The sequence below is a fragment of the Clytia hemisphaerica genome, unplaced genomic scaffold, assembly GCF_902728285.1.
Source record: "Clytia hemisphaerica strain Z4C2 unplaced genomic scaffold, Clytia hemisphaerica genome assembly, whole genome shotgun sequence".
Lineage (NCBI taxonomy): Eukaryota > Metazoa > Cnidaria > Hydrozoa > Leptothecata > Clytiidae > Clytia > Clytia hemisphaerica.
Genome location: NW_027103598.1, coordinates 1016242 through 1087799, shown reverse-complemented (window position 1 = coordinate 1087799; position 71558 = coordinate 1016242). Strand labels below are relative to the sequence as shown.

At 35.1% G+C, this 71558-nt stretch overlaps 5 protein-coding genes and 2 long non-coding RNA genes across 8 annotated transcripts in view; 6 read left to right on the top strand and 1 right to left on the bottom strand.

Moving 5' to 3' along the window:
* The first annotated feature begins 2848 nt into the window (after positions 1 to 2848).
* Positions 2849 to 17400, top strand: LOC136801933 (uncharacterized). Its single transcript, XM_067058627.1, has 12 exons — positions 2849 to 2907; positions 3250 to 3291; positions 3448 to 3536; positions 4356 to 4422; positions 6073 to 6158; positions 9172 to 9213; positions 9399 to 9464; positions 9668 to 9757; positions 9962 to 10003; positions 12185 to 13839; positions 14611 to 14843; positions 16565 to 17400. Exons 4-12 carry the CDS (start codon positions 4360 to 4362, stop codon positions 16781 to 16783), a joined length of 2496 nt encoding a protein of 831 aa, XP_066914728.1. The 5' UTR covers positions 2849 to 2907; positions 3250 to 3291; positions 3448 to 3536; positions 4356 to 4359; the 3' UTR covers positions 16784 to 17400.
* A 10446-nt stretch (positions 17401 to 27846) lies between these two features.
* LOC136801939 (potassium voltage-gated channel subfamily A member 2-like) lies at positions 27847 to 30113 on the top strand. Its single transcript, XM_067058635.1, has one exon. The coding sequence runs from the start codon at positions 28109 to 28111 to the stop codon at positions 29474 to 29476; it is 1368 nt and encodes a 455-aa protein (XP_066914736.1). The 5' UTR covers positions 27847 to 28108; the 3' UTR covers positions 29477 to 30113.
* Positions 30114 to 32337: 2224 nt separating this feature from the next.
* Positions 32338 to 33979, top strand: LOC136801938 (calponin homology domain-containing protein DDB_G0272472-like). Its single transcript, XM_067058634.1, has one exon. It carries the CDS (start codon positions 32377 to 32379, stop codon positions 33823 to 33825), a length of 1449 nt encoding a protein of 482 aa, XP_066914735.1. The 5' UTR covers positions 32338 to 32376; the 3' UTR covers positions 33826 to 33979.
* A 4762-nt stretch (positions 33980 to 38741) lies between these two features.
* LOC136801944 (uncharacterized) lies at positions 38742 to 42090 on the top strand. Its single transcript, XR_010845931.1, has 2 exons — positions 38742 to 39069; positions 41492 to 42090. It is a non-coding gene; the product is annotated as an uncharacterized lncRNA (long non-coding RNA).
* Positions 42091 to 55194: 13104 nt separating this feature from the next.
* LOC136801973 (uncharacterized) lies at positions 55195 to 55930 on the top strand. The gene is made up of 2 exons (XR_010845933.1): positions 55195 to 55357; positions 55595 to 55930. It is a non-coding gene; the product is annotated as an uncharacterized lncRNA (long non-coding RNA).
* Positions 55931 to 59618: 3688 nt separating this feature from the next.
* LOC136801931 (uncharacterized) lies at positions 59619 to 65501 on the bottom strand. The gene is made up of 5 exons (XM_067058624.1): positions 65289 to 65501; positions 61600 to 62050; positions 60910 to 61225; positions 60263 to 60531; positions 59619 to 60033 (listed from the first exon to the last, which is right to left on the bottom strand). The coding sequence occupies exons 1-5, from the start codon at positions 65408 to 65410 to the stop codon at positions 59734 to 59736; spliced, it is 1458 nt and encodes a 485-aa protein (XP_066914725.1). The 5' UTR covers positions 65411 to 65501; the 3' UTR covers positions 59619 to 59733.
* Positions 65502 to 67885: 2384 nt separating this feature from the next.
* Positions 67886 to 71558, top strand: part of LOC136801911 (uncharacterized) — an 8684-nt gene continuing 5011 nt past the window's right edge. For both annotated transcript variants that reach the window (XM_067058590.1, XM_067058591.1), the window contains exons 1-4: positions 67886 to 67956; positions 68583 to 68649; positions 69799 to 70372; positions 71318 to 71410. In XM_067058590.1, the coding sequence (XP_066914691.1) occupies positions 67950 to 67956; positions 68583 to 68649; positions 69799 to 70372; positions 71318 to 71410 (741 nt within the window). In that variant the 5' untranslated portion in view covers positions 67886 to 67949. The remainder of the gene's footprint in view (positions 67957 to 68582; positions 68650 to 69798; positions 70373 to 71317; positions 71411 to 71558) is intronic.

Genomic DNA, 71558 nt, shown 5'->3' with positions numbered 1-71558 from the left:
AAAAAATCTGTGACAAAGGGTTCCTCGGTGCCCTTAAACTTCGGTTGTCGCATGGCAGTTTTGGTCTTTTGACCTGCAATAGTTTTCATTAGTTCTTGCAAGGTCTTGTCCTGACGAGAACTATTGTCTGCTAGCTGCAGCGTAATTCGACGAAGCATCTCGTCGGATGCAGGCTCTTCATCGAACGACATTAGTACTGAAGACGAATGTCTAGTTTTGGCGCCTCTATTAAAATTTTCCTGGGTCTCAAACGAATGAACAGGACAGCGCCCAGGGGCTGAACTGTTGCGCGTAGCGGTCCTACAACTACACTTAAGGCTGTTATTCGCTTGAATCTTGGCGGTTAATTAGTTTCTATATAAAAAATTTTGTTTCGTTTCAATCAATTATAGTAAATTAGTTTTCTCTACCGGAAATAGTTTTCTCAATGACGTATCTATCAGCGAAATAATTGCCTAACGAAAGAACAACTTAATTGCTTCTTACTTATATACAAGGATTATATGTTGAGCTATATATATACACGCGCGCTAAATGAATTCAAAAAAAAACAAAAATATACTCACGACGTAAGCGTCCTTACGTTTACTTTGACGGCTGTGTTCACAACAGTGTCGCTGAGTCTGGAGCGTCCAATGCACGTCTTTTGTCGACAATTCTTCTTTTGTAACTTCTTCTTCTTTTGTAACTTCTTCTTCTTAATTTCTTCTTCGTAATTTATAATAACCTCTTTAACATCAATACACTAATTTTCTTCTTTGTAATTTACCTCTTTAACATCGATACAACATCGATACACTAATATTAAATTTGATAGCCCTATTTCATTTTTCTTAAAACTAAACGCTGTCTGCGGGTATTTTCATCGGGACGTCATATGTAGACTGGGCTAACAAAGGGGGAGACGGCTCAGCGGAGAGATCAGTAATTTAAGACTGTATATGGTTTCGTACCATCGATTAACTTATATTCTCAATTTCAACTTATAATAATTTGACAGCGTTTAGTTTAAATGAAACATCTTATAAAATAGGTTATACACTATTCGTGTCTCTTTCAATCTCCGTCTTTCTTCGTTTAAGTTGCAGCTTTTATAGCTGTCAACGGAATGTCAATGGAATGTCGTTAGATTTAAATAAAGTAACAGATATTGGTCTTGGGCCGCATGGATCTCATTTGTATGTTTGTTGCGGTTCGAGCATGTTTCAGCATTTGCGTAGGTTTAATCATCGATCGTTATGTAAGGTATAATTTCAGCATGTTTCAGCATTTTCGTAAGTTTTAATCATCGATCGTTATGTGATATTGGTCTTGGTAGAGCCATTTTCCGATGGGGTGGCCAGCTGGTATTAAGCTCCAGCTGAAAATACTGACAAAAGATGTCATGAGAAATCAAATCGTCAGCTGTGAAGACATAGTCAAAGCTGCGATTAAACAACCAGACTACAAGTAAATATTTTATGTTGATATACACAATTTTTGATACCATAAACAAACTAATTTTGGCAGATTTTCCAAATTAAGTTCCCGCCAGATTTAATATTTTCCGCCATTTTATGGTTAAAATTTTCAGCAATTACCAAATTAAATTCATGCCGAAACTAGTTCCTTTAAGTGATATACCTTATTAAGGGAAGGGAATTTTGCAGGAAGAAATTTTTGCGGCATTTAATTTTGCGGTTTAGACCTTGCAAATTAAATATTTCGCGGAAATTAATTTTGCGGTTGAGGGCATTTTTAGTCCAAATTATAACCTAATTTGGACTAAAAGTGCCAATTTTAGGAGTAAAATTTCAAAATTCAAGATTCAACGTGTTTCGCAGAATTTAATTTCACGGTTGACACCGGGAAAATTAAATGCCGCAAAAATTTCTTCCCTTAAGGTACCCTAGCTTCTATAAGAGTATTCGGGTTAAAATTGCCCAAATTGTGAGAATTATTATATTCCCAGGAGAATTTTTATCAACCACAAAACTAATATATTTATTGATATGCAATAACTTTGAATTCGAAAATGAGAATGCGATGGCTGGAACACAATACTGTAGTATAAAATAAATATCAACTTGAATACTCCACATTCTTCTTTTAGGTTCAACATGTCCCCAATTACAATAGAAGATTATTTTCAAAATGCAAGTACATCCATGACAATGAAGAAATATTTTCGAAATCCAAGTACATTTCCAAAGCATCAGGTTTTTATTCATGATTTAATATTACAGTTTCTTAGTCTGAACCACTTTTTTTGAGGGGATTATTTCCATAACTTATGTAAAATATTGAGACACTTTTGTACACAATCAGTTATTTCCTGGTATTTTTGTCAATCATGATTCTTGTTTTTACATAAGCGTGATAAAACATAACTACATATTAAAGAACATTATGAAGTAGGAAAAATAATTTATTTTCTCAGTTATCTCATATCAAATGGACTTGCTCTCGTAAGAAAAAAAAGATTTACGAAGGTATTATATTTTTTCAGAAATTATTTGCAATTTTGATGAGATTTTGTAGCAACTTTATACGCTAATTTTGCTTAGACAGATCAAGTTTAAGGCGTAATTATTTTGTAAACTGATGTCACAGAAAGGCTTTGTTTTGTTTTGTTTTTTTCTTTTCTATTTATCAATTTTTGTTCATGCTTATTATTTTTCAGGAAGATTTGAAAACCGATGAAGAAAATTACGAAGAGGTATTTTTCTCTTTTCAACACACCTTTTTGTAAATTTTGTGATTACTTTTAAATTAATGTATTTTTATTGATTTTAGCTTTTTATTGAATTTAGCTTTTTATGAATTTTTTTGTAGATCAATTTTTATATGACTGATGATGACTGTCGGAGTGAAGAAGGAAAGTTTCCGATCGATATTGGTTCGTCAAAAAATGGACTTTTTGATCAGGTAGCAGGTTTAATTGTTAAGATATCATAGCTTCAAGTGTTTTTTTAAAATGAACTAATAGATATTGATAAATTAAAAGCTATATCCTCACACCTCATTCCCATATTTCCCATATTTTATTCACGTGTGTAAGTATAAGTGTAACTGACACATTCAGCTCACCTTAAAAACTCTTATAGAAGTTCCATTTATCCCTAAACCAAAAATGGGTACTATTTTTACATTAAATGCATCAATTTTAGATGTCGACTTCGAAAACTGGTCAGTGTAAAAACTGGTATGCTTAAGTTAGTAAAAATGTTGACATCAATAATTTGTTAATCGTTATTTTCTTTTTTTCAGAATGATTTTTGCATTGGAATAGACAAAGAACTTGACGAAGAGGTTTGTTTTCATGAAAGGTTTCACACTGTTTCACATTTAGAGATATTTAAGTACTTTCACTGTAACTTGTTCAAAAATAAGTTTAAAAACCGTATCGGTACTGATCAGTAGATGCATAGCTAATGAATTTAACAACGAGATATAATATTTTTCTAGGATGAGCTTGAATTGATCCATGCAGAGAGGAGTGAAGAATCTTCAAGTGAATCAGAACATGATGCAAGTCAACCTCAGTCACCATCGCAGTAAGTTAATTTTGCAATTATTGATGTAAACAGGGGGGGGCACGCAGTTACTACAAGACAGTATGACACTTACTATCGTGGTGGTACTGTATTCAGAAGTTATGAAAACAGTTACTACACAGTGTAGTAACTGCTGTTTGGGGGTGGTGCCAAACACTAAAACTAGCACTTTTGGTGTAGTAAGTGCTTATATTTTAATTCTTTTCAAAGACTTTTCAAAATTTTTCATAAAAAATGAATTTTTTCAATTTTTTGTGAAAAAATTCTTTGTTAAGAAAAATATTTTTGTTATAAATGGACGAAAAAAAATTTGAAATTTTTCTCAGACCCAACTTTGAAATTATGTTTTCCTTAATCATCATTAAAATGTTCTCAACAGCTGTTAACCAAGTAAACTAAAAGAAAATCTAGCACAAAAATGGCTTAAGGTTGAAAAATAATCGCAATTTTAGGGTAATTTTGAGCATGTTTTTGATGATATCACTCAAAAACAGGGGTGGTACCTGGAAATCTTTTCTGACAACAGTAACTACAAAGGGTGGTGGTCCTGAAAAAAAATGTTGAAAAACACTTATTACACATCATGTCTTGTAGTAACTGCGTGCCCCCCCCCCTGATGTAAAGAATAATTGTTGCGGAATCAACAACGTCCAAATCAAATTATTCGGTTTCAGATGTTTACCACAGACTTTTAAACTTTTTTGTGGTGCAACCTATTTTTTGTTATTTTTGTAACTTGTATCATGATCATATTGCTTCTGATTTCATCTCATAAAATAGAGTGAAAAAATAAATATTGAAATTTTTTTTTATTTGCAGTGACATGCAATTATCAACAGAAAGCCGTAGAAATCAAGTCATCTCAACTCACAAAATCATACAAGAGGTATGTTTTCATTAACGCCCATATTGTCTTGTTAAGTTTGTTGTTTGTTCAGTGCAGTTTTACAGTTACCAGCTTTTTTTCTGATTTGGTGCATTTATTCGAATGCGGAGCCCGATTTTGATTTTTTCTTATCGATTTTTTGTTTTCTCGAGTTTTATCATTAGTTTTTGCGTTTTTTGGATGTTAGTACTGCCGAAATGATTTGCCGAAGGTCTGTAAACCGGAAATGTGATCGTCGTTTTTTCAATTGTATTTTTTCATAATTGTTTCTTTACAGAAAATGTTCTTTAGATGATGCCCAAAACTTAGCATTTTGATTTCAAAATATCATCCTTTGATCCGGAACTCCTTAAAAAATTAAAACGGTTTTCCTTCATTCAACTTATACTCCACAGATTTTCATGATTTTTTGACAATGATTGTAAAAATGGCAATAAAATGAAGAGCCCAATTTTCAAAAAGAAATTTTCGGCGTAGAATTCCCGAAAAATTTTTTGAATTTTCTCGAGATTTTATCATTAGTTTTTTGCGATTTTTTGCACATAGATGCAATTAGTACTGTCGAAAAGGTGTCGAAACCGTTTGGAAAAAAAATTTTTTCCGTTAGACAAATTGCCGGAAATTCGTTTTTTCACATTTCCGTATTTTTTCATTATTTAATTGTTTCTTACAGAAAAATGTTCTTTATGATGATGCCCAAAACTTAGCATCGTTTGATTTCCAAAAAATCATCTTTGAATCCGGAACTCCTTAAAATCGCCGGAACAAAAACCAAAACGGTTTTCCTTCATTTTTTCAACTTATATCCACAGATTTTCATGATTTTTTGCACAATGATGTAAAATGGCAAGCCCAAAATGTGACAGAGCCAATTTTCGAAAAAGAAATTTTTCCGGCCGCTAGAACCGGAAATGTCCCCGAAAAAAGCGGTTTTTGAGATTTTCTCGAGATTTTCTCATTAGTTTTTTGCGATTTTTTGCACATAGATGCACATTAGTACTGCCGAAAAGGTGTGAAAACCGTTTGTCGAAAAAATTTTTTTTCCGGTCTGTAGAACCGGAAATGTGCCGGGAATCGTCGTTTTTTTCACATTTCCGTCACATTTTTTCAACTTATTTAATTGTTTCTTTACAGAAAAATGTTCTTTATGATGATGCCCAAAACTTAGCATTGTTTGATTTCCAAAAAAATCATCCTTTGAATCCGGAACTCCTTAGAAATCGCCGGAACAGGCGAAAACCGGCGTAAAACGGTTTCCTTCATTTTTTCAACTTATACTCGACAGATTTTCATGATTTTTCGCACAATGATGTAAAATGGCAATGCCCAAAATTATCCATTAAATTCTAATTATTCGTTTTATAAATAGGTAGGTCCATTAAAGTATTACTTGTTCAGTGCAGACCAGCTTTTTGCTAGCCTTATATCGATATCTCGTTTGGTTGGTAATGTTTACTGCCTATAAGCATGTGAATTATTTTATTGATTTTTTATATTCTTATGTCATTGATTTGATGGAACCAGAATGTTGTTGATTAAATACCATATATTTTGGCGTTAACAGACAGACCAACTTTGATTGCGGTTTCTTCATTACCATGTAGAAAACCATATTTAGAAATGTAACATATCAGTTCAAAACTTTTCTAGGGTGAGTGGGAAATGATTATTCCAAATGAGATGAGTGAATACACAGAATCTTCGAGTGAATCAGAATATGTTTCTTCACCATCACAGTAAGTTAATTTTCTCCCCTCCTTTAGTTTTAGTTTAGATCGCAAGGTCGCATAAATCCCCCCACCCCCAGATTTCCAAACTTTCAGTGATGTTTATTCAACTACACAAAGTCTATTCGTGCCAAATCCGTGAGTATTTAAATACCTCTAAAAATTTGAACGAATGTCGATTGACTAATGAGTTAGAAGCTGTGGTAATATTATTATGGTTGCTAAGTATGCAAATTAAGTTGTAAGCGTTCATTGAAGACTACTTCCACTTCTGAATTCATCAAGATGCTTTTTGAACGAAATGTCGTTTTTTCTATTTTCAGTGACGTTCATTTAACTAGACAAAATCTACTCGTGCCAAATCCGTGAGTCTTTAAATACCTCTAAAAATTTGAACGAAATGTCGATTGATTGATGAATTAGAAGATCGGGTAATATAATTATGGTTGCTAAGTATGCAAATTAAGCTGTAATCGTTCATTGAAGACTACTTCCACTTCTGAATTCACCAAACGCTTTTTTGGCACGAGTAGATTGTGTGTAGTTAAATCAGGTTAAATGAACGTCACTGAAAATAGAAAAAAACGACATTTCGTTCAAAAAGCATTTGATGAATTTAGAAGAGGAAGTAGTCTTCAATGGACGATTACAGCTTAATTTGCATTCTTCGCAACCATAATATTACCACAGCTTCCTAACTCGTTAATCAATCGATATTTCGTTCAAATTTTTAGAGGTATTGAAAGACTCACGGATTTAGCACGAGTAGATTTTGTGTAGTTAAACGAACGTCACCGAGAATGGAGAAAACGACATTTCGTTCAAAAAGCATTTGATGAATTCAGAAGTGGAAGTAGTTTTCAATGAAAGAGTCAGCTTAATTTGCATACTTAGCAACCATAACAATATTACCACAACTTCATTGCAGTTCATTGAAGACTACTTCCACTTCTGAATTCACCAAACGCTTTTTGAACGAAATGTCGTTTTTTCTATTATCAGTGACGTTCAGTTATCTACAGAAAATGAACTCGTGCCGAATCCGTGAATAAAAGTTTAAAAAAGTATTTTTAAAAATCCTCTTAAAATCTGAACGAAATGTCGATTGATTGATGAGTTAGAAGCTGTGGTAATATAATTCTGGTTGCTAAGTATGCAAATTAAGCTGTAATCGTTCATTGAAGACTACTTCCACTTCTGAATTCACCAAACGCTTTTTGAACGAAATGTCGTTTTTTCTATTATCAGTGACGTTCAGTTATCTACAGAAAATGAACTCGTGCCGAATCCGTGAATAAAAGTTTAAAAAAGTATTTTTAAAAATCCTCTTAAAATCTGAACGAAATGTCGATTGATTGATGAGTTAGGAAGCTGTGGTAATATAATTCTGGTTGCTAAGTATGCAAATAAAGCTGAAACCGTTCATTGAAGACTACTTCCACTTCTGAATTCACCAAACGCTTTTTGAACGAAATGTCGTTTTTTCTATTATCAGTGACGTTCAGTTATCTACAGAAAATGAACTCGTGCCCAATCCGTGAATAAAAGTTTAAAAAAGTATTTTTAAAAATCATCTTAAAATCTGAACGAAATGTCGATTGGTTGATGAGTTAGGAAGTTGTGGTAATATAATTATGGTTGCTAAGTATGCAAATTAAGCTGTAATCGTTCATTGAAGACTACTTCCACTTCTGAATTCACCAAACGCTTTTTTGGCACGAGTAGATTGTGTGTAGTTAAATCAGGTTAAATGAACGTCACTGAAAATAGAAAAAAACGACATTTCGTTCAAAAAGCATTTGATGAATTCAGAAGAGGAAGTAGTCTTCAATGAACGCTTACAACTTAATTTGCGTACTTAGCAACCATAACAATATTACCACAACTTCATTGCAGTTCATTGAAGACTACTTCCACTTCTGAATTCACCAAACGCTTTTTGAACGAAATGTCGTTTTTTCTATTATCAGTGACGTTCAGTTATCTACAGAAAATGAACTCGTGCCGAATCCGTGAATAAAAGTTTAAAAAAGTATTTTTAAAAATCCTCTTAAAATCTGAACGAAATGTCGATTGATTGATGAGTTAGAAGTTGTGGTAATATAATTCTGGTTGCTAAGTATTTAAATAAAGCTGAAACCGTTCATTGAAGACTACTTCCACTTCTGAATTCACCAAACGCTTTTTGAACGAAATGTCGTTTTTTCTATTTTCAATGACGTTCATTTAACTACACAAAATCTACTCGTGCCAAATCCGTGAGTCTTAAAAGTATTTTAAAATCCTCTTAAAAATTTGAACGAAATGTCGATTGATTGATGAATTAGAAGATCTGGTAATATAATTATGGTTGCTAAGTATGCAAATTAAGCTGTAATCGTTCATTGAAGACTACTTCCACTTCTGAATTCACCAAACGCTTTTTTGGCACGAGTAGATTGTGTGTAGTTAAATCAGGTTAAATGAACGTCACTGAAAATAGAAAAAACGACATTTCGTTCAAAAAGCATTTGATGAATTTAGAAGAGGAAGTAGTCTTCAATGGACGATTACAGCTTAATTTGCATTCTTCGCAACGATAATATTACCACAGCTTCCTAACTCGTTAATCAATCGATATTTTTAGAGGTATTGAAAGACTCACGGATTTAGCACGAGTAGATTTTGTGTAGTTAAACGAACGTCACCGAGAATGGAGAAAACGACATTTCGTTCAAAAAGCATTTGATGAATTCAGAAGTGGAAGTAGTTTTCAATGAAAGAGTCAGCTTAATTTGCGTACTTAGCAACCATAACAATATTACCACAACTTCATTGCAGTTCATTGAAGACTACTTCCACTTTAAATACCCCTTAAAGATTTGAACGAAATGTCGATTGATTAATTAGTTAGGAAGCTGTGGTAATATTATTATGGTTGCTAAGTATGCAAATTAGGCTGTAATCGTCCATTGAAGACTACTTCCTCTTCTGAATTAATCAAATGCTTTTTGAACGAAATGTCGTTTTTTTCTATTTTCAGTGACGTTCGTTTAACTACACAAAATCTACTCGTGTCAAATCCGTGAGTCTTTAAATAACTCTAAAAATTTGAACGAAATGTCGATTGATTGATGAATTAGAAGCTGTGGTAATATAATTATGGTTGCTAAGTATGCAAATTAAGCTGTAATCGTCCATTGAAGACTACTTCCACTTCTGAATTCACCAAACGCTTTTTGAACGAAATGTCTTTTTTTCTATTTTCAGTGACGTTCAGTTATCTACAGAAAATGACGTTCAGTTATCTACAGAAAATGAACTTGTGCCAAATCCGTGAGTAAAAGTTTGAAAAGTATTTTTTTAAATCCTCTTAAAATCTGAACGAAATGTCGATTGATTGATGAGTTAGAAGTTGTGGTAATATAATTCTGGTTGCTAAGTATGCAAATAAAGCTGAAACCGTTCATTGAAGACTACTTCCACTTCTGAATTCACCAAACGCTTTTTGAACGAAATGTCTTTTTTTCTATTTTCAGTGACGTTCAGTTATCTACAGAAAATGACGTTCAGTTATCTACAGAAAATGACGTTCAGTTATCTACAGAAAATGAACTCGTGCCAAATCCGTGAGTAAAAGTTTGAAAAGTATTTTTTTAAATCCTCTTAAAATCTGAACGAAATGTCGATTGATTGATGAGTTAGAAGTTGTGGTAATATAATTCTGGTTGCTAAGTATGCAAATAAAGCTGAAACCGTTCATTGAAGACTACTTCCACTTCTGAATTCACCAAACGCTTTTTGAACGAAATGTCGTTTTTTTCTATTTTCAGTGACGTTCAGTTACCTACAGAAAATGAACTCGTGCCAAATCCGTGAGTAAAAGTTTTACTATTTCATATTCCTAGGTTAAAATAGTGCCCGAAACGATCTGAATAGGATAACCTTGGCCATAAATTCTTGGCAAAATATCATAGCTAACAAAATCATTTTTGATCATGTAAAAACTTTATAAAGTCGTATTGGAATCATAAGCAACGTTTTCAAGCAGAGGCTTGATTTGTCTTCCTATAACCATTATCGTTGAAAATCAGCAGTTTCGAGCTTCTCCCAGTATCTATGCGTAAGATGTGGGTCATATAATTACGTTGTTGCAACTCACTAACATCTTTCACATAATATATTGCACAGAGTCCAATTGCATTAGATTCTAACGTTCGAGTACTTTCTTTTGTGAAGAAGTTACACTTGAGAGATTCGTTAACTTGAGTCATAAACAGTGGCGTTTGTACTTCGACCTATACTTCGGAGGAAAATTGGGAAAATTGCCGATTTTGTGCCCCCAAACTATCAAAAATAGTGAGTACAGTAGAAATTAGGCGAGGGAAGCGAGCGCGAAAATTTTTCGATATTTCCCCCTTTTAAGCCAAACACTGCTATCTTTGAGGCACAAGAAGGAATGGGGTGCCAATTAGTGTTTTAAAATGCTTTTGGAACCCATTTTCGGGTCCCAATAAAACCAAAATTTTTCGATATTTCTCCTTTTTAAGTCATCTTCGAGGTACAAGAAGGAATGGGGCGCCAATTAGTGTTTTAAAATGCTTTTGGAACCCCTTTTCTGGGCCCACTAAAACCACCGCTGGAGGGCACTGCCCCTATGCCACCATGCTTCTGATCATAAAGCTGATTGCATACTGAGAGAGGACTTAAAATGACCTTAGTTGTATAATGGAAGTGTTCGACATTCAGGGTCATCATACTCAATATGTTTGAGGCTTTTTTAAAACATGAGCAAATGCGAGCGAAGCGAGCACCAAATTTTTCTATCAAGATGGATAGTGGAGAGCCAATTATAATGATATTGAAATGCGAGCGAAGCGAACACGAAATTTTAACCAGACGAGTACAAAAATACAACCACCTATAAATCATTTTGCATTTTATAAAAACTTTTTAAAACCTAGAAATCAGAAACATATTATATCTTCTGAGAATAAGAATTTTCGGAAAGACGATCCTTAAGAACTTCGATTATTGGTCGTGCTTCTCTATTGGAAGTGCGAAAAAATAGATTTTTGTTTGGCTGCATATGTTTAAGATTAATTGACGCGAGCGAAGCGAGCTAAAAATTAATATAGAGCTTAAATTTGACCAAAAAGTAAAATGGCACCTTGAAGAGAAAGAGGGAGAATTACATGCTAAAGGGCAATTACTTCAAAAAACTTCAAAAACTTCCTTCTTTTGACATTCTACCCCATGCCGCCACGCTACTGTTATTCAGTTTCATTTTGATAAAGTATAAAATCAAATACTTGATAATATAGAAACTACTTAAAGGATAAGTGTTGAATCTACATGCGATGGTGGAGGAAACAATTCTTCTTCTTCGCTTCTCTCACTCTTATCTTCGAGGGCCAACCATGGTTTGGCCCGAGGGAAATTTTTTTTGAAAGTTAGAGCACTAGATTGCCTTGAACAGCACTTAGAAAAATTAAAAAAGGATTCCAATGGCTATTTTCCGTCACCGACAGGGAAAAAAATTCCGAAATATCGTCAATTATTTTGTGCTATTCCGCAGTAACGTTTAAATTTTACCCAAAATTCCGTCACCGGTACTGAAAGAAATTCCGTCATACCGTCTAATTTTTTGTAAAATTCCGTCACTCCGGAAGAAAAAGTGGTCGATTCCGCTCCTCCGCCAACCGTGAACCCCCCCTTTATGTACGTTGTATTGAGGAGATCTTGTTTGGCTTGCGATAGGTTCCAATTTTGGCAGGGATAAGTGAGCCTGCTGCGTACTTAGTGAATAAGGAATTTGATTCGTGTCTTGAACCTTTTTAAGTGGGGTATTGTCGATTGAGATAATGAATTTTAGGTATTCATTATCAAAGATCATTGTTTCTGTTTTACCATTGTTTATGTTCAACCTCAAACCGCGTATAACTAGATGACATCATCATGAATTTCAGAGTATATAATGGAAGTGCCACAAACTACGAAACTTATTATAGGTATACCGTCGTTCCCTTTAAAGTATATTTTTTTTCTTTTTGCAGTCGCCGAAGTAAGAAGAAATGTCCGGAATGCCAACACCCATTCGCTGACCTCCCAAAACATTTAAGGAATGAGCATGGTTGGTCACGGACGAGCTCCATCAGTGCTGTGGGCATGTTTGGAATGAGAAAAAGGAAAGAAAAGAAAACTGCTACGAAATACAAACACTATACAAAAATCTGTCCATTTCCCGATTGTAAGGGCACCACCAAAAACCCCGGTGAACACTTGCGAGGCAAAAAACATGGGTTCAAAAAAAGTGATGAGAACTACAAACGAATGATCAAGTTGTTCCAAAATTATGACCCGGCTATTCAGGAAAATAATTACAAATATGGTTCGCCGATGAAATCTGCCGGTATTGTTTTAAAGAAAAAAACAATCAAAGCCACTCGGGCTAATGATAACATTGTAGTATTGGAGGACGATGGTTCCGATGCCGATGGTTCCGATGACGAATCTTACCGAAATTGCCTAGAAGATATCCCTGAAGTGCAAGACGAAGACGAATACGAAGAAAAGAAAGACAAAGAACAAATACTAGACGAGGAATTGTATTCTGATGAGTCGTCTGATGAAAATCGCGATGATTCTCTACATCAGTTGATAACACTTTTCGAAAACCACATGGTTGGTCCTTATCGTGGCCGGAAAGAAAAATCTGTTAAAACGGTTTCAGGGGATGTAAAAAGGGCCTTGCGAGTCATGGATGTTAAGAGCGAAAAAGACTTATCGTCAATGATTGACAACGATGAACGCCTCTTAAAATATGTTGACTATTGCCGAAGAAAGAAGCATTTGCCTGGGACAATTAAGACTTATTTAGGTTCGCTAATGGACTTTATGCAGTTTCTTGCGCAATGTAAACATCACAAGCTTAATGTTATTAATATTGTCCGAACCGAAAAACTTTTAGCTCAGTGGAAGAAAAAATACAATAAAGGAGATAGACTCCAGGCCCATAAAAGAAAGGCGGACGATCGCCATATGATTATCACACGAGACCAAGTCGCCAAATACGATGAGGGTGTACATAAAGCTAAGGCAATGAGTGTATTCGCTTCATTCAAAGAGAATCCGGAAAAAATTCTCAAAAGATCAGAACTGACTGTTGTCCGGGAATATTTCATGGTGGAAATTGCATTAGCAAATGGCCACCGTAGTGGAGTGTCTGTCTACATGAAAATGTCAGAATACGAAGGGTGCTATTTTGATGAAGGCTTCTTAAAGATACCTGTGTGGGACCACAAGACGGTGGAAACTTACGGAGCTGCCCCTGTCCACATGAGAATGGAGACATATGAAAATCTAAAGATTTATGTTGACTACATGCGACCTAAATTAAATCCGACTTGTAGTGAGGTATTAGTAACATGGGGAAAAGGGCCTATACAAGACTCTGACCCATCGAAAGCCATTCACAAAGTGTGGTCGAAATCTGGTAATTTTGAAGGACGAAACCCTCCGAAAAGATTAACTATGAATCACGTGAGAAAATCAATTTCAACAAGATCAAGACAAGAGAAAAACCCTCATCTCAAAGAAATAGCTGCTTTAATGGCCCACAGCGTAAAAACGGCAGACATGCACTACGATGTTTTCGAACGTGAACACGCCTGCACTGTTGGAGCCATAGAAGTCGAAAAATTGTTTCGAGGTAACTACTCTTTTGTCCTTAATTTTAGGGGGGTCTAATAAACGGGAGGGGTGGGTACTCCAGGAGAAAATACATAAAATGGGGGTGTCTTAAAAAGTGATATTGGGATGATTTTCCTTAAAAGCCCTAGGAAAATGAAGGTTTTGCACTTCTTCAGAAAATTACCATGAAATGGGGGGGGGGTCATTACAAAATAATTTTGGGGGTGAAAAAATGGAAAATAACCCTCCCCTTACAATTAAGTACAAAAGAGTACACGCTTTTTTTATAAGAATAACTCTATAAGAATAACAGGGTGAGATTTCAGAGTTATAACAATAGGCCTTTTGTTTAGCACAATAGAAAAATAAGAATAATGCTCACCCTCAACCAAAGTACACTATTCTTATAAAAAAAAGCGTGTATGTGATTGAATTTGCTTATTAAGGGAACTAATTTTGGGGGGAATTTAATCCGTCTGAAAAATTTAACCTTAAAATGGCGTAAAAACAGCAAAAAAGTAGCGAAAACCACCTTTAAAGGGTTCATATTTTCAAAAAGTTTAATTTGGCGGATGACGGAAAAAAAAACCTTTAGCGAGAACTTAATTCGGCGGATTTTGGCCAAATCCGCCAAAATTAGTTCCCAAGGTATACGTTAAGTAATTCCATTAATTTTATTGCGCCTTTTATTTTCCCGCACTCCTTAAAACTCCACCCCCTTCCCCTGATTCAAGACATAATTTTAGAGGAGAGGCTTGTTTCTAGTTTTCGAAGTGTTTTTTCATTATAGGTAAAGGCGACTCGGAAAATACCGCGGTAACAACACCAACAAAAAGAAAAAAGTGGTCTCAAAACGAAGAGTCGACCTTGGTCGAGGCAATAGAGTCCGGTACACCTGTCAAGGAAATAGATGTTGAAGCAAGTCCGCGTCAAATAAGGGACAAAATTAGACGGATAAAGAAGTTTTCTACCAGTCCTGTTGGTAGTTCAGGAGTCCAATCTCCTTCAAGTCCCCTCTGTCATGTAAGTACAAGTTTTTTTTTATATAAGGAACCTTAACTTTGCTCTGAGCCTGGAGTTCCTTATTTTTACAGAAAATTTCAGCCTCAAAGTTCCTTTTGAGTTCCTTATTTACATAGCTAGTTCAAGTGAAAACTCTTACTTTTACTGTTCCTTAGAACTTGTTTTCTTATTCTTAGCCTGAGCAGTTCCTTAACAATTCCTTATTTTTTGGACTACTTTCAGCCTCGAGTTCCTTATAAACGTGTTCCTTATAAAAAAAACGTGTACCTTGTTATATATTAGTAATGGAAAGAGCAGATTCGTAATGAATCAGGGGCTATCAAACCCATTCGGCATTCAAATTCGGCTAACTTTATTGGATTAATTCTAGTGAAAACAAATGAAAAAAATAGGCATATTTTGGGATGAGCTGGAGTTTTTACAAGATGCTTAACTAATTGGTTATTTTTAAACAATAGAGATGACGCGTTCTTTAGAAAAAGTAATAAAATCGTTTGTCTCAACATTTAACGACCAACAGAGTCATCAAAGAACTTGTAAAAACTCCAGCTTGACCCCATATTTTATGCTCACATAGTATTGACAACCATTTTTTTGCAGAAAAAGTACAGTAGACTCTCCATAACTCGAAAACCCAAAGGGGAAAGCAAATTTTTTTTCTAATTCATGGAGCACGAGTTGGTAGGAATTTTATCATCGACAATTTATTGATTGAGGAAAGAATGGTAAGGCCCAAAACCCAGGTATAATCAAACCAAAGACTCCATTTATGTAGTTAAATGCATTGCAAATTCTAGTCACTATGTCAGAAAATTCGAGTTTTAGAGAGTAAATACTCCAAGTTTTTTACAAGAGTTTGTTAGGAAATTTTCACCGTGCCAACCCATTTGGTCGAGTTATGGAGAGTCTGCTCTACCTTAATATGTACAGGCTTTCCCCGTGCTTTACTATAGAGAGGTAATATGTTTTGTTTGCTGTTTTGAATTGTTTGAATTTCGTGTCGGCTAATGGTGATTAAAAGATGAAAGAAATTTTACAGGACACGGTAGTACTATTCAAGGTCCAAGATCTGATATCAACACGTAACGCTACAAATGTAGGTAGGAATCTGGCCGAAGGGAGGCAAATTTTTTGCCGACCTAGGTCTGTTTTTAGGTCGGTAATGCCGATCTGAGCCTTACTCTAGGTCAGCAAACTGCTTATAGCTATGGCAATGTTTTGTTTTATATTTATAAGTCAAGATCAAGGTATGGTCGGCTGCCGAGAGAATCAATAGTGAACTGCCGACCATACACAACCTTTGGTCGTCTTTTAGGTCGGCACTGCCGATTCCCGACATGAAATTCGAAGGCTGTGTAAATGTGCTGACTTTAAGGGGCAAGAACCCCCAAAACCACTCCAAAATCCTTGTTTTCAAGTTTGGTCTAAAAGGACTTCTGGTTTATTGGCTTCATCTTGGGGCATTTTTGTCAGTAGAGAACTTTCCCGCTGCACACTGTCACAATGTGCACAATGATTAAGAAGGTGTTTCAGTTAAATATGTGACCTTGTAATTGTCCTCAGGAAACAAAACTCCGCAGATTTGTTCATCGATGTTTATGAAAAAGCCCGATGGTTTGGTGACTTTTTCCTGGTAACTACGGGACCAATTTCGGACGCTTTTTTTTGAAGAATTTGCCATCAGTAATTTATTTCATTAATGTATTCTGTTTTTTTTTTAGGAGGAAGGAACACGGTGCAGTTTATGGTCGTTGAGGGACATAGCTGATTTACGAAAATTTTGTCAGCCCTTCATCGAGAAAAAAAAGAGGATGAATGATGAATCTATTTCAATTCTCGGTGCCCGTATTTGCGAGAAATTCACTCTTGCGCAAATCCGCACAAGGGTAGCCTATGAGAGGACATTACCTCATTGGGCTTTTTTGAAGAAACGAAAGTAACATTTTTTAGTTGTGTTTACCTTTGCAGTTAGGGAGTTTACGAAATCAGGACGGCAACACGACGACGACAGTAAAGTGAAACAAAAGCCAGTATTCCCAGTTGGAAAAATTTTGCTTGCACAAGATGCCCCATTAGAGTAGCTTTTTTATTTTGTCGATATGAGAGAGAATTTTTTATAATTTTTCTAACCGGGAATACTGGCTTTTGTTTCACTTTATAGTCGTCGTCGCGTTGCCGTTTTGAATTTGTAAACCCCCTAGTCTTTTGGGAGGCGCTCTACCTCGTTTTTTTCGTTCTACCTTATTGGTACTAATTTTTGCGCGTACCAATTAGAGAATCATCGCGATTTTCATCAGACGACTCATCAGAATACAATTCCTCGTCTAGTATTCGTTCTTTGTCTTTCTTTTCTTCGTCTTCGTCTCGTCTTCGTCTTGCACTTCAGGCCTTTGTGCGCAAAAATTAATACCGATAATTGGAAGACGATTGGCTGGTGCGCGAAAATTACCTTAAGTGGATTAATTTTGGCGTGGATTTAATTTGGCGATGGATCAATTTCGTAAAATTTGGTTGGGACACTGAAATGGGTGAAAATTACTATAAAATATACTAAAAAGTTGTGATTTTTCACAAAATATTTTTTTTGTTAAATTTGGCGGGGATTTAATTTTGCGAATTTTGTTAAAATTCGCCAAATTCGCCAAATTTAATCCCCGCCAAAAATAATCCACTTAAGGTAATACGCGCGAAAATTAGTCCCAAATTTAGACACGATTTTCATAGCTTGATAAAAAAATATTCTGTGATTCTGTGTAGCATCTTTTATGAAAAGAGTTGTGTATGACTTTTATATCAAAACGTGCTTTTGTACTTGGATTTTCGACTCTGGATAATTTAAATTCTTGTTATTCATCGATTCAGTCTTATTTCCGAGGCAGCGTTTTTTGATCTTGTTTGATCCGAGCCGTGGTTAGCTTCGAGCCTGGTGTGATGCTCTTTTATACCGTATTGCGTGTGCTATATGCAGTTTCTGGTCTAGGATTTAGCCAATGTGTGTACAGCCCTTTGGCTGTTGCGTTTCCCTGTTTGGAATTTTAGTTATAATTAGGATATTTTTTAAGTCAACTTTGTAACTTTTATTCTTAGTCAAGAGAAGAATGTCAAAAATGTTAAAGACACGTAATACTGCTTCAGTATAGCCTTATGTCTCGACCTTTTAGTATGTGGGAATTAGCTCAAAAAAGGGCCTTAACCTTGAACAAAATAGTATGTGGTTGAAATTTGGCACAGTGGTCCCTTTGGGGTTATAGATGCACCAGAAAAAAAGCGCAATCAATTGGATAAGTTTTGGACCCTTTTTTGGGTCAATGTCCCATGACGTCATTTTTCAGTACAAAATCCCTAAAAATGATTTTCAAAAAGCCTTCAAAAATAAAATTAACCCTATTCATTGGAAAGGCATGAAAGATTAGATGACAAAAATGGGGTTATTTGTCAATTTTGGTTCACTTGGGCCCGAGAAATTGCCCGAAAACTCCTAAAATCTGCCATTTTTGTCGATGACGTCATCAATCATACATGAAGTTTAACTTTTTGGAACCAGGATTAAGAGGTGCGTCTCGATGAGAACTATCAGGAAATGGTATGGGTAGTAGTGTTTCGATGGCTTGATCACGAGATATTTAGATTTTTATTTTCGCAAATGGGGCAAAATTTGCTGAGTCAGCAAAAATCGATGATATTAAAACTCAAAATTTTATCTATATAGTTAGTAGCTAGAGGGTTTTTGGTGACGTCAATGGATTTAATTGCCCCAAAAAAGTACACAGTTTTTAACTTCACTTTTTTTAAATTGGTGTGACTGTAACCACCCACTTACAAGATCCCGGATTTTAAAAGGATCGACCAGCCCAAAATCTTTCAAGCGGTCACAAACCAAAATTTTCAAAATGCAGTAAAGGAGGGCCAATACAAGGTTTTATATACCACTACTAATTCTGCTGTTCTATAAGTAAGTGTTAGGAAGTTGACTTTTCCTAATTAAAGGTCAGTCAAATCAGCCAACCTGCATATTTGTATAAAACAAGGTTTATCCAAAATGATTGGTGTGATGGCGTAAAATCGCGTTATGGTGTGATCGTGAAGTTAAGCAAATCTAAGCGTAGATCGTGAAATCTAACGTCTTGGTGTGATACTTAACCTTGTTGTATAAAGATTTGCTGTGCTTTCTAATTCAAGGCCATTTTAGCTAATCTAGATGGGGGGGGTTTCAGGGGTCTTAAATACCGTCATACCGACAAAATTTTGGGTCAAATACCGTAATACCGTCGGTGAAGGAAGCCTAATACCGATATTATATTTGTTTTTTTTCGAAAATAATGATTTTTCAGTTATCAAATCTATTGTGTAGTAACAAATTAGAAACTGTACAAACAAGTCTTGTACTTTATGAGCCCCCCCCCCCCAGTCAACCCTCAATTCACGTATTCACGCGCGAAAAAACCATTTTCACGTTCACGCACCAATCTTGCTTTTACATCTTTGGTTAAACGATTGTGACCTTATTGGGCTAAATTTAACCTTTTTATGGTCTCTTTTAAACAGATTGACCTATTCTTATACCATAGATATATAAAAGCGCGTAGCAATAAGTTTGAGCTTCCTACTCCCCCAAAGAAGGACATAATGAAGGAATTTATGTTCCAGGTAATACCTTAACCGCCGACCGGGTGCCGTGGGCGCTAGTAACTAACCAGCGCTACGCGCTTTTATATATCTATGCTTATACCAAAGATTCTCGCCAATACATAAAGTTTTTTGCTTGTTTTGTGACCTTATTCTCGATATCGTCGAATTTTTAAGGCCTCTTTTACAGCTATTTGAGCTTTCATAAAGCAATATTTTAGGTCTGCCGTGCCAAAGTTACTTGCTTGTTACTGGAGGCAAATGCAAAATTAAGCCTTTCCCCCAATAATTTCTTCCTCGCAGACCTGTAAGATGTCTTTTATATTGAGAATTAATTTAAAATCGAGGTTTGTGGCCAATCATAGACTGTAGACCGTAGACTTCAACACAGGCTTCATAGAGGTGGTGCTGTGGTGCGACTAGAGGACGCGAATTCTAAAGTTTGACCCCTCCGTATGGGAGGAAAGAAAATAAATGGAAAATAAGAACGCGAGCGAAGCGACGCGAAAATTTTTCGACAATTTTCGCTCTCCTTTGTTATTGAAAAACGGCCTTAATACGCTAGTGTTAGCCAAGTATGCCTTCACAATGTTTGATTTTATTTAACACTGACCATTTGTTGGCAAAAATATGGTACGGCGAGCGACGTACCTGCCGTACCCGGTGCGGCGTTTCAAGAGTTTCGCCCAAGAAAAAATTTAAAATTTAGAATGTCTAGATTGTCTATGAAAACTCATCATGATGTGAATGACGTGCATCATGATGTGAATTATTTTTTAATCGTTCGATGCTGCACAAGATGTTTTTAGAACTACCTACTTTTACTAATTATTGAAGGAGTAAATACCGCCTTTACTGTCTCTAAGTTACTGCAGTATCAGTGTATTGTATTGTAGTAGCAATATAAGTGAATACGGAGAGACGACCATTATCATTTAGTGCTGACGGAGAAATTTTATCTAGACTCATTCGTTGGATGCAGTATTTGCATCACAAAAGTTGTCATTAAAAAAATGCGCCCGCAGAAAAAAAACTTATTTGTTTAGGTAGATATCGTAAAGTTTTGCTTATTTTGAATAACCTCACCATGACAATAAGTCAATAGGACATCCAAGATTGTGCGAGCGAAGCGAGCAAGAAAANCGTTGGAAAAAACTATTCAAGTTTAAATTTTATGTCTATAAATAATAAGTAATATGTAACAGCAGGCTCTGATACTTTTTGCTCTGAACTTTTTATGAAGTTGAACTATCGTTAGCGCTACAACGCTAAAAAATGAGAAACCTACATTCTCGGGGTTTACTGCATTCTCGGGGTCAGGTGCTGTAGCAATATAAGTGAATACGGAGAGACGACCATATCATTTAGTGCTGACGGAGAAAATTTTATCTAGACTCATTCGTTGGATGCAGTATTTGCATCACAAAAGTTGTCATTAAAAAAATGCGCCCGCAGAAAAATAACGAAAATATTTGTTTGGGTAGATACCGTAAAGTTTTGCTTATTTTGAATAACCTCACCATGACAATAAGTCAATAGGACATCCAAGATTGTGCGAGCGAAGCGAGCAAGAAAATTTTACTGGTTAAATGGTGGAATAGACTTATCTTTTTTGAACAATTTTCTGCATGAAACTCGTGAAGAAACTAAAAGGTAAATAGTTTTATACCGAAATACCGTTTTTTATTGATAAAAATATCGAAATACCGACAAAAAAACAGGCAATTTACCGATACCGGTAGAAAATGAAATACCGTAATCCCGTCGTTTTTTTTTCGTAATACCGATTTACCGATGGTAAAAAGGCCCAATACCGTCGTACCGTAAAAGTGAAACCCCCCTCTTTTCCCGAGTTATTTTTTCCGAGTTATTTTGCTTAAGATTTTGAGCCTCATTTTTCTTATAAAGCTGTTCTTATAAAAAAAGTGTATTTGAATTTAAGAACATAAGGCTTTTGAATACAAAATACAAGTTAAGAACATTTGATAGCTTTGTTGACTCAAGAACACCCCAAAAATACTGTAGTGAAAATAAGAACATGTTAAAAACATTGTTAGGCTTAAAACTAAAAAAAATAGGAACTCCCAAATGCTTCAAAAAATTTGGGATGTTCTTAAGAAAAAAATTCACTGTTCAAAAAAGATAACATAACCCCCGTTTTTAGTAATAAGTTGGAGATTTGATATTTCACAGAAAAGTGCTACCAAGGGGTATTTCGGGTCCCATATCTTCCGAAGGACTTTTCTGTTTGCCTTGAAATTTAAGTTTAACAAACTTCTTAACCTGAACTACCGACTTCCACTGGTGTTAAAATGAACGTTATAGCAAAAGTAGAAAAAAAGCTCAATTTTTTCAATCGCAAATTTAACCGCTAAAAATCGCGAATTTTTCAACCAAATATACATTTAAATATAGCGCTTTTGATTCTCTAAAACAAGCAAAAAAAATTTCCATAATTATATTTTACTATCAAAAGTTACAGGCATTCTTGTTTCCACTGCCAATTATATCTGTACAGACTTCAGTAGTATATGGGCCAGTGAAAACCGGTGGCGGCCGTTTACAAGAATTTTATACGAAAGTCTCTAATCTCAGTACTCTAACTTAGTTCAAAGAGCTGCAAAGTAGTAAACCAATAATGAAAGTTACATTTTATAGTAACTAAACAAAAAGCAATCTAATTCTGTCCAATTCTATGTAAACGCAAGAAAGAAGAAAAACAAAAATCAACATTACATACTTTTTAAAGGTTTTCTGCATTTTGAACTGTTGACACAAACATCATTCTAACGATTTCTGAAACAAAACATTCGAATATTGAATGAAATATTGGAAATCTCGTTCGATGAATTGCAACGGCTTCTTTTGTTCGAAATCGAACACGAGGAGAGCAGGTTGGGTATATTCCCCACATCCACTTGACGTCTTAGGCCAATGAAATTACAAGAATCTACTGATGCAGAATAAATACAAAGCGACATCGTTGGAAAGATATTTTTGAGGGGAATAATCTAATAAATGGTTTATATGGGATAGTCCTCAATCATGAAGTTCAGAAGGCCCAGTTTAAACAAAAAGTTATTTCCTTCCATCTAACGTTGAATGAACGTTGAATGAACGTGAAGGCCGGTCTCCACTTGCGCGCGCTGCTATCGAACTTTTTTGAGCAAAGGAAAAGAAAACTGAAACAATTCCATTGGCGCTCGCAATCTGGTGTAAAACATTCTTGAGCGTTAACACGGACAAAACCTCATTCTGCCTTTTATCACAAATATTATTAAGTCCAATGAAGAAGCCCCGAGGGCTAGAAGTGAATCTCCTCGGTAGGATTTAAAATTTACCGCAAAATTTTGAAAAAAAATATCCCACGAAAACAAAGGAATCGCTACCCTGAGTATCAGAGGTTGAGTTTTCAAAAAATATATCAACCTCTGAAGACCAATAATATAAATTTTATCGCACATGTGTCAATCCAATCACTGTAGAAAGAATCAAAGATGAAGAGCAAATATGGGAATAAAAATATAAACTTTGAACTTAATCCAAGATCTTGGATTGTCGTCATGGTTACTTTTCTCTGCGTTGATTGCGTGCTGAATAGAATGGATTGGTCGGCACAGGTCAATATATGATTTTTGGCCTGTGATTTTCACGGTAAGGAATCTCTAGATTTAATCCGTCACTAAAAATACGGTGCATATTTTAAGGCTTCCATTTTTCTTGCCTGAGAAATGTTAAAGATTCGCTTCTAGCCCTTCAGACTTATACTTCATTGATTCAACCTCGTTAAAACACCTTTTATTCCCCTCTAGTTCGAATAAGATCCAAAATAGCGTGCCGTACTGCTCCAAATGTTTATGCTTTAGAACAAATGAAATTAAGATGAATATACATGCAGCGCGCCAAATACGTTCATATCTTCAAAGGAACCCGCTTTTTAGGCCAGCTGCCGAGGTAGCGAATTGTGTTACTTCGTAGGGCACCCCTTCGATCAGGGCAAATATGCTCTCAATAGGGTGTAGAAATTCACCTCTCAAATCGTCTGCAGTTTTCGAGTACGGGGCCGTCCACATACCTTATCGGGGAAAACTTCGTCGGAGAAAATTTTCGTCGGGGAAAAATATTCGTCACTTGCTTGTAGTTGGTAAACGCATTAAGGCCGGGGAAAATTTTCTTTCTTTGAAAAAATATTCGTCACTTGGCCAAAATTTCGTCACTTTTCCCCGACGAAGTTTTCCCGATAAGGTAGTACGTAGTACGCACTAAAATGTCGAAAATCGAATACCCCCTTCCCCCCCATGTACGCAAACGTACGCAAATAGCTATACCTCCTCCTGGTAAGTACGTACTTTTTTATTCACCCCCCCCCCCCCTCGGTTGAAGAAAATTTCGAATTCAAATCGTTTGGTTCGGACCTTTATTTCATACATGAATCTCAATGTTTATTAAGAAACTTTTTCTTTTCCATGATGCGTATAAGAAGCGCAAAATTCGACAAAAAAAAAACAAGCAAGAAAGGGCTATTAAAAAAAATTGCTCTGCGTACGTACATTTTCCTTTGATAATTTAGTAGTATCCAGAAATGGTATGGTTTCGGCGTCTAGATCACAGAGATAATTCACTTTTAAGGTGGGTAAAAATACCGAAAAACTGCCGACTCATCTGCTCTTGCATAGAATTTTTTTCTCACCGGGAAATTGGCTGTTGTTACCGAGAGTTCATTGTCTAGCTGGAAATAAAGCATCTGTTCTGACAGTTGAAAACCTACCAGAAGACAAGAACAGATAATTCACAAAATTATATGAACTGTCCGAGCATTTGAAATGACTCCAGTTGGCAGATATTTGAGGAAATAACCCCGGGATATTTTAGTTTTGCCAAATGACAGGTATGTCCGAGCCAAAGTTTGAAAATCAACCCTTAGAGAACATTCTGATAAATAACGAGATTGCTCACGAGAATTTTTAACCCGCGCGAGCAAACCTGCACCTGTCAATCATTTTTTAGACTTGTCAATCATTTTTCGCTGCTTTTTTTTCACTTGTGGTTCTGAAAAAAAGTGAAAAAAAAGTGAAAATAATAAAAAAAGACGAAAGTCGATTTTTATGCATTTTTTTTAGTTGAAAGTTTTGGAATACTGGAATTTCAAGAGAATGAAGTACTCTAGGGGCTGAGTTAGGTCTCGTATGCACATCGGCGTATAGTCATTTTTTCTTTTGATCATGAAAGTATATTCCTTGAAGAGTCAGAAAACGTGTGTGGCGTTATTTGGATCAGGCACAAATTTCCATAATGGCGGATTTTAGATTTTCAACCCTTTTTAGCCCTCTTGCTTGAAATTTTTTTTGACTTTAAACATAGACAAATTATATACCAATCGATCACAAATTTTATGCTGATTAAGAAAAATGTAAGAATCATGGTCTGAAAATTTCGTTATCTGGAGATATGAAGCACTTTCGATTTCGATTTTTTGAAATGATTACTTTTGGTTCCAGATTTGCGTGGCTGTAACATTTGATTGGCTTACTTAATTTACTTGAAATTTTCGGAGGGTCTTGTCTACCGTTCAAATAATAAAATTCAGGAAAAGTTTTTTTTTCTACGTGAATTTCGGAATCCATAATGGCGGATTCAAAATTTTCTTTCGTCACATGGGCTCTTAGGCTCTGCTAGCCTAAGAAAAATATTTTTTCAGCTTAAAACCCTGCATATTATGTACCAATCGATCAGAAATTTTATGCTGATTAAGAAAAAGGTCAGAACCATGGTCTGAAAGTTTTGCTATCTCGAAAACTTAGAAAACGTAAGTATTATCCATTTTTTCACGTTCGTTTTCGCCACCCTTGGAGAGACTATTTCCCCAAAATTTGTAGTCCAAATGTCTATGACCCTATGAGGGAGCTGTTTTATTTTTGTAATTTTGGAACCCTTACAGAGACTAAATTGCTTGGTGATGGATTGATTTTGTACCCCTTTGAGGGACTTTCGAGAGTGTGAAAAGGGGACCCGTATGGCTCGCGCATACCCGGCACCAATTTTGCCTAAGTACTAGGTACAAACTTTTTGATTTGTTCTTGCATATTTTCGAAACATTTATGATCTGTTCTGTTACTACCGTGTTTGTCTAACTGGAAAGCAATGATCTGTTTTTATTATAGTTTGATCCGTTCTAGCTCTAAAAGTTGAACAATTCTACCAGATGGCTTACAAACTTTCACGAGCGGAAACTTTCTCGAGGTCGAAAAAACTCGAAATTTACGACATTTACTTTCGCGAATTCGACAAAAAAATCTTTTTAGGGAGCATAAACTTTTCCTTCTATGAAAGCTATACATTCAAAACTTCACAGAACATCCAAGGAGCCAACACTACCGAGTTTATGTATGTGCGTTTTTCTGCGACGGAGACGGTAAGGTTCTAATTTGACTAGATCCTGACCAGTTGAGGGCAACGATAAATCAGCATGTCGTTTACCGTCCTCAATTTTGCGGGTCAGAACTGCAGGTTAATCCAAATCGCTTCAGTCACTCTACTGTCCTCGAAAGTGCAAATACATAAACTTGCTACTATATAGGAAGGAAGAAAATAATACAAAAATGTTGCAATAATAGGAAAAATGTTGCAACCATTATAAAAGAAAAAAAGGGGTGGGGAAGAACTATAGCAACGCGTCAATTCAGTTTAATATCATTTTCGCGGTTGGAAGTGTCAGTAAATGTGCTTTTTTTTTAAAAACTCATATTTAATTGCATAACACAGAAAAGCGATATCAGGTTCCTTCTCCAAGGTGGTTTATCGAATAATTTGAGGAATAAGAAACAACACAAGTGATTGAAGATGAAATATGAAAATGCCAAACATTTGCTTAATTTGACAACAACAAAACAATAATGTAAATTTTATAGCAATAACTTGCGCATATATTTTGGCGGTGATCTGAAAGATCTATTACTATCCCAGGAAGGGTTTACTAGGTTTGCCGGATAACAGCTGGTTGTCCAATTTTCGAGAATTGGAAATTCTTTGGTTAAAAGTCGAGAGAAAAAGCCGAAACTTTGGGAATTTAGGAACCCTTTTTGGTAAATCTTTTCGCAATTTTGCCATTTTAAAGACAAAAATCTGGATTTTCTCCCTTTTTTGTAATGCTTAGGGGTACTGAAATTATTTTTCATGAATTCAACAATCCTTAGCAGGATTTTAAAGGGTGCACCTGTACCTTACGTTTGCCTAGGTGTCCCAGTCTTTCCAAAAACAGGGGTGAACCGTACAAATTTGTTGTTACAATAACAACGATCACAACAATGAAATCATCACCAACAACAATCTTTACAACAATATAAACTTGAATATGAAATAATAATTTTTTTCCTAACAATTTTTGTTTGTTTGACTTATGTCCCATTTACTAGTTATAACATTTAGAATAATATATAAATACCGAAAGCTTCTGTAACAACAAAAACTCTTCAAGTTTACCTGTGGCGACAGCTTCGGAAAAAGTAAGTTGATTTTTGTAAGGTTCAAAAGTTAGAGCTGAATATTGATGGGGAGGGGGCAGACTTTTTTAAGTAAGTTGATATCAGGGATCGAGGGTAAATCGGAGGTTTAAACAAATCTTTACAACTAAACACCCGTCTCCCAGCCCCGATGAAACTTTTTCCTTCAGAGGGGATACAAATTTAAATCGAAATCTCAATGAGGATAAAAATTCTATTGTTCCAAGGTTAAAAAATCCAGTGCAGTGTATTTTTTAAACAATGAATTTTGAATGGGGATGAAATCGAAGTCGAGAAGGTATTTCTTCCATAGGTTACGAAATTTTTGCCAATTTTCCAGTTAGGCCCGTCGGGTCACTTTTCAATGACTAAGGTGAACCATACAGATATAGGGGCCAACGCTATGCAATTGAAAGTGGGGGGCAAATGAATATAGAGTCTAAGGAGGCACAACCAAAAATTTTTACTTTGCAAAAACGTAGGGGCCATGGCCCCGCCCCCCCCCCCCCTTCACGGTGGAGTGGATTCTGGATATGCTGTACGTAAACACAAACAATAACAAACGAAGAAGAAGAGGAAAAAGGTTTTTCAAGTTGTACAACATGTGGTGACACCCCATTGTGCTAAAACAGACCAGAAGCCAACATCATATTCAGCACAACACTACTATTCAGCCTATTCATTCACATTTTTATTCTCGACATCTGAAAATAAATTATTAATAAATTGTTATGCAAAAAGTCAAGTAGGAGATTTATTCAGTATTCACTAAATCGTAAAATATGTAACTTTTCCAACCAGCTAGCTTGCATAATAAATGAAAGAATTGGTTTTAAAAAATGAGATGATATTCGGAAAATCCAAAATTATTGAAAACATTTAGTTTGACGAGCACGGAAATAGTTTACTGTATCGAATGAACTGTGGTCAAACCAAGTTTTTTTTCGACGGAGACTGGAAATGGATTTTAAATAGCGATTTAGTACATAATCTTGAAATTTCGGTGAATTATACAAAATTTTGAGACAGAATATACCTCTTTATTTACACGGAAATCCGTCTGAGACGGGAGAAGTTTGTACACTGGAATTTACAAGTTTCCTGATGTTTTAGACGTACGCAGACTTCAACCGCTACAAGATGCAGCGACAAATCAGCCTTCACCGTAAGGCAATGCAACAAGCACACATCATCAAAACCAAACAAAAAGTTTTCATCAACGTTCAAGGATCTAAATATGAGACATACGAAGGCACGTTACAACAGTTCCCGAACACTTTACTAGGTGATCCGGTAGCACGATCTTATTACTACAGCACTCAGTTGAAAGCATATTATTTTGATATCAAACCAGAACTATTCGAAGCTGTGTTGTTTTTTTACCAATCCAGTGGCATACTTTCCAAGCCAACTTTCTCCAGTGATGTTGAATTCAAACAGACTTTACAATTCTTTGGTTTGATCAAATCGAACAAGAAAAAAATCGATGTTAATGAGATGACATTTCGTGATAAATTATGGGACATTTTAGAACATCCACATCGTTCCAAAATTGGGATGTATGGTGCATACATCTCCTTTGCTATCATTTTAATCTCAGTAGCCATGTTTTGTTGGGAAACTGAATGGCACCGAGGACGTCCTCATTCCCCTCATGAACGTAAATCAACATGGTTCATAGGGGAATGTTTATACATCACTTTCTTTGCGATCGAATATCTATTACGTTTATGGAGCTCACCGAATCGAATACGTTTCGCAGTAACATTCCTCGGTATCATCGATTTATTCTCCATTGTACCATTCTTCATCGCATTATTCTACTCGTTTTACAGTCAAATATCTAATTTACGGATCTTACGCTTACTACAGATTCTACGTATCATCAAACTGTCCCGATACAACTCGGGTTTAAAGATTCTTGCGCAAGCTATATTATCGTGTCGTCGGCAAATGTTTTCTTTAACAATCCTCTTCATGATCACCATCGTCTTTGTATCGACGTTCGTTTACGTCGCAGAATCAGATGTCATTGACGGTAAAGGCTTCGAAAGTATTCCGGAGACAATGTGGTTTGCCGTCATCTCCATGACAACTGTCGGTTATGGTGATGTCGTTCCGAAAACTACACTGGGTAAATTATCCGGAGCTGTCGGTATCTTCATGGGAACTGTGGTACTCTTTCACCTCTTCTTACCCATTTATCTGATGTACTTCTCATTATTTTACGGACAAGAAAAAGAGAAAAACAGGTTAGAGCAAGAAGCGAAACATAAAGCCAAAATATTAAAAGGATTTTCAGAAGCTACCATCTCTTCGCCTGAAACTTTCTATTTCCGTAAAAAGAATTTGACACTTTCTCCAGCTGTCAGTAGTCGTATGAGTCGATTGAGTGCGGATTCAGATTCCAGCACGTCTGATATCGATCTGCATCCGGAGGACGGAAACTATAGTTTAGCAGTGCCTGTTCGGAGGCTAGCAGGGACATCATCTAGTTATGTGCTTTAGCTTAAGCAAGGGGATTGATTTAAAGAAATATTTTTGTACACATGAAGTATAATTTCTAATTAAACTCCGGTTAAAGGAGTTTCTTAAAATCAGTGTTTTTCATATGTAATTGTGCGTAAATCCGATTAATGGTGATAGTCGGGTTCGATTTCCCGATCTTTCGGGTTCGATTCCCGATCTTTCCGGTTTGATTTCCTGATTTGATTTACGTTTGCGCTCGCACTTACTAGGATATACTCTTTTTAAATTTTATGTTATATATATTAAGAAAGGCTGACCACGATAAAGACGTTCGCGTAATGGTTCGCTATTCAAAAATGACAATTACAGAAGTTTGCAGCCGTCATTACGGCTGTTTTATTTAAATATTCAAACGAGAAGAATATATTTGTTAACTATGTAGATGAAAAATGCTTTCAAATATAAGCCTAATGAGTCAGCATAGACTGCTGTTGTCACTGGGTTATTACATACGACTTTTTTCCAGCATTACAAAGACAAGTGATTACTTACTTTTTATTGGGAGAAAACAAAACATCAATCCATGTGTGCAAAACAGCAAGCACCTGAAAATAGGATTAATACTTATCAAAATTTGAACGGGATTTAATTAAATTTTTGTTACTTATTAAAATTCATATCTACCATCATGAGTATTTGTGGCTAATGTTTTTGTATTGAAGGACATCATTTCACGTCATATCATCTCATATCATTTGATTTCACAGAGTTTTTGAGCAAAATTAATACAGTCAAACCTCTCTTATTTGAACCTCCATAATTCGAATTTCGAACTAAAAACATTGGTTGTCGTCTTAGCTAAAAGTGGTGTATAGCACTCTCTGTAATCCGGCTATTTCTATAATTAAAAAAACATCCTTTAGTGCATTGGAGATCGAATTATAGGGAGGAAACTGTAATAACTTTCTCCCCCTCCCACGCCACGAGAGCACAAATCTTGAAATTAAAAGATTATCTGAGAAAGCATTCAATATATTTTTGAAGGAAAATTGGGGTCTAGCGTATTTTTATGAAAATTACAAATTAAACCGAGACATATTTCATGTATTTTTGTAGGAAAATTGGGCTCTAGCGTATTTTTATGAAAATTACAAATTAAACCGAGACATATTTCATGTATTTTTGAAGGAAAATTGGGCTCTAGCGTATTTTTACGAAAATTACAAATGAATCCGAGAAATCTTTCATGTATTTTTGAAGGAAAATTGGGCTCTAGCGTATTTTTATGAAAATTACAAATTAATCCGAGACATATTTCATGTATTTTTGAAGGAAAATTGGGCTCTAGCGTATTTTTACGAAAATTACAAATGAATCCGAGAAATCTTTCATGTATTTTTGAAGGAAAATTGGGCTCTAGCGTATTTTTATGAAAATTACAAATTAAACCGAGACATATTTCATCATGTATTTTTGAAGGAAAATTGGGCTCTAGCGTATTTTTACGAAAATTACAAATGAATCCGAGAAATCTTTCATGTATTTTTGAAGGAAAATTGGGCTCTAGCGTATTTTTATGAAAATTACAAATTAAACCGAGACATATTCCATGTATTTTTGAAGGAAAATTGGGCTCTAGCGTATTTTTACGAAAATTACAAATGAATCCGAGAAATCTTTCATGTATTTTTGAAGGAAAATCACATAATGAACACTGGGTAAAACAATCAATGGTAGGTGTAGATGACATATTCTCTAATTCGATTCTCAAGAGGAATTGGATTTTCATCGAATATTAAGTAGATAAGTAGTAGAAAAATATTTGACAGTGCGTTTTGCCTAGAGGTGTACGATAAAGAAGCATATCGAACAAATAGTGGAGCGTGCAGAATTAGAGAGCGTCAATATTCAATACTCAAAAATTTCATTAGTGCTTCGTTTAATCACACGCATGGCATGCAAAACAGTGGTCTTTGTATTATTATACTGTGCCATGCAATTATTAGACTTTTTATTATACTTTAGATGGGTAAATTAACAATAACGGATTATAAGGTTTTTATTTGTATCACAATTCATTTTCGTGATGAGAAACTATCCAAGAGTATAAATATTTGTATGTGCAAGGATTGCATATCATTTAACGTTCAATTGACAGATACTTTAAGGTGAGCAGTTTTTAGTTAAAGTTGAAGCATAAAACACCTCCTTCTCACAGGATTTTTTCAGCCAGTGGGGGTGAAAATAACTGACTGGAACTCGATGGGGACTACATAATTTTTATGGCTGGGGATTTAAATTTCATTGTTTTTAAGTCAGAAAATTCAGTGGGGTTCGGAAAAATAGCATAATTTTTTGCAGCGAGGATTAATGTGTTGTGATTAGATTATTTTCAGTGGGGACGAATTTAAAAGTAAAATTTTCCACTGGGGACGATATTTTGGCCGAAATTTCCAGTGAAAGTACTAAGTTTTATATAAACCCTTTGAAATCTTTTGATCGAAGCTTTTTTAAAGTGGTACCCTAATGGTAGCACTACTCTATAGCGGTGTAAATGCATCGATAGCGCTAGATCTGGTTTTCTTGAACACTTTTTCGCGATTGAACGTCTAGTAAAGTTTAATTGCTCCTCTTTTAAAATTTAAGAATCACTTAAGAATATCTAAACGCTCACTGTAATGCACCTTTTCGACCGTAGCCGTCAATTGCCGCTCCGGAATTTTTTGTCCGTTTTACCACTCTAAAACCGTCCCAGTCTTTTTTTCGCACCTAAAGACAATGGAAAAAAGTGTAAAAAAAGGATTGGGTCGAGTTTAGGGTGGTAAAGTAAATTATAAAGTGGTACAACGGTCGAAAAGGTGTATTTATGTAATTTTTATGGATAAAAACTTTCTATTTCTTTTTAATTATTCAAATTTATAATCATTGTAGGAGCCGACATGAAGTGGTTTATCATATTGACAAGTTTCATTTTGTGTGCACGTGCCGTCGAAGATGACAGTTATATGGATTACATGAGTAGAAGATCACACCCCTGGCCGCTTCCCAATCGACGGGAGTTCGGAAATCTCGGAAGATATTATTATGATGTTATTGAAAAAGATGATCCGTTTCCATTGGAACAAGAGAGAGAGTTTGATGTTAAGGAAACCTCAGCAGAAAGATTAGGAATGGATGGTGACGACGAAAAGCGAGAAATATCGTTAGCAGAACTTGAGAGAAAAGACAACGAAATCCATGAGCAAGACCTTGCTGTATCTCGAAGTCTCAACGGAAAACCGCTTAGAATCCCATCCATGTTTGGGGAACAAAGACGCGTGCTGAACGACGAAAAGCGAGAATTATCGTTGGCAGAACTCGAGAGAAAAGACAACGAAATCCATGAGCAAGACCTTGCTGCATCTCGAAGTCTCAACGGAAAACCTCTTAGAATCGCATCCATGTTTGGGGAGCGAAGACGCGAGCTGAACGACGAAAAACGAGAATTATCGTTGGCAGAACTTGAGAGAAAAGACAACGAAATCCATGAGCAAGACCTTGCTGCATCTCGAAGTCTCAACGGAAAACCGCTTAGAATCCCATCCATGTTTGGGGAGCGAAGACGCGAGCTGAACGACGAAAAACGAGAATTATCGTTGGCAGAGCTTGAGAGAAAAGACAACGAAATCCATGAGCAAGACCTTGCTGCATCTCAAAGGCTCAACGAAGAACCACTTAGAACTGCATCCATGTTTGGGGAACGAAGACGCGAGCTGAACGACGAAAAACGAGAATTATCGTTGGCAGAACTTGAGAGAAAAGACAACGAAATCCATGAGCAAGACCTTGCTGCATCTCAAAGGCTCAACGAAGAACCACTTAGAATCCCATCCATGTTTGGGGAACGAAGACGCGAGCTGAACGACGAAAAGCGAGAATTATCGTTGGCAGAACTTGAGAGAAAAGACAACGAAATCCATGAGCAAGACCTTGCTGCATCTCAAAGGCTCAACGAAGAACCACTTAGAACTGCATCCATGTTTGGGGAACGAAGACGCGAGCTGAACGACGAAAAGAGAGAAATGTCGTTGGCAGAGCTTGAGAGAAAAGACAACGAAATCCATGAGCAAGACCTTGCTGCATCTCGAAGTCTCAACGGAAAGCCGCTTAGAATCGCATCCATGTTTGGGGAACAAAGACGCGAGCTGAACGACGAAAAGAGAGAATTATCGTTGGCAGAGCTTGAGGGTAATGAGAAAGAAACCGACCAACAAGATCTTGCTGCATCTGGAAGAGTCGAAGGAAAACGGTTTGGAGAGCAAAGACGAGATTATCACCCAAGAGGAAGATACTTGAATGATGATGATGTTTTCAACGACTTGCCGTCAAGAGAAGAAAAATACATCTAATGAGCAATTAACCAAGATAACCCAAACAATCCATTAACTTGTTTGAACTATTGCTAACGACATTCTAAATTTTGTATTTGATACATACTTAAACGAGCTTAAAATTTCGATATGTGGGAATTTTATTGAGTTTATAAAGAAATGGAATCAAATCATGAAAATATTCACGCCCCGTATTTCCTTTTAAACTAAGCTTCTACAATCATGGTCAAGAGCTATTGAGAATTTAATTTATCTTATTTCCTCGTTTTTCAAATTTGGAGTTCGGGCGAGAAAGTCTATTTTGGGTCATCTCTTAAATTTAATCGGATATTTCAATTTGGGACGGGTTTACAAACTTCAAGGCTATATTCTGAACCTTATTGGACCATTTTTGAACTTTTGAATCCTCAGATCTGAAAGTCCTAAGGCTTAAGTCCAGCGTTAAAGCTCGGAGTTAAAACTCTACCTTTCCAACCTAACTTAGAGGTCAAATAATATCTTTTGATCGGAGCTTTTTTTTGAATGTGGTACCCTAATGGTAGCACTACTAGATAGCGATAAATTTAAGTAAAATATAAATTAAGTACGGGATATACTGGTTAACACAGCCAATAGATATTTACTTTATCTCACTTTCAAGAAATGCAATCCATATAAAAATTTAATAAGATTTTCATGGATGCGACTCGAGTCAGGCACTCTTTTACCAAGTTTCTGTAGTTTTTTTTTCTCGTTAGGTTGTATCAATAAGGAAAAAAATATCCAACACTCGTGTTTACTTTGCACGATGGTATGTAACTATCTGTTAAGAGTAATTTATTCAAGATAGACAATCTACGCAACTAACCCGATTAGCAAGATTTATCTGAATGCGAAAGAAACTTCCCGAACGGGAAGTTACCTTGACTCCCGAACGGGAAAATCTTCCCGATTAGGTTTCGAAAATAGCTCGGCACCCAAACGGAAAGATAAAAAATTCTTCCTAATTCGGAAGATCTGCCGGTTTAGTAAGGTTTGATTTCTTCAAAACAGAAACGGGAAGATAGAAAAATGTAAACAAAGAAACAAACTTCCCGATTCAGAAGAAGATCCTTCTAAAATTCAGAAAATCGTCGCCTTAACATAAAGTACTTCATTTTGTCGTTTTTCAATCAAACTGTTAACATGACAAATTTCAGATGAAAATATGTTTTGGGTATTTGTTTTAACAAGTCTTTCTTTATCTTTCGTCAAATTTTATCCTCTGATTTTTGCTTTTTTCCACTTGCTACCAACTAAAAGAACCATCATTTTTCAATAGAAACAGGTAATGTTTTATATCAGGGGGATCGGGGTAAAAATCCGGAGTATCGAGGCCGTCGTTCAATTTCATAGAGGACGTCGTGGAAAACGACGAGGTCGTCGTTGAAGTATGGAGGTCGTCGTTGAAATATTGTCAAATTTTGTACTATTATTATCCATTATCTGGTCCTCGTTTTATATTATTAAGTCTGTAAAATAAATGCTAACCATAGAAGTCATTAGCCTCAAAAAGTTCTTAACATGTTCTTATTTTCACTATTTCGCGAGTATTTTTGTCCATTTTTCTAAGAAAATAGGTGTTTTATGGTCCGCAAAGCATTAAAATGTTCTTAACTTGTTCTTAATATCTTGACCATCGAAGCCTTATGTTCTTATATAGTTTGCTCTTATTAAAAAATGTGTAATTTTGCTTAAGTATAGGTGGGAAGATAAAACGGGACGAGATTTTTACAAGCTCTTATTTGATTTGGTTGGTCGTTAACCAGTAATATAACAATTTTTTTACTTTTTTTAAAGAGCGCATCATTTTTATTACTTCAAATGACCAATTATTAAAGTATCTTATAAAAACTCGATCTCATCTGGATAAAACACGCGTAGAGAAGGGGTCCTCCTGGATAGGTTGTTTTTCTCACGAAAGTAAAAAAAAAAAATTGGTTTCGGCGACAACTGTAAGAGATTTATGTTCTTCCGCGGTAAAAGATTAAAAGAATGAGAATAATTTGACCAAAATATTAACTCTTTGAAAAAAAGGATAGAAAAATTATTGAGACTTTTTTATTTGTAGAAAAGTTCAAAACAAATGGATAGTAATTAGCACAAAACGTGTCATTAATTAAAAATGAAACAAATATATTTTCTATAAAATTAAATTGAAATATATTAATTTGTCGTCCAGCTTAATTTAAAGGGATTTCTAACATATATTTTTTATTGACGAAGATGGTCTAAAAAAATCTAAAAACTCAAATTATAATTTTAGTTCGTTGATAATTATTTTCAAATGATAAGCTGATAAAAATTCTTTAATTCTAGTTCCGTGTGATTGAGGGGGACGAAAAATATACTTTACATCAAATCAAATGTCATATGGGAAATTATCGACCTACCTGAAATTTACGAATGGAAAGGAAGGAAGGAAATGGAAAGAGAAAGATTTTCCACGCATGGCCCCCTTCTTTCATTGCGGAAGAAGTTCGATATTTCGTTTCTTTCACGGTATACTGGCTTACAATGTGTAACTCAAAGTTCCAGGAAGGAACCCAGCGCTGACACACAACGTTTTTTCGACGTTCATCTGACGATCACAACGTTCATATAACGTTAGATGAACGTTGAAATTGCCAATTGTGTACCAGCTGGGTCCCTTGTTGCGTTTTTTTATCTGAAATTTAAAATATAATACTTTTACAGAATATTGGACACTGATTGACCAAACGAATCTCCTCGTTTATCTAACGCTCACGAACGCTCACAACATCCATATAACGTTATGTGAACGTTGAACCAACGTTGTGTTCCAGCTGGGAAGGAAATGGCCCCCGGCGTGCGAATAAGTTTAACGGGGTCAATAAATCATGTCGCCTACCAATGCTGGGCGAGGGAGAGAATTTTCGATTTTTCACTCTTGAGCAGTATTTAGAAATTTAGCACTATAAAAAGTTAGAAACCTTTTTAAGAGCTCTGACCATAGTGAATTTTTGATATTTGCAATGTATAAAACATAGTTTTCTCTGCCTGATGTAACCAACAAAACTATGGCATGTTATACATTTTCTGATAGGCCAAATACTTCTGAATCTGAAAATCTAAAAATCATAATGAAAAAATTTGATGAAGAAGAAAATGAAGACTTTTTTGAAGAAGAGTATTTCAACCTTTGAGGACCTTATTTTCGGCGAAGAAAAAACATTTTCAATTTCTTTTTTGCGTCAGAATAACCAAACTAAAAAGAGATTTTCGGAAATTTTTTGTAAAAGCTTCTTTGTCTCGAAATCTTGAAAATAGTGGCTTTTGACTAATTTTTCATCCCAATCTTTTTCGTAGAAAAACAGTCATAGAAACATTTTCCGAAAAATTTCAAACACTTTGCGGACAATTTAAAAAAAGTTTGAAACAAAAAGGTCAATTTCCCATTAAAACTTAGCACTTTAAAAAAAAAATTTAATTTACCACCCTAAACTCGATCCAATTCTTTTTTGACACCTTTTTTTACTGTCTATAGGTGCGAAAAAGGACTGGGACTGTTTTAGTGGAATAAAGCGGACAAAAAAATGCCCGCGCGGAAATTGGTGGTTTTTGGTCGAAACGGGCACCCTGTATACGTACAATAAGGGCAATAAATTACATAAGTAATTAAAAACAAAAACTGCTAGATAGTGACTCACTAGGACTGTTGCGAGTAAAGTAGACAAATGTCAATTAAAAAATGACAAAAATGAACGAATGGAGAAGCACAACCTGTAGTTCCGTCGGGCTGTAAAACAACTCCCAAGTAAAACGGCAGAAACATGAAAGTTTGTTAAGAAACTAAATAAATTTTTAAAAAAATTCAGAAATATTATTTATTGGATTGGGCTTTTCCAGAAAAAAATTGTACATGGGGGGGGGGTGGAGGATATAACAATTTTCAGTGATTTACCCCCCGGACAAAGTGGCTTTTGGCCCCCCGGACAATGGGTTTTACCCCCGGACAAGCATCAGGTAACCCCCGGACAACCAAAATTACCCCCGGACAAGGCAAATTTTGATGATTTTTCGCTACCCCTGGACAATATATCCTCCACCCCCCATGTACAATTTTTTTCTGGAAGAGCCCGTTACAACAAAAATTGAAAAATTCATGAAACAATTTTTCTTTTTCTTGAACCATCACCAGGTTCATAAGAATGATCTAGTTTACTAAACTAAATCTGTTTGCTAAACTAAATCTTTTTTATGAACTAAATCTTTTTTATTACCATCATCACCAAATTCTCATTCGAAATTCTCGTAATGGCTTGATTTAGTATCTCTGACTGTAAGTGAAGGGGGTGGGGGGGGGTCTTAATAAGGTTCGTTGGGGGGTCGTTGGGGAGGGGATTGGAAAAAAAGCAAAAAATTAGCAAGCGCAGGATGGGGGCGTTTATTGGGCATCGAAATTGACCTTTTATGAAAATTATTTAAAGTTTTCAGAAATTAGATTGGTTTTCACGCTTGGAAAATGTATCTCTTTGAGAAACAATTTTCGATGTTTACGATTTTCAACAAACACGAGCGAACTGACGAATAAACCACGAGGGCAGACCTCCAGGTAGGTCCAAAAATAAAATCAAAAGCACAAAAATAAGATTAATTTTAATTAACGAGCAGTGGGATGAGAAAATACCCTATCACAGGTTATTAATGACGTCGACATTTTTGATTGGCTTAAGATTGATAGGAGGGGAAGTAAAAAGAGACTATTCTTTTGTTGAAAATTTTGTTTCGTTTTTTTCGTTTTATACGATATCTTAAAAAATTGTTTTTATTTATAACCACGCTAAAAAAGAAAAAAAAAAGGAATTAAAATGAAGATATATTTTCAATGAGAAATGAACAGCATTACGAAGCTATTGATCTTTTCTTTCGCCATCTTTTCTTTTTTACTATTGTTTGCTTTTAGATTTTGCGTCCTACAAAAAAAAATATGGCTTAAGATAAATATAAAAGCAACCTGTCCGTGACCTTAAATCATCAGTCAGTAAAGAAGCTCATTGGCAAATGAACAAGGATTAAACAAAAGAGAGACTTTTTAGAGAAACAGATACACCGACAGACAGATAGTAATTGGAAGACATGAAACTGATACAGAATAATTATTTGACGAAAAGAAATATTGAATTTCTTTTCATTGCATTTATTTTGGTCAATGCACAAATTTCAACAGTAGACACTTTGACAGCTCCGGCAATCCGAATGCTAGGTAGAAGAATCACAGCGGTAAGTAGAACAGTGTAGTGGTCAAAGCGAGTTTGAACTTTGCAATGGTTTTGTTGTCGAAACTTTGAAATTTCTACCCCAAAAGTCAATGGTTTTCCTAGATAAAACTAAAAGTACCACAGAAGAAATCAAGTATACTTACTCAATCTCGATTTCATTACCATTGAAGAAATTTTTCTAAGATTGCATTTTTTTTCCTCCAAAAGTTGAAAAAAACAACAAAATTATCACAATTGATTTTGCTCATCTTCAAAAAAAGAATTTCTAGGATGTTTTATGGAAAACTAAGGCATAGGTCAATGGGAGCCGAGTATTAACAAATTTTTCGTCTAAAACGGAAAATGGATTTTACAAAGCAAATTAGCACAGCTTCTTCAATGAAGTTTTGGTGAATTTTTTACAGAATTGTTAAAAATCAACCTCGCCCCCGTGTATCCCAGACATTATTTACGTTACTTATTGACACCAGAGAATACCCTGGTGTTGGCTGAACGAGTTATTATAGGGTATTATCTAGCGCTATCAGTAACGATAAAAAGCTGATTTTACGCAGGAAACGAGGTTGGTTAAACATTAAAGCCATTTCATATACCGTAACTTGGTCTAATGTCGACATCCCTCATCTAATTCCAACACCCTTTTTATCAGCTGAAATAGAAAGGTCAAAACAGTTTTTCTTTGCTTAGTGGTAACAGAGTAATAATCCTTTTTCAATCAGTGATTCAGGCTTTCATATTTTCCTGTCTCTAGAAGAGGGATGTCGGCATTAGACCAACTTACGGTACTTCCCTAAGACGCAAGAACTTTCAACACTGACTTTAGATGTGGAAGAATGGCGAATATAGATGACAAACTCTGAGGAACAATACAGATACGAATAAAGGGGGGGGGGAATTTTCTTTCTGTAAACAATCACCCTAAATTGTTGAGGTATTTCTTTTTTGTGATCTCTCAAACACCCCCTTCTCATAGACCCGGTGGGATTTTATCAGCGAGTGGGGGTAAAAGTAACGGACCAAAACTCGATAGGGATTGATATTCCCATGTTTTTATGGCTGAGGACTTGAATTTCAATGTTTTTTAGCTAGAATGGGGATGGAATAAATAGCAGAAGATTTTACAGTGAGGATTTGTTTATTTGATTATTTTAAGCAGGGAAAAAATTGGAGTATAATTCTTCACTGGGACGATTTTGGCCAATTTTTCTAGTGGGAAGGCTTCCCAGTTGGTCTGTGAGAAGGGAGTATTCTCACTAATATATTGGCTGACAATATATTGGTGTAGTGTAGTGGAGCTCTTTGGATTAATCTTTGGACTCGGGAAAGTCTGTTGAGTCTGGTGGGAATCATAGCTAATCAAAATTTGCTCTAATATAATTCGAAACTTATGAATCTAAACAAATTATTTGATCTGCAGGATTTAATTAATCGATTTCCTCTATGAAGAAAGATAAGCTTTGATTAACATCTACATAAAAACCAGATAAAATTAATCAGAACAGAAATCAAAAACCCCCAACCGATCCATCTGGATTTTAATCAAGAAATTGAAAACAAGAGAGGGATACAAACTCAACCAATATTAGAAACAGTTCTCTCAGTTCATTCTAAAGGAAAGAAAGAAAAATCAGTTTTCACAGGAACGATTAATCTTAAAGTAAAATTTCTGAAATGCTTTTATCCTAATACGAACGGAACGTTATTTCTGCAACACTTATCTGTACGCAGCTGGCACACAACGTCATTTCTACGTTTATCTAACGTACACAACATCCATATAACGTTAGATTAACGTTTAAACAACGTTGTGTGCCAGCTGGGTAGTGCTTTGAGTGCAGAGATAGAAAACGTTAAATCAAGGACCTGGAACGTCAAAGATAAGAAGCTTATCCCATCATAGCCTGTACTTTCTGTAGCTCTTCTTCGCTGACTGAAAAGATAACGCGAAGTTCGGTTTGTTACGGTTAGGCAACATTCCGTATTTAAGAAAGTTTGCAACCGCAGTCGAGGGCGACCCGAAGACTTCCTTTTCCTTAGCTGTCTACCCGAACGTAGGCGAGGGCGCTACTTCTTTCCCTGGATTGCTCCACTTACCCTTGATCCGTCCCTTTAGTTGCTGAGCATCAAGCAAGAGGCATCAGGTACCATTTTAAAAGTCTTTGGTATGACGTAGCTTGGGCTCAAACTCACAAACTTGCACACTATAGTGCCGTAGGTAAAGCATGCAGCTTAGTAGCGCAAGGATGTTGGTTCAACTCTCAGCCGGGTCATACCAAAGATTCACAAATGGTACAGAGAAAAGGGAGCCTTCGGATCGCCCTCGACTGTGGTAGCAAACTTACTTACTATAATAATGATTAAGTTGTGATTTTATAAAACACTGGGGATCCAACTAAAATTATTTCTTTTAACTTTTCTTACAGAGAATGCGTTTGGAGCAGATGTGCGCTCTCCTAAAAGGAGGTTGCAATGAAATCTATAAATATTCAAGTTTGAGGAAACGAGGACGGGATTTGGGCGACGCAACAACCAGGCGAGAAATTGAGCAACATGAGATGAGAAGAAATATTCCTCTAAGGTATAAACTACGGAAAAGAACACTGGAGAGTCTTTTACGGAAACGAGAGAACTTAAAATATGTCGTTGTGGAGTACTGAGAACCTTGAAGTATAATGGCTTAGTCAGTCAGCAGCTGAGACCGGTGGCAAGGAGTGGTTTATCAACTGGTACATAAAGTTGTCTCAACGTTTATCTATTGTTCACAACATCCATGTAACGTTAGATGAACGTTGAAACAACGTTGTGTGCCTGTTGGGGGGGATTCAACCAATAAGCCCTCTTAAACCATTCAAAAGAGAGTCAAATGAAAGCTATGGACGTTACGCAAAAAGTGATTCGAAAATAAAAGATCTTCAATTTTATTATTTGCTCAATATCATTTTTTAATTTATTTTGTTTATCATTGTTAATTTATATAAACCTGGTGTTACAATAAGGTATCAAAAAGCAGAAATAGAAACGATAGGGGCTAATATAAAATTGTTTAATCTCAACCAACGACGTCTTAAAGCTGGTCACAGCTTGATATCCAAGGTTTCTTTACAAAATCTATTTTTCTTTTTCCATTTACGTTATATTACTTTTAGACTTATTAAGACTTATTATGGCAGAAATCAGAACAACTCCTTCTTTTCAATAATATACCGTGGAGACGGAAATAGGGTAGCTTTCACTTTTTATTTTTATAATTCATAAGGGGTATAGAGAAAACAACAGGATGGAAAACAGGTGCACTTTTGAACAAGGTGATGCGTGTAGCAACACAAGACAAGGAGCGATTATCTTTGTCCCCGATAGTCTAACTATAGAATCCCTTATAAGCAACTCCAATTTTCGGGTCAGAGCTGGGGTTGCCCCAGGGAGGTGTCAAGCAGTTAGTACAAGACACTATGCCTGCTAACTGCTTTTTCGCAAGAAGTTAGTAGCACCACCACCCTCTGTACACTTAGTACAGCTAGTACTAACTGAATTCTGGGTCAAATCTACATACACCACCCTTGAAAATGGCTATTTGACCACCATAAAAGCAATAAAATCGGATAAAACAAAATCTTATGTCTTGAATGTTTCAATTTTCCATTTTTCAATAGGAAATTACAACACTTTTGGGTTGCCTAGCATTCTAGCTCATTTTTAAAAATTAGCTTTGACCACCACTGATACTATACCATGATTGGATTACCTAAAAAGCTTCTAATTTACTTCTAATTTCCTTTTTTGCTGATCCTTTTCCAACCACTTTCCCAATGCTGATCAATAGCCGTACGTCATTAAATCACACAAAAAAACAAGCACAATGTGCCCTGTGACTGCGCACCCCCTTCTCACACACTGGGTAGGATTTTTTCAGCCAGTGGGGGTGAAAATAAAGGACAAATCGATGGGGTTTGATATTCCTATGTTTTTTATATGGCGGGAATTCCATTGTTTCAAGTCAGAAAATCCTGTGGGGTTTAAAATAATGAGCATAATATTTTGCATTGAGAATTTTTTTATTTAATAACTTTAAGCAGGGGCACAAATAGAGTATAGGAGAGTATAATTTTCAATTGGGGATAATATTTTGGCCAATTTTTCCAGTGGTAGGGGCTCCATCGGGACTGTGAGAAAGGGTATGATTGCGAATGCCCATTCGATTCAGCGCAGAACAAATAATTTTTGGTACATTAAGTTAGAAAATTTTACCGAAAAATTTCAAATAGTTCAATTCTTTGTGGACAATTTAAAAAAGGTTTGAAACAAAAAGGTTCATTACCCATTAAAACTTAGCACTTTTTGATGAAGAGGGTAATATAACATTTTATTAACGTCTTTTTAAAGTTCATAACGTCATTTTTGTAACTAAATTCTCAATTACTCTTGACAGGATAAATAACCAAACAACTTATAAAGACAGTTTCTTGTGAAAAATGTCAAGGAACCCACAACAAAAGTTTTATTTTCAAATCCCTTAACAAACTTTCTGACTATGGTCAGAGCCCTTAAGATCTTATGGAATATCTTAAATATACACGTTTTTTATAAGAATAAACTATATAAGAACATAAGGCTTCGATGGCCGAAATGCTAAGAATAAGTTAAGAACATTTTAAGGCTTCGCGGACTCGCCCAATTTCTTAGGAAAATGGACAAAAATCCTCAATAAATGGCGAAAATAAGATCATGTTAAGAACATTTTTAAGCTTAAAACTCAAAAAGTTAAGAACATCCAGAGGCTTCAAAAACTTCCGATGTTTTTATTCAAAAAAACGTGTATGTAGCCTAAAGTCTACCAAGGTTAAAATTGAAAATCGCACAAATTATGTGAAGTAAACCTGTGTAAACCAGAATGCGAAGTATCACTTATCTTATTGAGAAAGCCTTTGAGAGAGGCTTTGAAAATTATACTATTAAAGAATGTGCTTTTCCAGAAGAAACAAGTGATACTTTTATGCCGACCTACCTGGTTATGCATTTAACACATTATATAATTGATATCTACGTGACCATTAAACTATTATTCAGAACACAAAATAGTGACGCTCTATCAAAATTAGTCGTATGTTTCTTATAAAAAACATTTAGAAACCAAAATTTCATGCTCGTGAAATATTCTCTCATATTAAAGACTTCGTGAGCAAAAAAAACATATACTATCTCATCAAAAAATTGAGAAATTTGGCTAAGAACATTGATGTATGCTTATTAATAGTGATTATTATAGATAAAGATGCGCTTTTTGAGCTGAAAAATTCGTTTTTCGCCCAAATTTGCCCAAAAACATTTTTTTCGAAAATCGGGTTCCGTCACATTCGAGGGTTTATAGTTATGCACCTTTGTGCAAAAAATTATAAAGAATGAAAGAACCAATCTCGAGAAAAGCTAATAGACCTAAGTAATTGATAATGTGCTTATAAGAAAATATCGAGTTTGGCCAGTTTTTCTATAAAAACACGCCAAGCAACCAGAATTTCATGTCTAAACACACATATTCTTCAAAAGTAAGCCCTCATGAGCAAAAAAAACATCTATCTGAGAAAAAAACTGACTAATTTGGCTAAGAATATTGATGTATGCTTATTAATAGTGATTCTTATAGATAAACAAAGTTTTTTGCGAAAATCTGCTTAAGCCATCTTTTACCTATGATGGTGCCCTATATAAGTAGCTACTTTCATGCAAAAAATCAGAAAAAATTAATGATCCAATTTTTCACAAAGTCCAAAAGATTCAATCTCGGGAAAAGTTGGTAACGAACGGACGGACGGACAGAGGTTAATTTATAGGACCTCCACCCCACCAGGGTAGGTCAAGCAGAGAAAATTTCGTTTACCTATTTTCCAAGGAAAATTTCCTTTAACGATTTGATGTATTTTTTAAGGAAAATTAGATAAAACACATTTGTAGTATTTGACAAGGGAAACAAACAACCTGAAGCAAATTCTTGTATTTTCCAAGGAAAATCAACTACAATATCTTTTTATTTTCCAAGAAAATTAAATGAAGCAATCGTTTGCAAGAAAAATCGCTTCCTGTCTTTAAAAAAGGTCCAAAATAGTAGAATTGTTTTGAAAGCAATTTTTGTATTGCTTAAATCTACCACGACCTTGAGAGATCATTCTTATGCTTGGCGTAGTTTAGCCATCGTGCGCAGTGATTCGGATTCTAGAAAAAAACTAATGAAGCAGTTTTGCACATATATTTTTTTGGACCCTATTTTAAGCACTTTTCGGCCCAAATTTGGTCGATTTTTTTTGTTCTCAAAAATCAGGTCCGTCACATTTTGGGTATTGGCATTTTGCAAATTGTGCAAAAAATCAAAAAAACTAATAAGCAGGTCCTAAAAGAGAACAATTGTTCAATTTCAAAACGCTCTTGAAAATGTTCAAAACTAGTAGGGGGCAAGCCTGGGGTTCCGTGACATCCTTTTTACGACCTAGTCATTTAAGTGCTCTGACCATAGTGAATTTTTTATATTTTCCACTTACAAAATATAAATTTCTACTTGATGTAGCCAACAAAACTGTGGCATTTTATACATATTCTGTTAGGCCAATTATCCATGAGTCTGAAAATTTAAGAATCGTAATGAAAAAATTTGATGAAGAAGAAAATGAAGACTTTTGCGAAGAAGAGTATTTCAACTTTGAAGAGCTTAGTTTCGGCGAAGAAAAAACATTTTGAAATTTTTTTTTGCGGTAGATGGTGTATCTTTTATCGAACTAAAATTATTTTTTCGGAAAATTTTTCTAAAAGCTTATTTGCTTCAAAATATTGAAAATAGTGCTATTAAAACAGTTCAATTCTTTGCGGACAGTTTGAAAAAACCTCGAAACAAAAAGGTTAATTACCCATTAAAACTTAGCACTTTTTATAAAAGAAGGTGATATTAATAACGTCTTTTTAAAGTTCATAACGTCATTTTTGCAATTAAATTCTTAATTACTTTTAAGGGATTTGATTAAAAAGCAATTTATAAAGGCAATTCGTTGTTGAATCTGTTAAAGAGCCTAAAACATAACTTTTATGTTCAAATACTAAAATCAATTTTCCGACTATGGTCAGAGCCCTTAAGTCTATTCCAAAGAACAACATTTGTTTGGCTGTATTTCTTTGTGTGTTTTAGTCAGAGAGTTGTTGTAATAGGCTTGGCCCCCTACTAATAGAACATTAGAAAAATAAGAAAAAACTACTTTTTTTTCACGGCACGGCTACCATTTCAAGGCTGGCTGAAAATTTAAATATAAGCAAAAAATAGGCTCGAAAAAGCTATCTAATTCTTTTTCCTCTTTCTGACCAATATTGCTCCGCATCCGTGTTGATTCAATGTACAAAAAGCTTGTGGGTCAAAATGGATGAGTAAAGAAACGATACACTTTTTTTTTTTTATAAGAACAATTTTATAAGAACAATGAGGCTCAAAAATGCCAAAAAATAAGAACAATTTAAGAATAATCCTGAGCCTGGAGTTGCTGAGTTTTAGGTGAAATAAGGGCCAAATTAATGAAATTAGGGTTCAAACCCAAAAATACCCCCAAATTTGCCCTAAAAATAAGAACAGGATAAGAACAATTTGAGGCTCGAAGTGCCAAAAAAATAAGAACAGCCGAGCCTCAACAAAAATTTACTGGTTCTTATAAAAAAAAACAAGCAACATGCTGAATGGACCTACCTGATGATGAAAGCTGAATAATAAGACAATAAGGAGAAAAATGAAAACAATCAGTCAGACGATATAGCGCTTTGCAAAAATGCATAACACATTAAATCTTATCATTGATTGTTGATGGGGGAAGAGGGAAGGGGAGTAGGGAAAATAGAAATAGAAAGTTCCGGTTGCAAAAATCAGTTTTATTGACAATTGAATCATGCTTAATGGTGGGATTTGTTATCAATAATGTTGTGTAAAAAAACAAAGAAGTAAGAAAAAAGCCAAATGAAAATCTGCAAAAACGGCGATTACCGGCATATTTCCGGCATTTTCAGCCGGGAAAGAATTTTTCGCAAAAAGTAAACTCGGTCATGTTTTGAGCATTGCGAATACGCATCTTTCTGCAAAAAATCATTTCAATTTCAAAAATCAAATTCGAGATAATGTCAAAAAACTGGTTTTACCGGCATATTTCCGGCATTTTCAGCCGGAAAAAAATGTTTTTTCGAAAATCGGGCTCCGTCACATTTTAGGTATTGTCATCTTGCATCAGTGTGAAAAATTTCATAAAAAAATATAAAGTACAGCTCGAGAGATTCAAGAAATACTGTCTTTCCGGCGAAAATAGGTTGTTCCGGGCGATTTTTGAGTAGTTCCGGTTTCAATTTTTTTGAAAATTGAAACATGCTTATTAATAATGTTTTTGAATGAAAAAACAACCAATTATAAGAAAAAAATCCAATGAAAATCCAGAAAAACGGCGATTTCCGGCATATTTCCGGCATTTTCGACCGAAAAAATTTTTTTCTCGAAAATTGGACTCGGCCATGTTTTGGGCATTGTTAATACGCATCTTAGAGCAAAAAATCAGAAAAAACTAATGATAAAATCTCGAGAAAATGCCAAAAAAACAGTTTTTCCGGCATATTTCCGGTATTTTCGGCCGGAAAAATTTTTTTTTCGAAAATTGGGCTCCGTCACATTTTGAACATTGCCATTTTGCATCATTGTGCAAAAAACCATGAAAATCTGTCAAGTATAACTCGAAAAAATGAAGGATATCTGTTTTACGCCGGTTTTCGGCTGTTCCGGCGATTTTTAAGGAGTTCCGGATTGAAAAAATTATTTTATTGAAAATTAAATGATGCAAAGTTTTGGGTATCACCACAGAGAACCTTTTTCTGTAAAATAAGTTGAAAAAGTGTCACGGAAATACGAAAAACGGCGATTTCCGGAATATTTCCAGTTCTACAGGCCGGAAAATTTTTTTTTTCGAAAAACGGTTTTCAACATCTTTTCGGTAGTACTAATGCGCCTCTATGTACAAAAAATCAGAAAAAAATAATGATAAAATCTCGAGAAAATCCCAAAAAACCGCTTTTTCCGGGACATTTCCGGACCTGGCGACCGGAAAAATTTTTTTTTCGAAAATCGGGCTCCGTCACATTTTGGGTATTGCCATTTTACATCATTGTGCAAAAAATTAGAAAAAACTAATGAGCCGATCCCGAGAAAAGCTGGCAACAGACGAACGGACGAACAGACAAGGGTTAATTTAAAGGACTACCTTAAGGTAGGTCCAAAAAGTGTATCACTCTTATTTAAAAATAAACCAACAAAGTTTTGCATCTAAAAAAGAAACTTAGTTGTATACACAATATTTTTTACTTATAGAAGTGGTCTGACGCAGTACTTTTCTCAGGACACCCTGTATACATAATATTTATCACACTGTACCGAGTACAATATGGAATATAGTTCAGATATTTCGTCTTATTGCCGACCCAAAAAAATATCAGCGTTTTGATTGGTCGAGAGCATCGAGATATTTGCGATATTTCATATTTCTTTAGTCTGGAAATATGACCGCGTTGACTTTTGGGGGACTGGGTAAGCGGCGGGAGAAAAATCAAAACAAAACAGCCGAAAAGAACTGACTTTCGGAGAAACTGACTTGGGAATCAAACATCAAAGGGGGAAACGCAACAAAAATATGTTCAGATTAACTTTTACTTTGGAGTTCTTCCATAAAAGACACTAAAATCAAATCTGATGAACTAAGAATTTATTATAAAACTACTTGACACCACCCAAATATTTTCAACTTGTGGCAAATTTGTCCATGTGATAACCAAACAGTTTTTTATCAATGCATACAAAAAAACTTGAGATTCTTGAATATTTGCCAATAAAATTTCTCATAACATAACAAGGAAAGTGTAATGTCTTGTATTAAACCAAATGACGAGTGATTTTTATAAAAGTTCTCTCCTAATTCTCGTTCTCGACAACAACGTACGTCCTTGACTTTTCAACTCAACAATCATTACATCTTCCTTCTAAAGTTCGAAACATTTAGAGCTTGACGATAATCAAGCAAGTATCCAAATTGTTTTGCTGTTGAAAAATGTTGTTCTTTAACCATTTTTACAAGCATACATTTCCATCGTGGGACTCCTTTCCTCTGCTATTCTTTCCCATGGCCATGTCATCGAAACAAAAACATAGAAAAAGACTGAATTTATCAATCTGATTAATCCAATGATGGAGGGTTCCTTCTCTATCGAAACCATACTGTACATCATCTGCATTTTGAATTATCAATCTAGAAACTTTCAAATACATCTCTGAAAAATCTGCAACCTTTCAAAACAAAACTTCTGGATCGAAAATGATCGAAAAATGTTTCTCTATTTTGTTTTTGTGTGAATATTTTCGGCGGGAAGTTATCGAATGTTATTTTGTTCGAATCTAACGTTCGAATTAGATTTTCGAATAAAAACATTCGAAAGTACACAGAAGCAGAAGTAGGCGGAAGTAACTTTTAAAACAAAAAGAGGACAATTTTTTTGAGTCGACAATAAATTAGTTATCACATGACTTCTCGTGCAATACTCGATATTTTACTCGTTCCGAGATTTTACCGATATTTTTCCTCGCCTAAAGGCTCGGAAAAATATTACGGAAAAATCTCGGTACTCGTAAAATATTTCTCGTATTGCACTCGAAGTCATGCGATAACTAGTACATATTTTCAGAGCTTTTAGGTGAGGAAAATATAGAAAACTCTGAACGAGAAAAATGAATGTATCCAATACTGTACGAGTGAAAGTGTGATAACTGGTTTATCGTCATCTTGCAAAATATCAACAAACTTTTCCCTCTCCACTTGTGTCTTTTTCTATTTTTTGTTTTTTCCCTGGCTCTTTTACTTTCTCTCTCCTCTATTTTGATGAATGAAATCAACATTAAAACATTCGAAAAAAATCGAATGGTCATTAAAAAGATCAAAACATTCTTTCGTAGCTCTTTAGATAACCTGTTGTGTATTATGAATGAAAAGAAAATATTTCTGAGCATAAAAGTGTGCAAAATATGATCTCTCGCTTACCAGACCCCTTATGCTGAACGCGGTCTTGTATTTTTACGGTGCAATATGAAATAGTCGAACGTGCGCCACAGATCTCTAAGCCCGAAGGGCTAGATAGGCAACTTTAAGCTTTCTCCAGCAAAAAAAAGTGAAGCAAAAATTTGACTTTTTAAATTTCGTGCCGATGGATAGGATCTAGCATTTTAATTGTTTTCGGAGCGCGAGATCAAAAAAAGTAGGCGGCAAACGCTATTTCACATCTCTCAAACCGGTGAAATTGCATAGTTTAGTCACGTGACTTTGGTAGGAAATCCTTCCAAACCTAGGCTTCACTTTTCGATAAAAGCTGCAAATCTAGCCCTTCGGGCTTTACAGATATCTGTGACGTGCGCACCGCAGTGGGCTCAACTTCAGATATTTTGCTATTCGAAAGCCCAATTGTAACATTTCAAATATTTAGTATTAGGTAGCAAATATTACAACTTTGTCCGTTTTGGCTGAAATTTGGTACACTTGTTCCTTGGGTGAATACCTGGGTTTGTTTTTATCTTCATTTTTCATTTTTTTATATACGTTAAAATAGTGTCTTTAGAATAGTTTCCTCGTCCTCAGAGCCTTTCAAAATAAATTAGTTCGGAGAAAAGAAAACCTTTTGTGGTTTTTGTTTACACGTTGCTCTGCAAAATTAATTTCCCACAATTTATCATATACGAAAATTGATTTAAAATTAATGATATTAAAGCTTTCTTGGGTTCACAAATGTTTACATATATCTAGGGATATAGTCTACCATCATAGCTTTACAGTCACAGAAAAAAAAATTAAAAAATTTAAAAATGAAAAAAAAAAACCCAGATATTCACCCAAGGAACAAGTGTGCAATTTCAGCCAAATCGAACAATTTTTGAAGTCTCCAGGCTGCCACAAAGTTTAGCCTCGTTTAGGCGAAAAACTCGTCCCCAGGCCCCAAAAATCAAAATTTTTGAAAAGTTAAAAAAACACTCCCAGATATTCACCCAAGGAACGAGTGTGCAAAATTTCAGCCAAAATCGAACAATTTTTTAAGTCTCCAGGGTGCCCCAAAGTTTTTGAACGGACATATAGACAGACATACATACAGACATTGTCAGATTCTAGCTCAACTGAAGTTGAATATACAGCATTTATGTACGCGTTTTTAGCAAATCGATTTCCTCATATTTGTCATGTTGATGATAAAACATAGTAAGCAGACATATTAAAAGGTCGTGCCTGTGGTTACATACAATAGATACTGTCATTACAATACCTATTTTTTCTAAGAGCAAACTATATTAGAACATAAAGCTTTCATGGCAAAATTATTAAAAACAAGTTAAGAACATTTCAAGGTTTTAAAAAATGGTGACACTAAGAAAATCTTAAACATCCTATTTAAAGAACCATGGGATCCTCTGGGGAAATTACTATTGTTCTGGAGGGGGGAGTAATGGGTGGACCAATGCAAATGGGGGATTTCAGGGAATTTTATGGGAAGTGGGGCCCGTAGAAAGTGCAAAATTTAGGTATAATATTTCAAATAAATAATTAATTGTGTCTATATTTCCATCGTTATGGAATTATAGTTAATAGAATTATTGTTATATTCTTCCAATGGGGGGGGGCAGGAAAAGGGTTGGTGGGGGTTTTAGGCCCCAGATGGGGGGGACCTGAAAACCTAGAGGGCACCATGAGAACAATTTTAAGGCTTAAAACTCAAATTAATAAAATCTGAGGGCTTTGGATGTTCTTATAAAAAACGTGTACAGATAATTGCGAAGGTAGCCTCAGGTTACACATGCAACAAGAACTAGCATGTCAATATTAAATGTGAATTGGTGAAAGGTCACACCATTGAGTTTCAGGCCAGAAGGGCTAGAGGAGAAACTTTAATCCTTCTAAGGCAAGAGAAATTGAAGCCACTTATTTCCCATCTAAAACGCGCATAGAACGCGCCGTAATCATAACGACGGATTGTATCTAGCGATTCCTTTGTTTTGGAGGATTACATTTTTTGAAATAAAGTGATAGATTTTAGTTTCAACCTGGCGTTTGTGTAAAAACTACGCCCGGGCGTTCTGGATGTTGGGAAATAAGTGGTTTCATTTCCCACCCAGGAGTCTCGCCTTTAGCCCTTCGAGATTGAAACTCAATGGGTCACACCGCTGGAAAGTTCAGAGTATGGAGAGACCTCGCACAAACCACGTGGTCTGATATATGTATAATAAATATCGACCTGTAAAGACAAAAGATAAGAACAATAACAGTAAGAAAAGGAAATTAAAGTGGGCGAAGGCGAAATTAAAGTGGCCAACAATAACACTGCATGGTCTTTGGGGATCGTTTTCACGTTGAACAGGAAACAAGGCCCACGATGAGAATTGAAAGAAGAGAAAGACGATATCTTACTTTTTTTTCCCTGTGAATTCATTTAAAAACTCGTTTGGTATATTTATCATACAAATAACAAACTGATAAAGTTTTGAAATTTCTAAAGGAATATATTTCATTAGAGGTTTTTCTCTTCTCAGTCGGAGAAAATGGAAGGTTTATTGCAAAAAATGGGACCCTGATCAGTTATTAGTGTGGTGAAAAGAGAGATTACAATCGATAGAAGCTTCCTCTACATCCTTACTCATAAACAAATAAAAGAGAAGTTTCTATCGGATGAGAGCCAAAAAAAATGGCTGGTCTCATCAAAAGTTTACATAAACGAAGTTCCATCTGAATATTTGGTGTAGAGTAGCCCGGGGTCCACTTAAAGCTTTTTTTATACTAGACTGGATGGCACGATTAAGTGGCCCGGTAGTATATGGTAATATGCTTTTCCTTAGGCGGATTTTCGTTGTTTTTGCCAGGTATAAAAAGAATGAAGCAATGTTTTTATTTGAAAAATTTTAATTTCTGTTATTGATGTTTGTTTCTCATTCTTAATTATATTTTTCAACTTCAAGTAGCTTCTTTTTTTTTTTGGGGGGGGGGGGGGGGGGAGGGGGTTTAAACACATTTTTTTTAATGGGAACCTCGTCAAATGCTCATAGTCTACTTCACTGGACTCAACGTTATCAAAAATTATTAGAAAGCAAAGTTCAGTCAGAAGTAGACTCTAGTCTAGGTGTAGAGCTGTCGACGAAACAAATAATCTTTTGATTTTTAATTTTTTTTTCAATGTATTAGATGAGCGCTATGTACTATTTTGTGTTCTTTTCATCGTTTCAAAATGGCGAGGCGAAATGTTCGACCAAAGCGACAGAAGAAAATTAAGCTAAGCAGGAAGAACACATAATTTTTTCATTTATTTCTTTTTTGAAAAAATTTTAATTGAAATAATTTCCCTAAAAACACATAATAACTAATTCGTCTTAGGCTTGATAGATATTAGACTGTACACGTTTTTTTATAAGAACATCCAAAACTTTTGAAGCCTTCGGACTTTCTGAGTTTTAAGCCTAAAAATGTTCTTATTTTGTTCTTATTTTCACCATTTTTCAAGCATTGTCCATTTTTCTAAGAAATCGGGTGTTTTAGAGTCTACAATAAACCTTAAAATGTTCTTAACTTGTTCTTAACATTTTGGCCATCGAAGTTTTATGTTCTTATATAGTTTGTTCTTATAAAAAAACGTGTACTGTAAAAAAAACAAACAGACTAAAATAAATCATTTCTGTTCGAATGAAAAAGGTGTGACTCAGTTTAGTTTCCATGTGACGTCTGTCTGATGTCTCTCTAGGAGCATTCTGTTGATCAAAAACGATAGAAACAACTTGTTTTCATTGGATAGATTTAGATAGACAGTTGAAATAGATTTTGTTTTAAGCTTTTAACGATATATATCTATCTGTCAATAGTTTTTTAAACGCTTTGGTAATAAGTTTTCCAAGTAAAAAAAGAAGCAATTAAACTTCGAAACCCCTTTTTCTCAGGTGATACAAAAAAACAATTATTTCCAACCCGTTTTTTTTGGCAATTTAAGACGTAGCTTAAAATGAAAGTACTGATAGATTATGAGTGGATTAGAGTCGAAAGTGTACATAGAAAATGAATGCTTTCTTGGATTGTTGTGTCTCGAAAACAAATAAATTTCTGTGTATAAATATCGCTTGCCGCTAAACGTTTGAATAATCAGTTTCATTGCCATAGCAGCAAATCAAATAGCATCGTAATGAGAAGAAGACCGCATCCAAGAAAAACAACAACATGGAGCCAGAGTCTTTAAAAACACATTGCTTACCTGATTTGTAGAAAACACCAATGGTTCAGTCCAGTTCAGTTTTCAAAATTTTTAGAAACACCGAAGGTTCTGTCGAACCCCACGGTTTTTGAACACGTGCCGACTGGCTGAATTTCCTGATTTTTTCCCGATTTTCTCACCCGATTTTTATCTGATTGGTTCTGACAAGATACTGCAAGTGCTTTAAAATCATCTTGAAAAACACCTTGAACACCAGAGAAAAGACCGAATGGTTCAAAAACTTGCCGGTGTTTCAGGTAATGCATTTTGGATTGGATTTTGTGTAAAAATTGAGATTAATTTATGGAAATCCAAGTAACACAAGAAATACTAAAAACACACCACCTCGAAAGGTAAGGTGTTTTTGGGAAATAATTTTTGCCAAAAACACCCAAAAAATCATGAAAGGTCCAAATCAGTGTGTGTTTCAGGCAAAGTTGTTTTCAGAGTTTTTGGGACTTTTTTGACATGAAAAGTTTAGGTTCAAGAAGTAAAAAAACGTCCGACTAATTTCATAGTTTGCACCCCCTTTTTAATAGGGGAGATGCCAAATTTTTGGGGGCCTTTGTAGGGGGGTACCAAGGGAGGGGTGGGAATGTACATGTTTGATCACTTTGGTAGCGCATAAAGCGAGCTTCCTTCGAAACAGATCTTCCATGAAAGGGGGGGGAGGTAAGATTCAATTACAGAAGGGGGATGGGTATAAAGGGGGGGTAAAATGAACCTAGGAGGGTATAGCAAACTGTATAATTTCATCCAAGACAGATTATTTTGGCATTTTTTTAAAGTCCAGGTTTTAATATTTCTATTATTTCAGTTAATAAAATATAAAAGAATTGCTCAAAATGAACAGTGCTGGTCATTGGTTCGAGAGACAAATGTTTTGTTATTACTTTCTTTTCATTGTCATCTTCTTTTCGTACAATTGTCATGCTATTGCAAGCAGTGGTCAACAAATCGAACGAATCCTTTCCAAATCTGTAAGTATTAGCGAGAGATGGCACATTTTGGCCATCGAATACTTATGTTTTTGTATGGTTTGTTCTTTTATTAAAAAAACGTGTACTGATATTATTGAGCTAAAAGGGTTGTTAAGTGATTTCAAATTCAACAGGGAAAACATGATAATCTACACCAAATTGTCCCGAAAGTATTTTTACTATGGGTGAGTAGAGTAGAAGTGGTAATAAGCAAATTCTTTTTTTTTTCATTTCTAGACGGACAGCCAAATGAAGAAATGGTGTGCAAACTTTCCAGACGAATGTTATAAAATATTGCGCACTCAAAGCAAACGCACGATCGACCAACGAGAATATCGTCCACACCTTGTCTTCAGTGAACCGAGCAGACGGAAAAGATTTCTAATTCTACGAAAAGTAATCCTCGCCAAACGAATCTGAAATTCTCTTTGCCAAGTTTTAATTGGCTTGTAAAAATGAGATACTGTCGAGAAAAAAAAGATGGACGGAGGAAATTGTTGGTTGTTGTTGGAAATAGATACAAAAAGAAAAGTTAATCTTTTTAAAAAGCATTACAATTAAATTTTTATTGTACTCCTTTCATATCGGGATTCGATTTTAACTCTTAGCATCCCTTTGCTTTTTCTAATACAGTTGACTCTCTCTGATTCGATATCACAGGGACCAAAAATCATATTCGAATTAGAGAAAGATTGGAATACACGGGTTGCAAAGTTATATCAGTGCAGTCAAAACATGTGTGATTACTCGAAAAAATTCACGTGATTTTATTCCCATGTTTACTTGCTTACAACTTACAGCTGATAACTTTATTAGTGTCAATAAATTCGAACCAATCAGAAATAAATGTCATGTAAGAATAAAAGCACATAAAAATTTTGAGTAAAAGCGTGTTACAAAGAGTAATTCATACCACTCTCCACAGGGGGGGGGGGTCGGGACTAAGTTGTGGGGGCCAGTGCCGGGTGGTGGTCTGATAAGGTAAGTAAAAAACAACTTAGTACATGGTACTAAGTGGTGGTCCTAATTGAAAAAAACATTTTTGCAACTTTGTATCAAGGGACTAAATGGTGGTATCAATACCAAATATGAGGCATCAAGTCAGTATCTGGTACTCAAAATCCTGAAAAATCACGAAAAATTTCTTATTATAGGCAGTCTATATTTATGTCTTACCATTTTATTAGGGTGTTTATTACGTTTATTGTTTATCAAACTTCTTTTTTTTGTTTTCCCCTGGGTGTCATAGTAGGCCTGATTAGTGTAATTATCGTACAAATTTGGAACAAAGCACCAAATTAGGACCAGACATGCCTAATACCTTGTGGATTGATATTAGAAGGGCGGCCCAGAAAAATTTTAGGGGTAGCCTTTATTTATGGACCCATTTAATGAAAACCTAGGGTAAAGCCCAAGAGCTCATTTTTTATGGAAATTTCAAACTCATTTTAGGCCAAAACCAATTATTATAGAATCTGAAAGCTCTTGAAAAAAGTCTTCTGTATAGTTTTTCAAGAGCTTTCAGATTCTATAATTGATTTTGGCCTAAAATAAGTTTGAAATTTCCATAAAAAATGAAGTTTTAAAAAAAGGAATTTTTTTAGAAAATTTAAAGTAGAAAGTTAAGTACCATTTACTAAGAAATAAAGGGTGGTATACCTATTTTGAGGGGGAAAATCAACTTAGTACAGGGTACTTAACGGTGGTGTGTCATTTCTCAATGGTGATATCAAGATTGTACCGGGTACTAAGGGGTGGTATACATATTTTAAGGGGTAAATTCAACTTAGTAACAGGGTACTAAGTGGTGGTGGTCTTAGATAAATTTTAAAAAACAAGAGAGTACAACTTTACAACTTAGTACCCCCCTGCTCTCCAGTGTTTTAGCTCGAATTACCAGAGAGTTGACTGTAAATATAAAGTTAAACCCTCTGATGGGGTCTAGAAATAGTTTGATTTTAACTCTCAGCATTCCCTTGCTTTTTATGATATGGCCTTTCTTTAATTCTAAGAGCCAAATGAATTCTCCCTCTCTGATACCACAGATGAGGTTAAGAAAAAGTTTTTCCATTTTGTCAATCTGTCACTTTAGTACTCAACTCCCCTCTCTTAGCTTGAAGTAAGCGATTCTCTAGACAAACCAGAATGAGAATGTGAAATATCTGATGGAAGGTCATAATTTATGAATAGTTTTTACCTTAGATTGAATGATATTCTATAACAAAGCAACTGTCTCAGCATCTCTCTTGTCCATTGGTTTGTTGTTTAATCTTTATGTTGCATCAGCTTGAAATAGAAAAAAAACATAAGGTCAATCGTTATCCATAGGAATCATTGACATCCGACCAACTTAACGAATCTAATAATAGAGAGTATCCAATAATATTGAGGATCCAATGCCGTGGATTATGATCATGTGATCAAAACAAACAGGCAGAGCATTCTAAGGCTTCCAGAGTAGGTTTACCACGACTCTCTATCAATATTGAGAATGTCATTTTAAGAACCAGATGTTTAGTCAAGTTCAATTCTACGATTAGTGACATTATCCCAAAGACCTTTCAAAATTCTTTTAAACCTTTGAAATTTAATATTTTGAGGTATTTGTGAACAAAAAAATTATCAAATATTTTTTTGAAGCATTACCGTAAACGCAATTAGTCACTCACGGTGACCGCCATTTGTATTCGATTCTGTATCTGGTTTTCCTTGCTTCAATCCACATCCTTTGGAAATTCATTTCACATTTCTCCAATGTGCATTCCACATCAAATTTCTACTTTTAATTAATCATTTTCGAATATTTGTTATTTCATTAGTAGCTGTTTAAAAAGGAACAAGTGATACTTTTATGGACCTACCTGGTTATGCATTTAACACATATATAATTGATATCTACATAAGCGTGACCATTAAACAATCATTCAGAACACAAATAGTGACCATCTATTAAAATTAGTTGTTTGTTTCTTATAAAAAAACACGCTTAGAAACCAAAATTTCATGCTCTTGAAATATTCTTTCATATTCAAGAGTTCGAGAGCAAAAAAACATATCTCATCAAAAAATTCAGTAATTTTAAGAACATTGATGTATGCTTATTAATAGTGATTCTTATAGATAAACATGCGTTTTTTGAGCCAACAAAATTTTTTTGCAAAAATCTGTTTGAACCATCTTTTACATTTGATGGTACCTTACTTTCCTGCAAAAAATCAGAAAAAATTAATGATCCAATTTTTCACAAAATCCAAAAAACACATTTTTTAGCCGTTTTTTGGCCCAAATTTGCCCAAAAATTATTTTCCGAAAATCGGGCTCTGTCACATTTGAGGGTTTATAGTTATGCATCTTTGTGCAAAAAATCGTAAAGAATGAAAGAGCCAATCTCGAGAAAAGCTAATACCTAAGTAATTGATAATGTGCTTATAATAAAATATCGAATTTGGCCAGTTTTTCTATAAAAACACGCCAAGCAACCAAAATTTCATGTCGAAACACACATATTCTTTAAAAGTAAGCCCTCCTGAGAAAAAAAAACATCTATCTCATAAAAAAATTGAGTTATTTGACTAAGAAAATTGATGTATGCTTATTAATAGTGATTCTTATAGATAAACATGCGTTTTTTGAGCCAACAAAATTTTTTTGCAAAAATCTGCTTAAGCCAATTTTTACCTATGCAAAAAATCAGAGTCCAAAAAACCCGTTTTTTAGCCGTTTTTTGGCCCAAATTTGCCCAAAAAGTTTGTTTTTTTGAAAATCGGGCTCCGTCACATTCGAGGGTTTATAGTTATGCATCTTTGTGCAAAAAATCAGAAAAAACTAACGAGCCAATCATGAGGAAAGCTAATAACTAACGAACGAACGGAAGAACGGACAAAGGTTAATTTATAGGACCTCCACCGGGGTAGGTCCAAAAAGAGATTTCCATATTTAAGAAAACATTGTAATGCATAGGTCAATCAATTATTCGTTGCTATGACTTAAGACATTGATTACGATATTTGAACAAACCCATATGGAATAAAAAGGGCAGATTTCCTCTAATAGTACACGAAAAGAATCCTCCAAAAAAATCCAAAAGATTTTCCTTTAAAAATACACACATTTCAAGTTCAAAATACAGATCTCTCAGTAGCAAATAATATAGTAATATCATTTGAAAGTCAAGAATATGTGAGATATTCTGGTCAATTAAGGATGCAACCAGCTTATACCAAACAAGATTACTGTCTGTAATGAAAAAATGTCGGTCGAGTATATCGAAATTTTGTATCATTCATTTTTTGATTTTTATACAGAGCATATCATATAAATACAATATAAAATCACAGCAAAATGTTATAAGATCTTTATACTCTAAACCAAAAATATCAAGATGGATGCGCTGTTCCAAAAGTTTGTAAAACCTGAAATGATTTGCTTCTAATATTTTCATTTGGGTGGTGTTGAAACGCTTCCAAATAAGAGAGTCCATTATGTTTCTGAAAGATTATTTTCATTTTATCCTCATTCAGCAACAAATCAAAATATGACAATGAAATCCAGATCAGATCTAAATCATCCATTCTTAAGAAGTCCATGAAAATAAGCACAATATCTTCAGATGTTAAAATATCTTTGAAATGTTGCATCAAGGGTTGGTGTGAAAGATTACAAAAGCAAACAGCAGCCTGTAAGAAATTATGTACACGTTTTTTTATAAGAACAAACTATACAAGAACATAAGGCTTCGATGGCCAAAATGTTAAGAACAAATTAAAAACATTTTAAGGCTTTTCAGAAAATGGCGAAAATAAGAACATGTTAAGAAAATTTTAAGGCTTAAAATTCAAAATGTTAAGAACATCCAAAGGCTTAAAAAATTTGATGTTCTTTAAAAAAAAGTGTAAACATCTTTACCTCTTTCTGAATGTCTCGATTACTACTCTTAAAATTGGACACGATATTAAAAACAACTTTTTGTACGTCTCTCAAAACAACTTCATTCGAAAGGTGATCTTCCATGGGACATGAAAACAGATTGCTGACCATCCATAGACATTCTTTGATCACATATTCCTTAGCCCGGAATCTTAATAAAATCGTATTTGCTGTTTGAACAATATCGTCAAATAAAGACGGGTCCAATTGCAAATTGTTAACATCTTCTTGGTTACCAATAACGTTCCCTAAAGTGACAACACATAATTTTTTTATCACCGAAAAGCCACTTTTCATTATGAATGTGACATGGATACCTCAAGTGGATGAAATTTTGCGTTAACTTTTTTCTCGAATGGAAAATGTAAAATTTTCGCATGAGTAGGTATCTTTTTCTCCCGATTTCTTACACTTCAACAAAAATCTTGATTACAAATTTTTCGCGAGGACAATATTTTGCAAAATTGACCTAAAAATCTGTGAAAATTCACACAAAATTTAATCCATTCAATAATGACAAGAACTCGGTCTTCAGGAAGATGTTTTATCTTGTGAAAGTAATGATAGCATCAGTTGACCATAATAGCTATATCTGAGAGACTCTGATTAATAAAAATTCATTATACCTATCACTCTAAGGCTTGGAAGGACAACAAAAAGATATTCCTGGGTGCCAGGTGACAACAGTTTCACCCTTTTCATCAAAACATTGATAAAATCATACTCCATCGACAAATTACAACCAGATTTATTCCAAGAAAAATGAACGAGAAGCCAAGCAATGTCCCCAACTATGAAAATGTTTGTGTCAGCACAATTTAATAGTTTGAAAATGATTTTGATGAATCGTGGAGTAAAGACCAGTGGTACAAAAGATTGTAAACTTTTACAAAGATTGCATATAGCGAAAAGTGATGATTTGACAACTTCTCCAACATCACTCTAAAAAACAAAGATAATTGCAATTGTGAGTTCTTTATTTCTTTCAGAAGTTTTTCAGTTGGTGACTATAATCTTTCTACCCTACCTCATTTTATAAACAATTAAGTTTAATAACAGGGATAGCTGGAATCTGGTCCCTAATTTTTCTCTATATTTATTTTTCCTATATCTTTAATGCTTTAATGCTGAAAAATTGAAAGTCGAAAAAAATCCAGTACCGCTTGATGACATCATACTTAACTGTTTTTACGATTTTTCGATTTTTCTTGTCGAATATTTATATATGAACAAACTATGGGCATGATTTAATAATGATAAAGCAAGGAGTGAATTCTGGTCATATCATACCATATCAAAAGAATAAAAACAATTACCTCAACCAGTTCAGTGAGTGGCTTCACAATCCCTTGAGCTTTCAATATTTCCCTAATGTTATGGCTATCAGCTGCCATATTACCCAATGCCCATGCACTTTGATCTTGTAAGAGAACACTCCCACTTTTCAAGAAAGTAATCAAGTATGCTGAAGTAGCTTTCACGAAGGTTTCAATATTTTGATTTTCATTAGCAGTGATATTTGTTAAACACCAAACAGCTTCTAATTGTAATGTTGTATTGTTGCCAGTTAAATACCCAACAAGTGTGTAAAGGGCATTGTCAACCTCCAAAAAAGCATCAATGTTCTGACACGATTCAGCGAAAGCATTTCTTAAGTATTTCAAATGATTTTGAGTATCTTTACCCTTCCTGAGGATATTTTTGGTCATCATTTTGACTTTTTCCTGATCATAATGCTCCGCTTGGAGTGGTTTTTCCAGTCGAAATCTAGAAGGAAGTGCAGTTTATTTATTGTTTTGAGCACTTTTAAAGTAATTCTTTGGAACATGCAAAATGATAGTTGGCTATAGTTTAGAATGAAATATTAGTGGATTTGGGACAAAATGAAACACTGTAAATAAAGAATACAAATAGGGACAATTTAGAAATTTAATAAAAAATGTTCATCTATACTATTTGTCATGTTGAGAGGTAAATTTCCCATATTGTATAGTACTGTTGTCTCCCGAATAGATGTCCCCCTGCTAATTGTTAAAAGAAAAAAAATCCATACCCCCCGCTCTTATTAAGACCCCCCGCTAATTAAATTAAAATAATTCAATATTTTATTACAGTGTAGATGGGCCTTAAACTTGTTAATTTTCCTTTTTGTTAGTATTGGTTCTTATTTCACGTGTTCATTTGTTAAAGTTTCATTTTTGTTGTTGAAATCGATATCATTTGAAAAAAATTCTGTCTTCAAATTACCCCCCCCCCCCCGCTTATTAGAATTTAGAAAATTTTCCTACCCCCCTGCTTATTCGGACCCCCCCCCATCTATTCGGGAGACAAGAGTAAGAGTCACTGACCCTTAGTGATTTACTATGTGTTCTGTTCAGAGGCAATTTCCCAAAATATTTCTATTCAATAAACTAGGAACAATAAACCTATATTCATCCGTATTTTCAAAGGAAAATATTCTTTTGTATTTAGGGAAAATTCAGTTCCTGTATTTTCAAAGGACAATGGGTTTTCATTATGATATACACGTGTTCTTTCTTATAAGAAGCTTTACTTAGTTCAAAGCCTGGATATTTCTTATTTTTTCAGAGAATTTCAGCCACAAAATTCCTTTTAAATAATTCAATTTATCCGTATTTTTAAAGGAAAATTTCCTTTTTATTTTAACAGAAACTATCAACTCCTGTATTATTAAAGGAAAAGTCTTTAATTTTGAAGGAATGAACATGCTATTTAAATAGCATCGATTAAGTTTGATTACTGAAACCCAACGAGGACGCAAAATGAAGATATTTTTGTGATTGCCACCTTAAAGGAATAAATATAATATAATATATCATATTTGATTGTCAATGCCAAAAGATATTTCTTTACTTTACGAATAATCTGCTGTGTTGCTTTGCCACTTACCCCCGGATTGTTTTAGTAGGCACTTCGGTCACGTAAATAAACGACCCTCAACTCTTCGGGCCATGTTCGGGCCGAGAGACCCTATCAATTCTTTTGGCCTGAACTTGACCCGAATCATTCGGACCACGTTCGGGCTACGACTTAAGACGTAAACTGTTCAACCTATACCTTTGTGCCTGTCTCAGAAGATTCCATTGATTAATCCAGCTTGTCCAGTCATAAATGAAATTAAAACGTGAAAATGACGTTGAAAATGTGTGAAAATGTTAATTTTAATTTATTTCGTTGCGTTTCATCCAGTTCATCTTGCTAAATAAACTTAACAAACTCCTTGTGGACCACGCTTCAAAGTTTAAAACCAGGACCAGTTTAATAGCAAATATTTCAGTGAAATCAAGTTTTTCTAGAGAAAATATTGAAAAAATGCAGTCCTGAAATTACACGCAGGTTTAAATCATGATTTCAAAAGTTAGCCCGCGTGTGGCCCGCCTGAGGCCCGCGTGTGGCCCGCCTGAGGCCCGCCCGCGGCCCGAAAACTTGGGCCATCCTCGGGCCATCCTCGGGCTTTATGCGCATTCCAATAAAAGAATTCTCGGGCCATGTTGAGGGTCGTGTAAATAAAAACACGTGTATATTTTGAAGCCGACTGTGGACTGAACGAAATTGCAATTCAATTAGATTAAATTATTGTGGAAGTGAACGCTTTAGACGAATGTTTGGGAAATCGAAAAGACAACTTTTGTGAGAATGTTGAGTTTTGTTTATATATGGCTGTTTGTGACGCACTGATTAATACTGGTGTTTAGCCAATCTAAAGGTCATTTCAGACTTTTCTAATGGGGTTCTGCCAGACCCCTTGCTCAGCAGACCCCTTGCCTTTGGTAGCAACTCCAGAAGATTTTTCAAGTTTAAATTTTTTTTCAAAATCTATCCTATCTTGTAGAGCTTTGAAAAAGAAAGAAAATGAGGGGTCATAGGCCTCCAGAGGATTAGTGGTTGTAAAGATATTCAAATTTTAGTGTCAAAAATTTGACTAAAAATGTCAAAAAAAAGGTTAGGAAAATAGCTTGGAAAAATTCCAAAAATGTGTCAAAAAAGAAAAAAAAGAAATTTTCCAGTCATGCTTCTTAAATTTTGCATATCTCTTTTTCTAGTGTAGCTAGAGACCTCAAATTTGGAGGGAGAATTCTTTGATGGTGTTAAAATATTATTATATAAAAATATTTGTAAAATATTTAGTATATTTATCAAAATAACGAAAGATATATCTTTTTTTGAAAAAAGAAGACATTGCATTGTTTTATTTTTGTTTTTGAAGAAAATAGCTTGGAAAAGGTTGAAATGAGTCAAAAAAGGTGGTAGGACCCATTTTCAAGGGGCCTCTGGAAATGGAGGAACAAAAACTTATGAGTAAAGAATAAGTTTTTAGGAAAGGAGAACCCCAAATGAAAAGAAAATCCATTTCGGCAGGACATTCCCATGCTAAAGAAGCAAAAAAGTTAAAAAAACTACATGAAAATGAAAGAACTAGAATTAGCGATTGTGATTTTTGAATTCCTCACCCTTTTTCTGATAAACATACAAAGTTTCAGCCTCCAAATACATTTTCCTCTGTTTCATCCAGACACATTTGTTCTTCGATAGTTGTAAATTTTTTTTCTCCCGTCGGCAAACAATTTTCAAAATGTTGCAAAACGTTTGGCATTTTACCAATTTGCCGTCTAGCCCGTGTCCACAGTGTTATATACCGCTGGAAAGCCAAGATCACGGGCTTTCATTTAGTAAAAACCGGAACGCTTTAGCATACATAGAATAAAAGTTCCAAGGGTTCAAAGTTCACGGAAAAATGAAACATTTGGTTTGACGTCAACCAAAGTTGCATGACTTCTGGAGTCGCTACCTTTGGCGTTGCTTGCTTGCTCAAATTATTTTCGTTGTGCTCAAAAAATTACCGACCACGTACTGAAATTTCCTTATTTGAAGCACTGGAATTACTGGTGTGATTTTAAAAAACCCAGGAATTTTTTCGACCACCCGTCCATCCGCATGCATCATCATCTCTCCACCAAAAAACAAGACAAAAAATAGTACAAACCTCTTTGATTGTATACTCGTTTGTCTGCTATTTTTTCTTAATAAATTTATATCATTGCGTCTCTTCTCACGATTCACAATTAAAGGTTCATTTGATTTGGTTTGTTCTGCTCTTGGAATCATTGTGACCCAACTTTCGCCATCAGCCAGTTTACAGGATTCCCAGTTTACAGCCCAACTTTCTCAATCCCAGTTGCTTGGATGTTTGAGCGGGAAACTTTTTTTTAATTTCGCTGAAACAGTCAGGATTTAAAGAGCCTAATTCTTTTTTTAGGAATCTGTAGCGTTTTCAAAGGGTTAGGGTCAAAGTGAAGATATTCGCATTACGTCAGAATGTTCTAATTGAACCAATAAAAAAGGTTGGAATTATCACGTGCCCTTTCTGGCGGACTGTTTCAAAACATTCAAATTTCAGCAGAACGAAAACTCCAAAATCAAGATGGCGACTTGTGTCGACTTGGAATATCGACTTTAATGTTTGTAAAATTCTTTTATTTTTAAAAAATTATACGCGGCTTTCTCTTCCTAGAATCTGTGACCTTCTGCCCCACTAAAACTGAAGCTTTTTCTTTATTTTCATGGACGTCCTATCATATATTCAATATTATATAATTGGTCCTAAAACGGTGCTCTGACTCCTTCCCTTTTCTGCTTCTTGTATGGGTGAAAGTAGATTTTTTGTTATTCAATCCGTACGGGTGAAAATCGTTTTTATCAGTTAGGGTCAGGGTTGGAGTTCAGGAGTGAAGATAGGGTTGGGAGTAGCATAGACCTTTTCGCCTTCCCATCCGCCATCTTGAATTGTATGCAAAAATACAGGAACGAAAAAGCCGTGGTTGGATTTAGTTGGAAAATATGCAAAACATATGCAAGTTTACACAAAGATTAAAAAGACAACAAAGCATCTTATAAATAAATTTTATAATTGTTAGAACAATAAAAGATTGAATTTCTTAATCCAAAAAGAAATATTTACCAAACAACAAAAGCCTTTTAGAAATTTGTTCTTAAAAAGACATAGCATATTCTGTTTTCATGCCATTAAAAAATTCCACAAAGACGGAGTACACACATCAACTTTCAAAACAAGCAAACTGAAAGCAGTAATTATGACGTCACGCATTCAGCGGGTTCAGATCGATGTTTTGATTTGATCGTTTGGCTGTTCTATTCCCAGGAGAATAATTTACCGTCAGCCAAATAAGGATTATTTTTGTACCTTCGCAGGTGATTTTTCAGCTTGAGTTTATGTCTAATGTTATGGTTTTTGAAGTGCTTGTTCTAAGAGAGGGGCGAATTTGATTATTTCTAGTTTTAAAAAGAAGCAAATTTAATCTTTCTTTTAATGATTTAATGATTACACTTTAATATAATGCCAATTATGCATGTAAGTTTTATATTAATACTTTCTTTTTGCATATGTTTTGCATACTTTCTAAGGGAATTTCACCACGGCAATTCGGCCACCATAATTTCTGCATACAATTCAATATGGCGGATGGAAAGGCGAAAAGGTCTATTGGTAGGTAAATATAGAGCTCTCTCTACTCTAGCCTAGGCCCTGCCCCTGGTAAGGATACCCCTAGTAGAGAGGGGTTTGGGCTAGGCGACTCTAGAAGTTACACAACTTTTGTTGACGTCAAACCAAATGTTTCATTTTTCCGTGAACTCTTCATACTTTTTTTCTATGTATGCTAAAGCATTCCAGTTTTTACTAAAAGAAAGCCTGTGATCTTAGCTTTCCAGCAGTAATATAACACTGTGGGACATGTTCATAAAAAAAGATTTTTGAGGTTTTTGTGACATTTCATACCAATGTTACAAAATTAGCCAATATCTTTTTAACAGGGATTGATCCTTCTTAAAGAATTACACGATGGTTAGCCCATTAGATTTCTGTTGGCAAATTTTGTAACATCAGTTTTTATGTTCAAGTATATCTCAAATTATGATAATTTGAAGCTTGCCACACCCCTCATCTACTTCCGACACCCTTTTTATCAGCTGAAATTGATAGAAAGGTCAAAACTATTTTTCTTTGCTTAGTGGTCAGAGAGGAATAATCCTTAATTTCAATCCAGGGTTGCCACGCCTCCTAAAGAATCCTAAATTCTCCTAAATTTTGAAAAGTCTCCTGAAATGTCCTCAAATCTCCTTAGGAAATTGAAATTTTGAATACTTTCTCCTAAAATCTTTTACCAAGTTTTCAAAAATTCAATTTACTCTGATTATCAAATTTTTATTGCTAAATGATCCTATTCATGGCATACATGATTGTTGACAAAAGCATTTCACTCTATATGCTTAAAGGTCTTTAAAAACATTGGAAGTTATGAAACTTTTGTACGATTCTCTCCTCAAAATTCCTAAAATTCTTTTAAAAAGTGTGAAAATCTCCTCAAAACTCCTAAATTTTTTCCCCGTAATTTTCAGTTATTCCTAAAAAAATAGATGAAAATCACCTAAAATCTAGTAAATCCTCCTAAATTTTGATCAAAACAAAATAGTGGCAACCCTGTCAATCAGTGATTCTAACTTTCACAGACTTTCATATTATTCCTGTCTAATAAGAATAACTCTAAATAACTAATAATCTTCTCTTAGCTTCTAAGAAAAAAAAGATTTGAAAAACACGTACGGTAGCCATTGATACAAAAGTAATATGAGTGGTAAGTCTTGTCTTTTCATCATTTTCTTTTCAAAGCAAAATTTTGAACAATTTGAAGGAAATTAATTCATAATGTGCCTTGTCACATATTACGGCCTGTTGAACTTTGAAGTTCCAAGTTTTTATATTCGGTGTACACATCAATTTTTTTCATATATATCGGCAACCAAGTTGCTTATAAGGCCCAGCCCTGAAAATGGCCAAAAAAGAAAAAAATTAAGGTGAAAGTTCTGGAAAACTGGAAAACCGGAAAACTTTTTAACAGTTCATCCTTCAACCTTGAAGGGGAAAACTTAGCGGGGTAAAAGAATTTCCTTGAATTTAACTAGAAACGTTTTTCGCCAGGAAAAACTTTGTCACTTGCCCTGCTTGCCCTCTAATATATTTTTATTGTCCTTGACTTATTTTATCTTCCTTTCCATTTTTGATTCAGTGTCATAAAAAAGATTTCACCTGAAGTTCAACTAACTTGAGATTGCAAAACAATCTTTTTCTCATCTTTTTCGTGTGTCTCCATAAAAAGATTACATCACGAATATTGAGAATTAACACAAAATAATATTTTTTTACAGTATCTCATTATTTTATTCGCTTATTTATAAAATTGTTCTTGTTATTTTGGTTTAGGTGTAGTTGATGATTGGTTAAGTAATGAACAATTTGATTTCGATGTCACTACTTCACCTGTAGGAGAGTAAGTAATTTCTTATAAGCATGGACTCTAGAGGGCTCAACTCTCTCACTCTTTGGTAGGAGAACCCCCTTCAAGTTAGCCCAAATCTTAGGAACTTACAAATCAACCAACACATTCCTCCCTTACTTAATTTTGCTCTTGATGCATTGTTTATTGAGAAAGATGAAAGTTAATTTTGAATAAAGGCATTTAACAAGGAACTGATTTAAGTTACATTGAGAAATGTAACGCGCTCAGTGAAAAAATCTTGGCCTCTATTCTTCTTGAAAGGTCATACCCCCCTTAGAGAAGAAGGGCTTCACATTATGCTTTTAGAGGAAGAAACTCAGAAGGGGTGCATGTCACTAGTCCGACACTTTCTAGTGCGACAGTAAAATAGTCCGAATCTATAAAATAAATCCACAATTTAGAAGTCTTTTTTCCGACGTCACTTTTGTCCGAAAACAAAAGATTTTAGAGTATCGAATGTTTAACAAGGGTTTTTCACTGAGATAATATTAATAAAAGTTCATTTTGGCGGCTTTGGCATAATTAGAAATAAAGGACCAATCAAATTTGCATGTTCAGAATTATGCTATGAGGGTTGTAAACCACAAGCTTAATTTCAGCCCCCCCCCAAAAGAAAGGTTGTAAAGCAGCTACAAAATTTAAAAAAAGTCTGGTTTCGGGGCCCAATTTCAAAGGCGGAACTTAGGGTTTTTATAAGCGCGTGGTTGCTTATAAAAAATGTGCCTCCTTCGGCATTTCATATTTCTTTTAACAAATTTTTATTTTTATTATTTTTTTGAATATATTTTTTCATTGTCGGACAAAATTGTTGTCGGAATACTGACGCATTCGTCAAATCCAAGGTCGGACATTTTTACTGTCGGACTAGAAAGTGTCGGACTACTGACGACCTCCCCTCAGAAGTATTGGGCAAAAATTCTTGATTTTTTCTGGATTTGTTCAACATGACACTCTAATATAATTACTATAATAGTAAAGAATTAAAATATTAAAAAATACTGCACAAAGTTTGCAAAAACAATAAAACATTTAAAATTCGATTTTTTAAGGACTTTTTTTACTATTGCAAAAGACAGCAATATAACTATTTCAATCACCCAGAAATAAAAACGAAGACTTCCTCAATTCCTATCTCCTTAGCAATGTGCTTTGCATTGTCAATCAATCGAAACAAACTACCGATGCCGACGCGTGTTTGAATGACGGCGACGTCGATATTGCAGACGAGGATGACGAAGAAGTGTTTTTCGGTCCACAGACACACAAAGAACGATGTGCTGCTGTTGTGGTCAAAGAAGAAGAAGCTAAAAAAGCTACACCACAAGCTCTCAGTGCTGAACAACAAGCTCTCTTGCTTAAAGAATCAGCTCTCCTGAGTGTTCGTATTAAACATGGTAGCACACCGAACACGCAATGCAACATCAAGAACAGCCCCATTGCGGTGGTTCACCCTATGCCTCGCCAGCAACCTCCTAAAGATGCCAGCATCACCAATAAAGAGAACATTCCAACTGAACGTCTGAAGTCTAATAATCAACAATCGAAATTGACTCAACCAATAAAATCAAAAGCAAATTCGAAACTTTTGCAACCTAAGTTTGGTTCGAAAGCAAGACCTTCGTCACAACCCGAATCAAGTTCGGGACTCACGAAACTTCCTGTCTCCAAAGTTCGCAGAGGAACAGGCCCGTCATCGTCCACAGATTCCTCTGAGGTAAGATCACTGTCCTTTATGCCCTGGACAAAGTTTCTCAACACCGGCTAAGCAAAGTCTTTGATCGGAGCTTTTTTGAAAATTGGTACCCTAATAGCACTACTCAATAGCTGTGTAAATGCATCGAAAGTGCTAACTACTTTTCCTCCAATGCTTTTGCAAGATTCTTTTTTCGCCCCAAATTCTATAGCGAGCACCTACTAAGACCACGTTTGCACGCTATGAAGCCATTCTATTGGTTATTTTCGAATTCCACGTCACTTCTAACCAATAGAATGGCTTCATTTCGTTTTGGAGCGATACAGAACCGTTAAGTGCGAACACAGTCAAAGAACCAGTATTTTTTATTCCGTTTCTTGGTGAGTTCCACTTTAAATAGAAGCCTTTTCAAGTTTTTTGACGCAAATTTGATTTTTCGCTACTGCATGAGCTTCGAAAGTTGAAAGTGGCGTAAAAAAATCGTTGAGTTTTAGGAGCCCGAAAACCTGGGCTGTGAACATTCGAAAAATTAGCAAAGTGTCTTCTAGTATACGCTAAATATCCTAGCATTATTGACGTTTTCTATATCTTTTATTTGAAACAATCGTCATGTGAAAAAAATGTCGTCTTTCCCAAGCTCATTTTGAAGCATTATTTGAACTAGCGTTCATTTGAGAAACAGGGTTGGACTTCACATTATATTAAACGGTAGTGCAGTGGAAAAGCATCTGGCTACGATGCGCAAGGTCATACCAAAGACTTTGTACTTAGTGCCCTTAGGTAATTAACAGAAGGATCGAGGGTAAGTGGAGCAATCCAGAGAGTGTCGCCCTCCTTTACCTTCTTGTAGATAGCTATCTAAAGAGGAGCCTTTGGGCCGCCTCCGACTGCAGTCGCAGACTTACTTACTACTTACTTACTTACTACTTTATTTTTATAAAGCCACTCGCACTTTTTATTCCATAGATTGTGGACAAGGTTAGTTTGTACGGTCTGGATAAAAGCTCGTCATCTTCCACTTCATCAAAACCACGACGAAGATCAGTCAATCAGGCTAAGGTACATATTATAATCAATTCTTTATATCATGGCCGTATGGCGAAGTGGTACGGTGGTAATCGCTCTCGTCTCTCGCACAGGAGACCTAAGTTCGATCCCCACCGTGGTAGCTCGACTCACTTGGCAGTGACCCTACCATGTGAGGAGA

What these genes read in the sequence shown, in the direction of transcription:
- LOC136801933 (XM_067058627.1), top strand. Translation starts at nt 4,360, where the DNA reads ATGCAATTATCAACAGAAAGCCGTAGAAATCAAGTCATCTCAACTCAC. An exon ending in AATGAACTCGTGCCAAATCC is followed by an intron (nt 10,004 to 12,184) that starts GTGAGTAAAAGT and finishes TTCTTTTTGCAG; the next exon opens with TCGCCGAAGTAAGAAGAAAT. An exon ending in CTTCAAGTCCCCTCTGTCAT is followed by an intron (nt 14,844 to 16,564) that starts GTAAGTACAAGT and finishes TTTTTTTTTTAG; the next exon opens with GAGGAAGGAACACGGTGCAG.
- LOC136801931 (XM_067058624.1), bottom strand. Translation starts at nt 65,410, where the DNA reads ATGATTCCAAGAGCAGAACAAACCAAATCAAATGAACCTTTAATTGTG. An exon ending in CACTCACTGAACTGGTTGAG is followed by an intron (nt 61,226 to 61,599) that starts GTAATTGTTTTT and finishes TTTGTTTTTTAG; the next exon opens with AGTGATGTTGGAGAAGTTGT. An exon ending in TCCAAGCCTTAGAGTGATAG is followed by an intron (nt 60,532 to 60,909) that starts GTATAATGAATT and finishes TTGTCACTTTAG; the next exon opens with GGAACGTTATTGGTAACCAA.
- LOC136801939 (XM_067058635.1), top strand. Translation starts at nt 28,109, where the DNA reads ATGCAGCGACAAATCAGCCTTCACCGTAAGGCAATGCAACAAGCACAC.
- LOC136801938 (XM_067058634.1), top strand. Translation starts at nt 32,377, where the DNA reads ATGAAGTGGTTTATCATATTGACAAGTTTCATTTTGTGTGCACGTGCC.